The 71,150-nt window shown below is 37.6% G+C and overlaps 5 protein-coding genes and 1 non-coding gene across 9 annotated transcripts; 3 read left to right on the forward strand and 3 right to left on the reverse strand.

The window, feature by feature from the left end:
- The first annotated feature begins 12,961 nt into the window (after positions 1-12,961).
- LOC142165150 (small nucleolar RNA R71) lies at positions 12,962-13,068 on the forward strand. Its single transcript, XR_012696103.1, has one exon. It is a non-coding gene; the product is annotated as a small nucleolar RNA R71 (small nucleolar RNA).
- A 6,810-nt stretch (positions 13,069-19,878) lies between these two features.
- On the forward strand, positions 19,879-25,275 carry LOC107770368 (putative protein phosphatase 2C 6). The gene is made up of 5 exons (XM_016589672.2): positions 19,879-20,495; positions 21,599-21,976; positions 23,570-23,687; positions 23,838-24,061; positions 24,439-25,275. Exons 1-5 carry the CDS (start codon positions 20,232-20,234, stop codon positions 24,988-24,990), a joined length of 1,536 nt encoding a protein of 511 aa, XP_016445158.1. The 5' UTR covers positions 19,879-20,231; the 3' UTR covers positions 24,991-25,275.
- Positions 25,276-26,805: 1,530 nt separating this feature from the next.
- On the reverse strand, positions 26,806-37,514 carry LOC107770369 (peroxisome biogenesis protein 5). Its single transcript, XM_016589674.2, has 15 exons — positions 37,042-37,514; positions 36,283-36,411; positions 36,038-36,194; positions 35,135-35,328; positions 34,226-34,474; positions 33,461-33,583; positions 32,467-32,631; positions 31,979-32,172; positions 31,227-31,473; positions 30,113-30,197; positions 29,275-29,384; positions 28,802-29,026; positions 28,068-28,133; positions 27,401-27,495; positions 26,806-27,312 (listed from the first exon to the last, which is right to left on the reverse strand). Exons 1-15 carry the CDS (start codon positions 37,153-37,155, stop codon positions 27,234-27,236), a joined length of 2,232 nt encoding a protein of 743 aa, XP_016445160.2. The 5' UTR covers positions 37,156-37,514; the 3' UTR covers positions 26,806-27,233.
- A 1,834-nt stretch (positions 37,515-39,348) lies between these two features.
- Positions 39,349-46,316, forward strand: LOC107770370 (COP9 signalosome complex subunit 6a). Its single transcript, XM_016589675.2, has 9 exons — positions 39,349-39,683; positions 40,124-40,212; positions 42,521-42,614; positions 42,986-43,047; positions 43,145-43,223; positions 43,344-43,436; positions 43,793-43,893; positions 44,155-44,210; positions 45,924-46,316. Exons 1-9 carry the CDS (start codon positions 39,404-39,406, stop codon positions 46,003-46,005), a joined length of 936 nt encoding a protein of 311 aa, XP_016445161.1. The 5' UTR covers positions 39,349-39,403; the 3' UTR covers positions 46,006-46,316.
- A 588-nt stretch (positions 46,317-46,904) lies between these two features.
- LOC107770371 (putative 4-hydroxy-4-methyl-2-oxoglutarate aldolase 3) lies at positions 46,905-50,277 on the reverse strand. Of its 2 annotated transcripts, none has more exons than XM_016589676.2 (2): positions 49,963-50,277; positions 46,905-47,652 (listed from the first exon to the last, which is right to left on the reverse strand). In XM_016589676.2, the coding sequence occupies exon 2, from the start codon at positions 47,642-47,644 to the stop codon at positions 47,144-47,146; it is 501 nt and encodes a 166-aa protein (XP_016445162.1). In that variant the 5' UTR covers positions 47,645-47,652; positions 49,963-50,277; the 3' UTR covers positions 46,905-47,143. The 2 variants fall into 2 exon arrangements, with proteins under 2 accessions (XP_016445162.1, XP_016445163.1); XM_016589677.2 differs by having other exon boundaries at positions 46,905-47,704; positions 49,963-50,104.
- Positions 50,278-50,980: 703 nt separating this feature from the next.
- On the reverse strand, positions 50,981-58,756 carry LOC107770372 (chloride channel protein CLC-f). Of its 3 annotated transcripts, none has more exons than XR_012711306.1 (10): positions 58,155-58,754; positions 57,280-57,682; positions 56,464-56,658; positions 55,184-55,638; positions 54,980-55,084; positions 53,651-53,887; positions 53,298-53,510; positions 52,904-53,136; positions 51,862-52,117; positions 50,981-51,374 (listed from the first exon to the last, which is right to left on the reverse strand). XR_012711306.1 is itself a non-coding variant. In XM_016589678.2 (9 exons), the coding sequence occupies exons 1-9, from the start codon at positions 58,509-58,511 to the stop codon at positions 52,036-52,038; spliced, it is 2,280 nt and encodes a 759-aa protein (XP_016445164.1). In that variant the 5' UTR covers positions 58,512-58,756; the 3' UTR covers positions 51,610-52,035. The 3 variants fall into 3 exon arrangements, 1 of the variants encoding a protein (XP_016445164.1); XR_012711305.1 differs by having other exon boundaries at positions 50,981-51,412; XM_016589678.2 differs by lacking the exon at positions 50,981-51,374 and having other exon boundaries at positions 51,610-52,117; positions 58,155-58,756.
- Positions 58,757-71,150: the final 12,394 nt, after the last annotated feature.

A 71,150-nucleotide genomic window follows, 5' to 3' on the forward strand; every position in this document is an offset into this window, starting at 1 on the left:
TTGCTCACATGAAAGTGCCAACTACGGCAGTCTAGTTTGTAATATGTCTAAACTTGACAACTAGTTATTAATATATTTCCTTCTTATTATTCAAAAAAGAAAACTTATGAGATAATATTTTTTTCACAGGAAAAACTTAAGCTCAAGGACTCAAGGCAAAAAAATATTATCTCATAAGTTTTGCCCAACTATGCCTTATAAAAGGACAATGCAGACGTTGCAAATATAACCTGAATATTTATTCCCAGGGTCGAATCCGCAGAGAATTAACATATCAATTACTTTCGTTGGACTTACTAAATTCTTTAGAATCAACTTCCCCAAACGTTGTGAATAACAGTTGATGGTATATTTAATAACTAAGATTGAAAGTCAATAAACAGTTGTAAACTAAATAAGCTTAAGTTGTGAACAATAATGAGAAGGTTCTAAGGTAGTGATTTCCCCTATTGATGGAATCCCTTCTGTTTATGTTTCATATAGATTTACCAACATATCTCTTTCAACTATGAACACTCTTTTACCGTGAATCTCTCCCGAGTAATCACGATAATTTACTAGACGCACTCTCCCGAGATACGCTAGCTGGCTTTGTTTATTATAGTTCACTTTAGATTCCACCCAAGACTTTGTTATCCCTAATCCCGCCTTTAAACCCGCAGTTATAGATCCCTCTTACACTTTGGGAGTGATGTTGTTCAACAATTACCTAAATATGCACTCTCTCCCGATTTATGCATACTAAATAGGCACAGCTAATTGAGGATCCTGTCAATTAACTACAACAAACACGTAGTTGAACAAATAGAGATTAAACTGACAAACTATATTAACATACTCAAGAAGTTCATCCTTCAATAGGTTCCATCAAAACCCTATACAAAAGATTTAGCTACTCATGACAATGGGTAAATAAACTATGAAATATTCATGATCAAAATTGCAAGAAAAATAAAGAGAAGAAGAAAATATGATGTTTTGGGTGATCTCTCACACTTGTTTCTCTTGCCAAAGTACTTTCTAAAACATTACATGCCTCCCTTGGACGAGTTTTATTGTTTAATATAGGGTTTTGGGCTAAAAATCCCGTGTTTTGCACTTCAGTCCCTCAATTTTTCGCTTCCTATCGCGGTCCTACCGCGGTTACGCCAGTACCGCGGCCAACTAGCCTCTCAGAATCCGCAACAGCCTTCTACCGCTGTCCGATCGCGGTTACGCTGGGACCATGGCAGTCCATCTCCAGTTCTGGTTTTTGTTGCCTTCGCGTGGTGCACTTAGCGGATATTGTACGATTGGCCTCTTTTTCTCCATAATTGATCCCAAAAGTACTCCATAGACTTCTTTTATTGTATATAGCCTGCAAATCATGAAAAGCACTAATCAGAGCATTTTTTTATCACTTTTTACCACAAAAACTATACAAGAAGGTGGTTCTTTAGGGCCTAATTATAGTCCAATTCACCTATTATCAACACCCCACACTTAAATCTTTGCTCGTCCTCGAGCAAGTTGAACCACACTTCTAGGCCTAATCGTTCGATGCATTACCCAGTTTATGTCACACCCGCCATTATGAAAGAACAACCTAAGCAGTGCAACAGCCACACTTCAGATGAAGACTCTAATGCCATGCCACACTCGTGCTTACTCTAGTTACTCTAAACAAAGGTGAAAACTTGCTTTTTCTTCCTGAGTCACATGCCCTCACATAACATTTATGAGAGAAGTTCCACACATATAAAATCAAGCAACAAGGAACTATAGATAGAATGAATCCACTCATTCTCAGCAAAGAACATTCACATGCCACACAGATACACCATAAGCTTGCCCTTAGTGTAATACTCTACTAATCGAGTTGTTCAGTCTAAGATCAAGAGGTCTTTATTTGGTTATAATGTAGGCTAAGAGACGGGTAGGATATATTTGGATATAGTGACTAACCTCCCTAAGAACTTTTAATACAATCGTTCCCTTTAATCCAATTTCCTTGTTCAACCCAACCATTCTTCCACACTTGTTTCATAGGCTACCCCCACTTTTCTTTAGGTGCAACTGGCCTCTTTTTTTTTCCATAGCTATTGCACCATTCAAGTATTTTCCTGATTTTCCTTTTCCCACTCCATTACTACCCCACACTTTGACTTTTATATGCTCTTTAACGATTCAAGTGCTTCTAGGAGGTACAGGTTCAAACAGTCAACTATTCAAACACTGGGATGTAGGTTGTTGTAAGGTTATCAAAGAACAGGCTTCAGGCTCGAAGGGGTTAACTATGGCAATATGTACAGGTGGATTCATAATTATACAAGCTACACAAGGAAATGCCTCAATCATTTCTAAGACCAAACAACTTCTATTTTGCTTTGCAAACACGCATGGCAAGTTCTAGGTATCGCATGCAAGCACAAAATACAAGTATTATCTCACACACACTTGGCATGTAACTCATTCCGAATTAGTTTGTCAACACACTCACGTGAGCGTTCAAGAAAGACAAGGTGTGCAGAATTAAGGAATAAAATTACAAGTCTACAAACGAGCCTAGACGTCACACCCTCAAGTTCGTTTTAGTTATTTGCAGGTGTGTACATTATGGGTCACATTCTTGCCTTCACCCATCTTGGTCCAATAGAGTCCTAAGGGTCCTAAAAATATTAAAGAAAAATCTACCTAACCCGGTTCAAGAAAAGCCCTTGAAAAAGAACCGTGGTCAAAAGAAAAACCAAGGAGGAATTACTACACTACCTAAAAAGAAAAATAAAATAAATAAAAACAAATCTAAATGGACTACTTCCCTCAAGAGTACTGTCCAAGTGGTCCGTCCTCAGGAAGAGTCTCCTACATTTATTTATTTTACAACCAATGTATATGTACACTAACAATACACCACTAAAGCAAGTCTCCCACCCCACACAAAAAGAATATGGCATGTCCCCATGTCATAACACAAATAAAGTGCAGAAGGGTAAGAAGACTTCCCTGAGCGTCACTCGGAGTCGGAGACGGTGTTGGGATCCACATGGAAAGCCCTCCCCAAAGCACGGAACCAAGCTATCATTCGGCTCTCAGACCTAGCATGTCGCTGAGACATGGCATCCATACGCACATGCAGGCCATCCACCGAGGAGCAAAGATTTGCCACCTCTTCCTCCAAAGAATGCAACATGGGTCAGCTGGACTGTGATCTAGAGAACCCTGCCCCAGTATGGGGTAGCCAAGAAAATTCGGATCCATCATAGGATCTCCTGGATGGTGCCATAGGTGCTGGGGCATCATCCTCATCATCAAGCTCAATGGTTGTGGGTGCATCTCTGCCCACTGTGATCTTTGAAGCTCTGAATGCCGCTTTTGCGGGCAAAGCTCCATCTGTAGGATTGGTGGGGACACCATCCAGCAGATACAACCTCGTCACAAGTGAGGGGAAGTAAAACCCCTTAGATAGCAGAGGTGACCGAAGGATCATTTCATCTCCAATAATTCTCGCCACATCAAAGTCTTTCTTGGTGATGAAGCACCATACCAATAGAGCCCGTAGGTGGTTCACATCTGTCGTGTTGCCCGTGGGCAATAACCGGCTGCAAATAATGGTGAACCAGCACTTAGCCTCATGTATGAATGACTTGGAGTGAAGGGTAATGTTTTCCTGTAGCCAGATTGGTCGACCCCCTGCGCAGATTGTCTCAATCATAGTGTCCCAAGTGACCCCTTGGGCGTCGTGGTAATGATCAATGTCACCAGTGAACTGGGGCAGCTGTATGACCTGGCGATTCTTCAGAATTGAGGCATCTACCACCCTGCCCCGCACAATCACAGACCGGCACAAATGTTCCGGGCAGTTCGCGTAGAACTCCCGGACTAATATTGGGTTTGCCGTCTTAGGTTCATCAAACAAGAACTCCATCTCCCTCCGTCTGATTTCCTTATACATGTCTGATTTTTCCATACAGAGGGCAGCCCTGTCAACAGGAATCTCAGGGATAAAGCTTTTGGTGGCCTTAGAATGAAACGCGTCCTCTGCCTCCTGTGACTAGAACCTGGTGGCATCATATATTGGCATTTGGGAAGTGCTTGTCGAGCTCTTTCGCCTTTTTCGGGCCATATTACCTGCATACAATTCAGGGTAACAATCAGATGCATCCTAACATGTGCCAGTCGGATGGGTACTCAGACTTCTCCACCCGATAGCACCAAACAGTTTCCTTTTGTCAATCAATGCCAGTATAACCAATTAGTAAGGTGCCCAAAGTTGACAACCTCTACTATTGCCCTAATACCACTATTAATTCTACAATTCCTCCATATAATACCCCACACAATCTCCCACAAGCGAATCATGTCAAATGCTACCACCACCACAAACTAAGAAGGGCACAAAGTGCTCCAAAATTTTACAACACACCCCAATTTTCGGCCATTTAGACTCCTCCACCAAGCTTCACCTGAAAATTTTTGTTTAGGCTTCCAAACATTCTAAAAATTTCCCCCAAGATAAGCATAATGAAAACCCAACCATTTAAGCCTCAATCATGGCCAAAAGAAGCAAATAATGGAGAAAATGAAAAAAAAAAGAAAAAAATAAAACATTTACACTAAAACACTACCTAAGGTTTAATTGAAACTAATTTAGACTACTCATTACACTAAGTTATGGAAAAGAAAGAGAAAAGAATAGAGAATCTTGCCTTGAGGATGAATGGAAGGGATAGATTGTGGAGAGAGAGAGAGAGATGGAGAAGAAAGGAGGGGCAACAATGGGGGTTTGAGGGATAGGAGATGGTGTGAAAGAGAGAAGAGAAGAGAGATGGGGATGGGGGTTGCGGGTGGTTTGAAGAAAAGAAGGGTTTGGGGGAATAGTGGGGGGTTAGGTTTATTAAAAGGGGGGGGGGGAAAGGAAAAATAAATAAATTTTGCAACTTACCTGGCCCGCGCTGGTCTGCCGCGGTAGACCTCTTTCATAGGGGGTATTTGACCGCGGTCCTACCGTGGTTACGCTGGTACCGCGGTAGACTTCTTTCAGAGGAGGTCCTTGATCACATCTGTCGTGTTGCCCGTGGGAAATAACCGGCTGCAAATAATGGTTAACCAGCACTTAGCCTCATGTGTGAACGATTTGGAGTGAAGGGTAATGTTTTCCTGTAGCCAGATTGGTCGACCCCCTGCGCAGATTGTCTCAATCATAGTGTCCCAAGTGACCCCTTGGGCGTCGTGGTAATGATCAATGTCACCAGTGAACTGGGGCAGCTGCAAGACCTGGCGAATCTTCAGAATTAAGGCATCCACCACCCTGCCCCGCACAATCACAGACCGACACAAATTTTTCGGGCAGTTCGCGTAGAACTCCCGGACTATCATTGGGTTTGCCGTCTCAGGTTCATCAAACAAGAACTCCATCTCCCTCTGTCTGATTTCCTCATACATGTCTTCTTTTTCCATACGGAGGGCAGCCCTGTCAACAGGAATCTCAGGGATAAAGCTTTTGGTGGCCTTAGCATGAAACGCGTCCTCGGCCTCCTGTGACTGGAACCTGGTGGCATCATATGTTGGTATTTAGGAAGTGCTTGCCGAGCTTTTCCGCCTTTTTCGGGCCATATTACCTGCAGACAATTCAGGGTAACAATCAGATGCATCCTAACATGTGCCAGTCGGATACTCAGACTTCGCCACCCGATGGCACCAAACAGTTTCCTTTTGTCAAACAATGCCAGTATACCCAATTAGTAAGGTGCCCAAAGTTGACAACCTCCACTATTACCCTCACACCACTATTAATTCTACAATTCCGCCATATAATACCCCACACAATCTCCCACAAGTGAATCATGTCAATTGCTACCACCACCACAAACTAAGAAGGGCACAAACCACAAAGTGCTCCAAAATTTTACAACACACCCCCAATTTTCGGCCATTTAGACCCCTCTACCAAGCTTCACCCTAAAAAATTTGTTTAGACCTCCAAACCTTCTAAAAATCGCCCCCAAGTTAAGCATAATGAAAACCCAACCATTTAAACATCAATCATGTCCAAAAGAAGCAAATAATGGATAAAAGGAAAGAAAAGAAAGAAAGAAAAAAAAATTACACTAAAACACTACACTAAGTTATGTAAAAGAAAGAGAAAAGAATAGAGAAGCTTACCTTGAGAAGGAATGAAAGGGATAGGTTGTGGAGATAGAGAGAGATGGAGAAGAAAGGAGGGGTAACAATGGGGGGTTTGAGGGATAAGAGATAGTGTGAAAGAGAGAAGAGAAGAGAGAAGGGGATGGGGAATGTGGGTGGTTTGAAGAAAAGAAGGGTTTAGGGGAATAGTGGGGAGGAGGGGTTAGGGTTATTAAAATAAAGGGGGGGAAGAAAATAAAAAAAAAAGAAAAAAAAATCTGCACTTACCTGGCCTGCGCTGGTCTGCCGCGGTCCTACCGCGGTTACGCTGGGACCACGGTAGACCCCTTTTAGAGTGTGTATTGACCGCGGTCCTACCGCAGGTACGCTGGGACCGCGATAGACTTATTTCAGAGGAGGTCCTTGACCGCGATCCGACCACGGTTACGCTGGGACCGCGGTCTGGGCGTGTTCCTGATACTTTTTTTTTCTTTTCTTTGAAGTTATGCATTACACTTACAACACATTCGTGGGTTGCCTTCCACACAGTGCCTGATTTAACGTCGCGGCACGATGCAGATGAGCGCATTTAAGGCTCGCTCGACCTCTGTGGTTCAGTCAGGTGTAGCTCAGACACTTCCTTTGGTTCCCTCATGCCCACATATAGTTTCAATCTATGCCCATTGACTCTAAATGTACGAGAGTCTTTCTCTGTGGCAATCTCGATAGCACATGAAGGGAAAACTTCGACCACTCTAAATGGTCCAGACCATCGTGACCTGAGTTTACCCGGAAATAGCCTTAATCGTGAGTTATAAAGCAACACCATATCTCCATGATTGAAATTTCGCTCCACAATGTTCTTGTCGTGCAACCTCTTCATTCTTTCCTTGTACAACCTTGTGCTCTCAAAATCAAGATGTCTGAACTCGTCGAGCTCATGCAATTCTGTGATCCTCGTTGTGCCCGCAGCCTCGATGTCTAAATTCAGCTGTTTCAATGCCCACCACGCTCTATGTTCAATTTCCACTGGCAAATGGCAGGCCTTCCCGAACACCAACTTATATAGTGACATACCAATCGGTGTTTTAAAAGCAGTTCTATAGGCCCAGAGTGCATCATCTAACTTTTTCGCCCAATCAGTTCTTGTGGCGTTCACAGTCTTGGTTAGCACACTCTTTATCTCTCTGTTGGACACTTCAACCTGCCCACTAGTTTGTGGGTGATAAGGGGTAGCCACCTTGTGGCGTACATCATACTTTGCAAGCAACTTCTCGAAAGCTCTATTACAGAAGTGAGTGCCTCCGTCACTGATAATCGCTCATGGTGTCCCAAATCTGGTGAATATGTTCTTCTTCAAAAAACCCACCACCACTCTTGCATCATTAGTGGGCAACGCTGCAACTTCTACCCATTTGGACACGTAATCCACAGCAACAAGTATCTACTTATTGCCATAGGAGCTGATGAAGGGACCCATGAAGTCAATCCCCCAGACATCAAACACTTCCACCTCTTGAATTGGGTTCATGGGCATCTCATGGCGACGGGAAATGTTCCCGGTCCCACTGACATTCATTGCAGCCCTTCACCCATTGGTGCACATCTTTAAACACTGTTGGCCAAAAGAATCCGGCCTCAAGCACTTTCGCAGCTGTTCTGACCCCTCCAAAATGTCCTCCATAAGCCGATGCGTGACAAGCCTACAAAATAGAAGATTGTTCTATCTCGGGAACACACCTCCGGATCATATTGTCAACACAAATTCTAAACAGGTAAGGCTCATCCCAATAATACATGCGGCAGTCACGATAAAACTTTTTCTTTTGTACAGATGAAAGGTCATAGGGAACTATACCGCAGGCCAGGTAATTTGCAAAATCTACATACCATGGCGCTTTCTCAAGATCAGTAGCGAGCAACTGCTCGTCTGGAAAGGTTTCCAAAATATCTTCAACCTCAACTGCATTTTCAGCTCCCTCAAGTCGTGATAGATGATCAGCGACTTGGTTCTCTGTGCCCTTACGGTCACAAATTTCAAGGTCGAATTCTTGCAGCAGCAACACCCAACGAATCAGGCGCGACTTAGACTCCTTCTTCTCAATCAAGTACCTGAGAGCTGCATGATCAGTGTATACAATTACCTTAGAACCAATCAGATATGATCTGAACTTGTCGAAAGCAAACACCACAGCCGACATCTCCTTCTCAGTTACAGTATAGTTCAGCTGGGCTCCACTCAGCGTTCTACTAGCATAGTATATTGGATGCATCAACTTGTCCTTCTGTTGTCCCAGCACTGCCCCCACTGCGTAGTCGCTGGCATCACATGAGTTCGAATGGTTGCTCCCAGTTGGGGGAAACAATGATAGGTGTTGTGACCAGTCTCTTTTTCAGCTCCTCGAATGCTACCCTGCAATCATCAGAAAACAAGAAAGGGTGATCTTTTTCTAACAACTTATAGAGAGGGTTGACATTTTTGAGAAGTCTTTTATGAATCTCCGGTAGAAACCGGCATGCCCAAGGAAACTTCTGATTGCTTTGATTGAAGTTGGAGGAGATAGCTTTGCTATTACATCCACTTTAGCACGATCCACCTCAATTCCTTTGCTTGACACCCGATGCCCCAAGACTATGCCTTCTTGTACCATGAAGTGGCACTTCTCCCAGTTCAAAACCAGGTTAGTCTCGATACACCATTTCAGCACACGCGTCAGATTTATCAAGCACTCATCAAATAAATTTCCCACCACTGAGAAGTCATCCATGAACACCTCCATTATGTCCTCTACCATGTCAGTGAATATGGCCATTATGCACCGTTGGAATATGGCGGGTGCGTTGCATAGGCCAAAGGGCATCCTCCGAAAGGCATAAATGCCATAAGGACAAGTGAAAGAAGTTTTCTCTCTGTCCTCCGGTGCAATGAAAATCTGGTTGTATCCTGAGTACCCGTCCAGAAAACAGAAGTGTGACCTCCCTGCCAGTCTGTCTAACATATGATCAATGAAGGGAAGTGGGAAGTGGTCTTTCCGTGTGGCTAGATTTGGCTTTCTATAATCCATGAAAATTCTCCAGCCCGTGACTGTTCTTGTAGAGATCAATTCATTGTTATCATTCTTAACTATTGTCATGCCACCCTTTTTAGGTACACATTGAACTGGGCTAACCCAACTGTTGTCAGAGATTGGGAAGATAATTCCCGCGTCTAACCACTATATTACTTCCTTCTTCACCACTTCCTTCATGTTAGGGTTCAGCCTTCTTTGACGTTCCCTGGAAGGTTTGTGTCCCTCTTCCAATAGAATTTTGTGCATACAGTAGGCGGGGCTGATCCCCTTTATGGCTAACAATAAGGACAAATACAACATTCAGTGATTTCTTATTTCGTATCAGAAATGAAAAAGAGCATACAATAAAAGATGATTTGGTCCTTTTTCCATAACAATTGATTATCAAGCACACTGACGATATTAGTTGTGAAAATCTCTTAACAAGGAAAATATTACATCACTAAATGAAAATGGAAGTTGTGCAAAGTACATGCGTCACGACACGGATTTCTCACCCTCGGGAGTCGTGATGGAACCTATTAATGTGATCTAGGCAAGCCAATCCTTTGAACTAATTACTTCATTATCCATTTATTACCTTTTAACAATTATAAAACAACAACGTGTAAACAGTGGAAATTTAGAATGAGCGGAAGAAAATAATAAAATATCCGAACATGTAACTATTACAACAGTTTAAGCCTTAATCACCCAGAACTGGTGTCATAGTACCACAGACGATCTAAGAGTGTTAAATACAAAGTCTGAAAATAAAATACACACGGTTTCTGAAGCAAAGAGAAGAAATAGGAAATAAAGGATAGAGGAGATGCCAGGGCCTGCAGACGCCTACATGTCTACCTTGGATCTCCGCGTGGATTGAAGGTAGCCTCCAAACTACGGTCCAAAAGCTGCTCCAGGATCTGCACATAGTGCAGAATATAGTATCAGCACAACCGACCCCATGTGCTGGTTAGTGCCTAGCCTAACCTCGGCGAAGTAGTGATGAGGCTATGACCATACTACCAAATAACATGTGCAGTTCAACTATATACAACGGAAAAGAACAGTAATAAACAGTTAAATATGGGAGGGGTAGCATGCTGCGGGGCAGATATCAATTCCAAATAGAAAGACAAAAAGTAAATGAAAGAAACAATATATCTCGGATATCAACAAAGAACCAGAAACCAATAAATGCACGACATCACCCTTCGTGCTTTTACTCTCTTCCTCACCAAAACAATCAAGTAACAAAAATGTGCACGACATCACCCTTCGTGCTTTAACTCTCTTTCCTCACCATATAATCAATATAATCGGCACAGAATGGTACATCGTGCGACACGGCATCACCCTTCGTGCTTTACACTCTTTCCTTACAAATTATACACGGCATCACCCTTCGTGCTTTAACACTCTTTCCTCATAAAAACAATACACGACATCACCATTCGTGCTTTAACTCTCTTTCTCACCCAAACAACAATAACAAACAATAGGGCAAGGAAAATAAATGAAATCTGCAATAATAATCCTGGCAAGGGAACAATAGTTCAACAACAAGTCCCGGCAAGGGACAACATCAATAACATCAACATCCCGACAAGGGAGATAACAAATAAAGAAACAATAGTCCGGCAAGGAGGGGCAACATAATGATCTCTTCTCTTTCTCACAACTCCTTAAGTACCTGCAAGAGTTGTTGCGCCTGCACATCTAACAAACTAGATGAGATAATAACAAGTAATGTGGAGTTAGGTCCAAGGAATTCATACCTGAGATGGTTGGGCAATGGCTTTAACTCCAACTTTGGTGGTTCTTCGATAGATGGCTTGGCTGGAGGAGTCTCTCGATTTTCCAAGTGTAAGGGCTCAAATTCTAGAGTTCTATCCCAGAACCCTCTACCCTCTAATGCCAATACCCATTCCGCCAGTTCCTCTCTATTCACCTCATCCAAATTCATTAAACATGCAGCAAGGGGGTCCTCAATGGTTATCACCTCATCATCAGTCTCCACGATTACATCCACGGCATCAATAAGAGAACAATTGGCGAATTCACTTGGTCGCCTCATAGATTTCTGCACATTTAATGTTATCTCCTCATCGTTCAATCTCATCTTGAGCTCCCCGATTTCACAATTAATGAGAGCTCTCCTTGTGGCCAAGAATGATCTTCCCAAAATTATGGGAATCTCTTCATCCACTCTGCAGTCTAAGATCACAAAATCTGCAGGGAACACAAATTTCCCTACCTGAACTAGCACATCATCTAGTATACCAGAGGGTCGTTTCACTGTCCTGTCAGCCAGCTGCAACAACATAGAGGTGGGTCTAGCTCTTCCAATGCCCAGCCTCTTATAAATCGCTAGGGGCATAAGATTGATGTTGGCCCCTAGATCACACAATGCTTTAGCAAAAGCAAAATTACCAATAGTGCATGAAATTGTAAAGCTCTCTGGGCCAGACAGCTTTTCTGCAATTGGTCTAGTCACCACTGCACTACATGTCTGAGTAAGAGTAACTGTGGCCAAGTCTTGGAAATCAAACTTTCGGGACATCAAGTCCTTCATCATTTTTTCATACCCAGGCATCTCCTTCAAAGCTTCAATCAATGGTATGTTTACCTGGATTTGTTTCAGCATTTTGAAGAACTTCTTGTATTGTTCCTCCTTTTGATACTTAGCCAGCCTCTGAGGGAAAGGTGCAAGAGGTCTCTTCTTCCCAATCAACTGGGATTGATCCTTATCAGCTGCTACATCAACTACTGGTTCCTGGACTGTCTCAGCTTCTTTCTCGGTCGCATTCTGGATGCTATTTTCTTCCTGGGCAGGCTGGACTGGCACCTCCGTCTGTTTCGTTGACTCATCCATCTCAATGGGCACTGGTATAAATGTCTCAGCTTGTCTAGTTTCTCGAGCCCTATCTTGCTCTACATCCAGATCTCTGCCATTATGTAGACTTACCGCCATCAGCTGCTTTGGGCCTTGATCTTTTGGATTTATCTGGGTGTCTGCACGTAGTGTCCCATGAGGACGATTGTTTAGAGACATAGAAATTTGGCCCACCTGCACTTCAATATTCTTGATTGTTGCATCATGTGCATCCACTCTCTCATTAATCTTTGCATTAGACCCAATAACCTGCCACATCATTGCCTCAAGTCTAGCAAACCCCTCTTCCTGCCTTCTACCATGCTGCTGAGGAGGGTGATACCCCTGCTGCTGATTCTAATTATTATATCCCTGTGGCCTTGGGTAAGGTACCATATTGTTAGGGGGTCTCATACCTCCCATGTTTCCATTGTTGAACTGTGGATGGATTGACCTGTATTGCTGATTTTGCTGGCCCCAATTCTGACCACCCTGTGTCTGGCCTCCATAATTAGACACATAATTCATGTCTTCAGGGTAGTGGTAATGATCATGTTTTGCATTCCATTGGTTACCGATTGGATGACTAATGCAAGATGCGCACAAGCCCCCATTGGTAGTATCTACGATGTGTACCTGCTACTTCTGCCCTGACTCTTCCACCTTTTTAGTGAGTATACTCATCTGTGTCAATAAGGTGGCCATATTTTCAGCCATAAAGTTGAATGGATCTAAGGGTACTGAGTGAACCACTGGAGTGATAGGTGCATTCCTGGTTGTCCATCCCGAATTTTGTGCCATCTTGTCAAGCAGACTCTGGCCTTCTCTCTATGTTTTGCTCAAAAATGCTCCACCAGCTGAAGCATCAACAATGTTCTTCACGCTATCTGACAATCCCATGTAAAACCGCTGCCCCAACATCAGATCTGGAATACCATGGTGCGGGCATATAACCAGCATCCCTTTAAAGCGCTCCCATGTTTCATGCAGTGTCTCTATTGGTCTCTGTTTAAAACTCAAAATTTCATCAATTTGTTGAGCAGTCTTATTGGGTGGGTGGAACTTGTTATGGAATTGCCTGACTAACTCATCCCATGTTGTTATAGAATTTATGGAAAGTGAGTTTAGCCAAGTCTGGGCAGCTTCTATCACTGAGAATGGAAACAATAATACCTTGATTGCTTCAGGAGTTACGTTGGGCTGCCTTTGGGTTTTGCAGATAGAGAGGAAGTTCTTCAAGTGCTGTTGAGGATCTTCGACTTGCGACCCCGAAAATAGTCCCTTGTTCTGCAAGAAGTGCAGCATGTTATTCGTAATATGGAATGAATCAGCCTGTATCTGCGGAACTACAATGGTTGTGGACAGATTTTCAGTTGTGAGTTGTGCCCAGTCATAGAGAGCAGCCTCTGGCACTATTGGTACCGCTGGGTTTTCCTCGTGATCCCCCATGACTGTTTCGAATTGTGCAGTTGTTAGTTGTTGTTTGTTTTTCCGATTAGCCCGATTCAAGGCCTTGAAAACTTTCTCGGGATCTGATAATGCTTCAAATACTTCACCAGATCTCGATGAGTTTCTAGGCATGCACCTGTGCAACCAAGTCAACAAACGTTAAAATTTCTATGTAAAAATTGGGTATAGAGAAAAAATGACTACAATAAGAATTTTTGTACTTCTTTCAATTGTAATTGATAACACCGTTAAATTCCCCGGCAACGACGCCAAAATTTGATCACGCCCAACTATGCCTTATAAAAGGACAATGCGAACGTTGCAAATATAACCTGAGTATTTATTCCCAGAGTCGAATCCGCAGAGAATTAACATATCAATTACTTTCGTTGGACTTACTAAATTCTTTAGAATCAACTTCCCCAAACGTTGTGAATAACAGTTGATGGTATATTTAATAACTAAGATAGAAAGTCAATAAACAGTTGTAAACTAAATAAGCTTAAGTTGTGAACAATAATGAGAAGGTTCTAAGGTAGTGATTTCCCCTATTGATGGAATCCCTTCTATTTATGTTTCATATATATTTACCAACATATCTCTTTCAACCATGAACACTCTTTTTACCGTGAATCTCTCCCGAGTAATCACGATAATTTACTAGACGCACTCTCCCGAGATACGTTAGCTGGCTTTGTTTATTATAGTTCACTTTAGATTGCACCCAAGACTTCGTTATCCCTAATCTTGCCTTTAAACCCGCAGTTATAGATCCCTCTTATACTTTGGGAGTGATGTTGTCTAGCAATTACATAAATATGCACTCTCTCCCGAGTTATGCATACTAAATAGGCACAGCTAATTGAGGATCCTGTCAATTAACTACAACAAACACGTAGTTGAACAAATAGAGATTAAACTGGTAAACTATATTAACATACTCAAGAAGTTCATCCTTCAATAGGTTCCATCAAAATCCTAGACAAAAGATTTAGCTACTCATGACAATAGGTAAATAAACTATGAAAATATTCATGATCAAAATTGCAAGAAAAATAAAAAGAAGAAAATATGATGTTTTGGGTGATCTCACACACTTGTTTCTCTTGCCAAAGTACTTTCTAAAACATTACATGCCTCCCTTGGACGAGTTCTATTGTTTAATATCGGGTTTTGGGCTAAAAATCCCATGTTTTGCACTTCAGTCCCTCAATTTTTCGCTTCCTATCGCGGTCCTACCGCGGTTACGCCAGGACCGCGGCCAACTAGCCTCTCAAAATCCGCAACAGCCTTCTGCCGCGGTCCGACCGCGGTTACGCAGGGACCGCGACAATCCATCTCCAGTTCTGGTTTTTGCTGCCTTCGCGTGGTGCACTTAGCGGATATTGTACGATTGGCCTCTTTTTCTCCATAATTGATCCCAAAAGTACTCCATAGACTTCTTTTATTGTATATAGCCCGCAAAGCATGAAAAACACTAATCAGAGCATTTTGTTATCACTTTTTACCACAAAAACTATATAAGAAGGTGGTTCTTTAGGGCCTAATTATAGTCCAATTCACCTATTATCAGCAACCTTCATGGTACATATAGGTCATTATGTAGCTTGTTATACAATGGTCTGTGATGGTCGATACTTATCGAATTCAAAAAATTCAAGTGCTCTATCATTGACGGGTGCCCTTTACTAAATATTGAGGAAACTAATGACTTAAAAATAAAACTTTAAACAATATTGTAACTCTTCATCCTAAATTATTATTATTATTATTATTATTATTATTATTATTATTATTATTATTATTATTATTATTATTATTATTATTATTATATAATTTGTAAATAATTATTCTATAAGATAGAAATTAAAGTATATAATTTCACATATCCAAGTTAGTCATTTGTGTCAATATACTATCTTGGTTTTTATTGCCAAATATATGAGATTGTGTGTAATTCAAAGTTCTAAAATATTAGACAAAGTTCTACCATTGAAAAATTGAAATAATTACTTTAAAACCTATCTAGCAAAAAATGAAAATTTATTTATTAATTAAAAAGTTCAAATAATGAATATAAGAAAATTATGAAGTTTTTAAAATTAATTGTTAATTTTTAACAAAGATGGTAGCTTTCTATGGTAATAATTTTGTAATGAATAAAAAAGGTCAAATAATGAATACAAAAAATGATAATAAACAATTTTGATGATTAATTGTAATAGATAATAATGATGAAGGGTAGTAAATTCAATCAGTATTTTGTGTTTGTATTGTTATGTCGAGGAAGCGGCAAACCCGAAAATAAAGAAGATAAAGAACACCAAATTTTAACGTGGAAAACCCTGCAAATCGAAGGTAAAAACCATGGGATCACAAAGATCCAAAAAAGGCTCCACTATAACAATAAGAGAGTTACAAAAGTTCTCCAAATTGGTTACACAACAAGTGTCAAACACCAACTAATCAATTGAAGAAAGAGTATAACCCACAAAAATGAAGCTGTTGTTCGATGCTCGAAATCAGATGTTACGAGCCTCCAAATCTGATCTTCACCGTTCCAATCAAAGACCAGATGTTATGAACACTTAGTCAAAATTTCAGCCCGATCCAACGGTTAATAAATTGGAAAACGTGATTTGAAGTTGGCTGATCGGAATAAAAATCTGCAGCAAAATAAATATTTTTCTTCTCTTCTCTCTTGATGAAAGCTCTCTCAAAAACTACTCTTATGTGCTTAAATCTTTCAAAGACTTGTATCAATGAGCATAGAATAATTCTCCAAAGTTGTCCTATTTATAGATCATGAGTGGTGCTTTCTCTTAAAGCCAAAATCCACTCAAAATAGGAATAAATCGAATCCAATTCCAAATAGGAATGGAAACCAAAAGAGACACAAACATTTAACGTGGTTCGGTTAACTGACCTACGTCCACCGTGGAGATGAGCAATCCACTATATAAAAAGAGAGTACAAATTCTCGAGAGAACAATCTCACGAAGAGGTAAACACAAGTGACACACTAACACTTGTCCCGTAAAGTTCTCCCCCTAAACACGACTCTCACACCCCATGTGACTACATTGTGGATGCTACTGAGTGAGAAGGACGGATCTTCAATTTATAGAACTCCAAACATTTTCCTACAAGAAAAAGGACTAGCCAAGTATAAGAGAATTATAATTTCCTTCTACAAAAAGCAAAACCCAATTAAGGTAATTATATTTCTCTTTCCTTCAACAAATAGGAAAACCAAATATGGTAAGAAAAAATTATGGCAAACACCTAACAATTCTTCCCCTGGGCCAGAATTTTCTGATAAAATAAATTTGATCCACCTTCTTCATATAGCCTTTAACAGGTCGCATCTCCAAATCTCCACCACAAAGTTTGTCTCAACGTGCGTAGCACACCAGTCAAATTTCTCAGAAAAAATCACAATTATCGTCAAATATGTTGCGGCTAGAACTGAACCCGCCAAGATGAACCTTTCTTGAACCTCGCTCTGATAGCACTTGTTAGGACCGTAAAAATTAGGTGTCATACGGAAGCTAGCAAAGCAAACCTTGAGCATCGATAAATCATACAACAAAGGAGAAATATACCAAAAGAGAATAGGATTAGGCCATTGGGCCTTTGGCTGGACAACATGGGCATGGAGCATTTGCATCTATACCCGCTTTTTGTGTCACGTTTTAACTTGTGCCCACTTTGCAAAAAAAATTGCAAGCGTACCCGCTTTTCGCATATTTTCAGCATACAGAGCTGAAGTAGCAAAGGCAATCACGTAAAACTTCAGCATTCTAGTAGTCGGGCCGAAAGTTCAGCTCTAGAGCTGAAGTTTTTGTGTTGTAACTGGCGAACTTCAGCTCTAGAGCTGAAGTTTTTGTTTTTATAACTGGCGAACGTCAGCTCTAGAGATGAAGTTTTTGTTTTTGTAACTGGCAGCTGAAGTTTTTGTTTTGTAACTGGCGAACTTCAGTTCTAGAGCTGAAGTTTTTGTTTTGTAACTGGCGAACCTCAGCTCTAAAACTGAAATTTTTGTTTTGTAACTGGGGAACTTTAGCTCTTGAGATGAAGTTTTTGTCTTTGTAACTGGGGAACTTCAGCTCTAGAGCTGAAGTTTTTGTTCTATATTTGATTAACTTCAGCGTAAAATAAAGAGGATGCATTGGCTGCTTCAACCCCACTTCTGCTCAATATTTATGTGAGTTCGATATAAGAAAGAATCCATTTTCAGCTACAAAAATATAACCTGTTTAAAGTTATTGTTGAAACTAGTTACGAAATAAAAGAAAACAATGAGATCGGGCGAAAACCTTGTTTTTTATGTTAAGAAATTCACTGAATCACTCAATAAGTTGTCTTTTTTAAAATCATAACTAATAAACTCAAAATTCTAATCCCCTTTTACATATCTAGCTTTATGCATTAAACATGACTTTTCATTAACCAAACGTGTTCATCTGCTACAGCCTGCAGTTATTCCACGTTTCTTCGTCTATATTACGAAGGGGGTCTTGATGTAACTGATAAAGTTGTTGTCATGTGACCAGGAGGTCACAGATTCGAACCGCGAAAATTGCTTCTTGCATAAATGCAAGATAAGACTACGTACAATAAACTCTTGTGATCCGATCCTTCCACAAACCTCGCGCATAACAGAAGTTTAGTGGACTAGAATACCCTTTTTTCCAAGAAAATTCTTCTTTATTTTCTTCACCACATTGATAAATCCAAAGAAAGAAAGAAACAAAGAGGTGCATGACAAATATATGAGTGTCCTTGGATTCGCTCTTTGTTCAAGGTCAGGTCTCTTGAAAGATTCTCTTGTCCAGACTCTTCTGATCTTCTCTTTTTAATAACACAAAAATATATCTATTGAATGAGCTATTTCTTGTTGTCATGCACCGTATATTTTTTTTTTCTTATTTGGTATCAGGTATTCATATTCGAACTCGATTTAATTTAGATTCACATCGGAAAATCTTATATTGGGAATAAAACGTTCCTAATAAAGACGACCCCATACTAGTTATACGAACTGAAGACCTCTGGTTAAAGATGAAGGAATATACTACTTCACCACAACCCTTGTTGGTTCATTGTCGTATACTTTATGTTCTTTCTTCCAGATAAACACTCCACCTTTTCCCCATATATTTTACATAATTTTTTATACAACATTTTTACTCCCTTTATAACATAGTAATTATGAAGTTTTATTGCCAACTCAATATGCATATATAATGTTTAGGCGTATATATGACAATGAAGATTTTTCCATCTTTGTTGTCATATCTAAATGCTTTCATGGGTCACAAATGACTCACAATGACATATATAGACGGGAAAAGGCCAAATTTTACTAAACTATTTCAGATAAGAAATATTTTTTGTTGAAAACAATTCAAAATATTCAAAAATTATTCAGGTTCTAGTCGCAGCGGGAGCAAAAATAATAGTCGACTTCTTCCCATATATTCAAGTTTTGATAAACTGAGTTAATCAATATTTGTGTTGGTGGGAGTTAGCTGACACTCCGTAAAATTAGTCGAGACGTGCGCCGACTCGGACACCCCAGTTAGAAAAAATATTGAATATTAGCAAAGGTATACGACAAGGCCAAAGCTATGAGCTGTCCCACTAGAAGTTGACAAAAATGGCATGAAAATGAAAAGAAAACCGTTAAAAGTAGTAAGAAAATTTACCAACTCTTATGACTAACTAATAGATAACGTGATAAGCTTTTCACAACAATCTCTCTCTAATTAGGATGGTCAAAATAGATCATGAATATAGCGTTTAAAATTCTTACCCTATACTTAAATTTAGCTTGATTTAAGAATTGGTTTTGATTTTAGAGTTCAGTTTTGAAATATTAATTTTGGAAAAAACTTAATTTTTATATTTAGTTTTTTACAAATAATCCTTATGGCTTTCTTTAAAACAAAATTAATAGCGTTTTCCTGCCTAGTTCAGGAAACAAAGATCAGTCCTTAACCAAAAGTATCGAGTTCGAGCCTCAGGTATGGAGTCACCTTTGTTAAAGAGCGCTTTTATCCCAATATCGGAGTTTTCGATGCAAATTCAGGTTTGATCAAGCCCCAATATAGTACCAGACACCAGGTGAAAAACCAAAAAGAAAAAAAAAGATACCTTTATGGTTTTAGTCTCCAATTTAAAGAATCAGAAAGTAAGATAAAAATTTATTCGCACCCAATATTTACATCTATATTAATTTACAATTAAATTAGTGTACACATTGAATGGGGGTAAATTTGCGCTAATAATAAACTAGTGGGGTGGCTTCGTAATTTTTAAGACTAACTTCCTTCCTAGTGGCGGACTGAGGACCCAAGGACATATAAGTCCAAATTTCATTAAATTCAAATATTTGCTTTTAAACAGCGCACACGACCAACTCATATTTTTATTCTTTTAAATTAAAAGCTATGATTGCAAATTAAAAATATAAAAATACAAAAACAGTTCATAAAATCTATACCTACTCACACTTTACACCCTCACCTGATTTTTTTTCCATCTGTTTTTATCTGTAATTTTGATTTGATTTTCCATTTTAGCTCATCAACATTTTCTAGCTAAATCTCTAGGGTTCTAAATTTTAATTTTTGAAAAATTTCATATGAATTAGTACTAAAAAGCATTTGTTTATCACTAGCATTGAAGATGAAATAAAGGGTCCTATAAATTGTAACAGTAAAGTTGATTTTTTTTTTTTTTAAAAGATGGGAATTTGCTATTCTTTAGTAAAAGGGAAGAGCAGTGAGAATGAGAGTAAAAAGATTGATTTGAAGTTGAGGAAGAGCAGTTCTAATAATGGAGATTTCAGCACATTTATAAGCAAGTTGAGTGGAGGAAGTGGAGCTGAGGAGAGGGGACTTGAGCAGATTGAAGGAAGGGTAATAGGGAATGGTGCTAGTAATGTTGCTTGTTTATATACTCAGCAAGGAAAGAAAGGTACCAATCAAGATGCCATGATTGTTTGGGAGGTTTGTCACTTAACTCTGTGGAGGATCAAATAATGCATGTATATCTGTTTTTTTTTTTTTTTTTTTTTTGCATCTAATTCATAGGGTAGAAGGGGAACCTTAGAGCAATGGTAAAGTTGTCTCTGTGCGCGACCATAGGTAATAGGTTCGGTTCGAGTCGTGGAATCAGCCACTGATGCTTGTGTCAGGTTAGATGTGTAGGGGATGCACCTCTTCCCTAGAGAACGCAGGATGCTTTGTGCACGTGGATGCCCTTTTTTAATAATTCATAGGATGAACTCCGCCGGGTTTGCTCACATTACCGGTCCTAAACCTGGATAAAAGAGGAGGATTGCGGTTGGCTAGCAAAGAACATAAAACTATAGTTTCATTGTGAATCCTCACTATATAGTTTATATGGAGTAATGTGGTTAGTGAGGATTCATATTGCCGACCCCTAACTTGTTTGAGATTGAGGCGTAGTTGTTGTTGTTGTATCTAATTCATAGGGTACCTAGTGACTCCAAGCGGTACAAGTTTGGGATAACTATGTCCAACAAAGCTAGACAGATTAAAAGAAATCACCGAACTTTTTTTTCCTCTCCATGGTGTCTCGTGATCCATTCCAACTTCATTGAGTCATTGACAGCTAGGCTACACCCTTGAGTGTAAACGTGCATGAACGTCTTAGAATTTGAATCTGTTATTTGTTCCTAAATACCTAAACTTTGTATGTAAAAGTTGAGTTTTTGTGTGTTGCTAAGTCAGCGTCAAGTACGAACTTAGATCGATGCTGATACTCCCTGAACTCTATTGGGCTCCATCTTGGAGTTAATTCATTGCTGAAGTGAATTGGGTGCTTTAGAATAGCGCCCCGCCAGTTTATTTAAAAGATTTTGCTTAATAATATCTAGTATATTGGCATCCTGCATAGCCCTCTTCGGATTTTAATTCCAGTTTTGCTTCACCCCGTTACCGTCATTGTTGAGCGTCAAAAAATGAGTATTAGGAAAGCATAGTTATTATCTTGTATTTTGTCTAATATGCTATTTGTCAAACAATAAATTAATTTGTTCTTGTCTATTGGGTCAGTTTATGACTTGGTTGGAATGTTTCTACAATAGAATTACTGTTTGCGAAGCGATACAATCTTTTGTGGAGTATTTGATGGGCATGGTCCTCATGGTCATATGGTTGCAAGGAAAGTTCGAGATTATCTTCCAGTTTTGCTGCAATCAGAATGGGAAACTAAATCATGTGGTGATCAAAATGCCACATCCGAGAATGGAAATGCTAATGGAGGCTCACATTTTGACGACATCGTGGATGATGATTTTATCGAATCAGTGGAAGCTGAGAACAACGAAAAATTCCCGGAAATCCATCTGCCACTTAAGAGGTCAATATTAAGGGCTTTTAGATCAATGGATAAGGAACTGAAGTTACACCCCTCAATCGACTGTTTCTGCAGCGGGTCAACTGCTGTTACTTTAGTAATGCAGGTAGTTACCATAATTTTGGTTTCTTTTATTTTCATCCAGAGTTGATGCATTAAAAACTAGTGTAACTTTATTGAAGCTGGAAAAGCAGTGTCGTCCATACTTTTCCGATATGCATTTTCCTTTAACCACATTGCATACGTTCCTCTTTGGTGCAGAATTGTGTTTCTATTTGGAAACAGAAAGTTGAATGAGAAATGTGCCAAGGTTGGACAGTTGTGCTAGTGAGATTAAAATGTGTGTATAAAAGCAAAACTCATCAATATCAAAGAAAATTACGTCGTTCAATAATTTAAAAGATGAGAATGTATATTCCCTTCTCTGATCCTATGTGCACCTCGCACCATTAAAAAGACGTTTTGGATTTGTGTGTTCCCATCAACAGAGGCTTCCATTTAGCTTTAGGTGAAAAAAGTGAACTCCTGTAAACTACTTTTCTGAAGTATCAGAGCCCGAACTTGCTATTCAAAACATGTCAACTTTAGGGAAATATTCACCTTATATAAAATATCAGTCACAACCAATTTAGCTATGAGGACCTTTGCTTCTTTCCTTATTTCACTTTTAAAGAAGAAATAATGTACCCCTAACCAGCGTCATTATAGTTGTCAGTAGCAGACTAGTAGCTTTAACACTATAGGAAGTGCAGTTGTTGGGGAATTATGCGCTTTTGAAGAACTTGATTTGCCTAGAATCTGAGCTTTTAATGGGTACCCCATTATCTGCTCCGAATAATACGCAATTACCCATGCAGATAGGGGAAGATACCTGTTATTTATGACTCAAATGCATTTTTGTGTTTTAATAAGTCATGTTTTCACTCCTAGCTCGATGAGTTTCGCTTTTATCTTCATGCCATTTTCGAGCATATGATTGATGTTAGAAGTTTCTAATGGGTGCGTTTTGTTGAATATGATCAAGAAAAATCAATATTGAGAAGTTGAGTGCATACTTAAGCAAAATTAATCACCTGTCGTTGGCTCATAGCTTTTGCTTGTCTTTTTTGTTTTTTGGTTGGTAAAGAAGTATTGTCTTTGATGTTCACTCTATACTGCATAGGTTGGATGAAAACATGAAGCTGTAGTTTATTGATTCCCTTTCTATTTTCGTTACGTTTAAAGATCTCTAACACACTGATATTATGAATCAAAGATAGATGGAGTTCATTATATGGAGGAGCCCTATACTCATATTCAGTCAGACTTCATGCACAATTATTCTTCTAAGCTGGAGAATGCATATTAATGCTTATCTCACCTATTGTCAGAAATGCAGGGCCTTTCTTTTTACCTTGCTCATACTTCATGTTTAATTGGTTTGTTTCCTGATTTATTTAGAGATTTATGTTGTGATTCTTTCTTAATCAACTGTTTTCATGATTTTGCATGTTTTTAAAGTTGTGTAGATTTTTAGATTGACGAATACCACCTCTGTTGACCAGGATATGATGTTGAAACATTGTACTTTCGGAAATAAATAATGATTGAGTGGGAAGGTTTGCACACGATTCTGCTTGAGCATGGTTAATTTTTGCATCACTAATTGTGTAGCATCTTGAAAGAGGAGATAATAACTGATCTTCTGTGGTGTTCTCAGGGCAAGGATATATTTGTTGGTAATGTTGGTGACTCTAGAGCAGTTTTGGCGATGAGAGATAAAGACAACTCTTTAATGGCTGTACAGTTGACAGTAGATTTGAAGCCTAATCTTCCAAGTCAGTCTCTCATTCCCCTTCCCCCTTCACCCCCCCCCCTCCCAAAAAAACACACACACACACACACAAAAATGTTCATTAGCTGAAGCGGAAATCAGTTAAATTTCTTTCAGTTGTTTGAGATCAGTAGCTTTTGTCTTCCTCGTGTAGGAGAAGCTGCTAGAATCCAGAAATGTAAAGGACGGGTTTTTGCATTGCAAGATGAGCCGGAAGTTGCACGTGTGTGGTTGCCAAACTGTGACTCCCCAGGTTTGGCAATGGCCAGAGCATTTGGTGATTTTTGTCTCAAGGATTTTGGTTTAATTTCTGTCCCGGATGTGTATTACCACCACATTACTGAAAGGGATGAATTTGTGCTCCTTGCTACTGACGGGGTATTTTTCTTTTATCTCATGTTTAATCCTATCTTAACTATGCAGAAAACATACGACATCTTAGGGTGTGTTTGGTATGAGGGAAAATGTTTTCCACGGAATTTCTTGGAAAATAAGTGGTTTTCTTACTTATTTTATGGTGTTTAGTTAGCAGAATTTTTTTTTGGAAAATAATCTAGCCAAACATTATGGGAGACGAAATTGGTGAGTGCGAGGGGGTGAAGGGGCGGTGGGGTTCGGATCGGAGTTCGGGGTCGGGATCTGGATCGGGGTCAAAGTCGAGGGTCGGGTTTGTTGATTGGGGACAGGGATCGGGGTTCATCCTGATACAACATTTACATTTTTGATTTCGTAATATTTTGACTTTCTCAATGTAGGTTTGGGATGTCCTATCTAATAAGGAAGCTGTGGATATTGTGGCCTCCGCTCCAAGTCGTGAAACAGCTGGCCGAGCTCTTGTTGAGTGTGCTACTAGAGCATGGAGGCTAAAATATCCAACGTCAAAGAATGACGATTGTGCTGTAGTATGCCTTTACCTAGACTCCACACCTGTACCCGATGCCAAAGTGTTGGAAGGGCAAAATAGGCTGACAAATTCCCCTGAAATGGAAATTAAGACAAACACTATAGATGGAAATGTTGGAAGATCAGATACTGAAGCTATTTCAACTTCTCAGACCGCTGGTCGTGAAGATCTCAGTACTACCAAAGAAGCCAGTGAGATAGTTCCAGTTGTTGAGTCACAGGAAGAACAACATCCAGATAAAGGTCTTGGCCAGTCTAAGAGAAGTATAGCTGAGATCCTTTCAACTGCACAAGATGACGAATGGTCAGCGCTTGAGGGAATTACGAGGGTTAATAGTCTTCTTAGTCTCCCTAGATTCTTGTCTGCTGATAAAAGGTCTACCAGTTGGAGAAAATGGTTATGAGACATCAAAGCATGGAATATCGAATGATCTTCAGTGGTATTCTCTGCTGTTGTTGTCAAAGATTCTGCTGTAAATGAAACTGATAGGAGTAATAGTATAGCTTTTCAGTTAATTGTCAAATCAGGTGGTGGAATGGCCTGAACTGACAGATTGTTGTTGTGCTTGTGGACTATCCAAGTTGGCAATTCTTTTTGGTAGGAAAAGTTGTATTTGCTGCTTAAATTTGCGTACAATGCCATTGAAGAGGGCTCAGTAGAAATAACATTTGTTGTGTAGTTTTGCTTCTTCTTCTTCTTCTTCTTCTTCTTCTTCTTCTTCTTCTTCTTCTTCTTCTTTTCTTTTTATTTTCTGTTTCATCTGCTTCAATTCATTTCCTTTGTTCAGCTAAGGAACTGCTGATTCATCTAATTTATCTTGCCGTTTATCCTGGTTTAAATGTTGAAAAGGAAGGACTTTCGGAACATTTAAGGGGTCGTTTGGTTGGGAAACAAATTATCTCATGATTAATTATCCCACTCTTACAAGGGGATAAAAAATGCTACAATCCCGGGATTATTTATACCACGATTTTATCCCAACCAAACGTGGGATAAAATCATCTCAAATTTAGTTCCGGATTAATTATCCCTTATCCCTACCAAACGAACCCTAAGAGTTTAATTTCAACATTTCAATTTGGCGTGTTTTGAACTTGCTTACTTGTAATAGAGTTGTGACAATAACAACAACAAACCCAGTATAATCTCATATAGTAGGGTCTGAGGAGGGTAGTGTGTACGCAGCGTTACCACTACCTTGTGACGGTGACGACAAATGACATCTACTCCAAATCGATCATTCATTTACAACTTTAATATGATTGATACTTAAGTCTAGGGTGACAAACGGGCGAATCGGGTCGGATATGAGTGGAACTTTAATATGATTGATACTTGAGTCTAGGGTGACAAACAGGCGAATCGGGTCGGATATGAGTGGATCGAAATGGGTAATGCAAAAACGGATAAATTATCCGACCCGACCCATATTTTATACGGATAAAAAATGGGTCAACCGACGGATAATATGAATATCTATATTATCCATGGCTTCTTGAATATGATCAGTTTTGGGAGAATTCCTAGTCTCCTAAACTTGATGAACCCCCAATGCTTTACAAATATAAAAGTTAAACTCATTAATTATCCATTGGTTATCTATTTTCTAAGTAGATAATATGACATATTTGACCCATTTTTAAAAAGTTCATTATCGAATTCATTTTTTAATGGATAATATGGGTGAATAACTATTTTCTTTTAACCATTTTGCCACTGCTACTTGAGTCACTCCTGCTGCAACCAAACCCCATCCTAAAGCAAGAAACGAAACGCATGATGAATATTATTATTGCAATGACAGAGGAAGCATACAGTTCAAAAATAGTATGACAAGAATCTATCTTTTTATTTTATGAGTAGAAGGATGAGGAGTTGAGGACTAATCATTGACGACAAAGCTAACTACCACTAACAAGGCAAAATTCACCAAATCAGAACCTACATTTATCTGTCTCACCTCTCGACCAAGACATTTGTAAACTGGTCACATGTTACATTGAAAGCTTCTGATTATGTGCTTTTCTTAACCTTCTCTCCAAAAGTTCAATAGGGAAATTAAGCGAAATAATATTCACGGATTAACATGTAAAAAACTAAAAATTACGCTTAGTGAAGGTTTTCCTATAATTCCCGAACCGACATGAAAGAATTGAGAGTGCCCTGGGTTTCTTTTTAACTCCCAAATCAACACGAAAGAACTGAAAATTCCCCCGTCTGAAAAACCAGAACGAAATGACATTTTATGAGATGACAACTTTACAATTTTACATAACTTACTATTGAATTTACGTTATCTTTGCAGCTTTATATCTCCCAAACCCACCCCACCTTCTAAAAAATTTATTATTTATTACATTGTCATTACAATACAATATGACTGAATGATTCTAGATATATGACTTTGACATATACCAGCTCCGGACCATTGTCAAGTCCGGCTTAATTTTGTGCTGAAACGTGATGCTTGTATCTTCTAATCTCAAGGGGATAAACAAACATTAGTTTGCATGCGTTGAGGGAAGTGAATATCATTATGCAAATCATGTTCAGAAGGCTAAAGAGGGTGTGAATCTGGTTGTATGCTCTAACAAGAGGGAATTCCCGCTTCCTACTTTCATATCATTATTAAGCCCAATGGTCATATCACAGGGGAAACTCCTTCTGGAGGACATCAAGATTCCGCGAGTCACATGCTTCCAACATATCATTTCGAGATGCACAACTGCCCAACAAAATAATGGAAGACAAAAACTCAGTCATCACCTGCAATTCAATAGAGCAACATATGGAATTTTCATCATGTGATGTACCTCAGAGATATTCTCAAATATTGCCAGGCGTTATCTGCCTTGGGATTCATTGCCAGTGCTCGGACATAATAACGGATGGAATCCTCATACATACCCTGTATGCAAAAGAATATGTTTGAATTATACTCTCCATAATTACTAGCACTTATATAAACAATCCAAACAAATTAGGCTTGACATATAAAAGAAGTTTTATTTTTCTAGATGAAATCAGCTGTCACAGCATGGCACTGCAAACAACAATCTGGAGAGAGAGAGAGAGAGAGAGAGAGAGAGAGAGAGAGAATGTTGCAATTAGATATCTCTTTGCCTTTGGCTCTGGGAAACTGTTGATATAAAACATCATGCTTGGCATTTCTGCACTGTCCAGCACAGGACTCTGAGAAATGCATCTAAAATGCTAGCAATTAACAGACGGATAACTGCAGATATGATCTGACCAACCGCACACATAATACCAGAGTTGCACGCAAAGTTCAAGAAAACATGTTTACTACTATTAACTTGGACCTACTTATATTGCTATTACTGCCAGCCTGCCATATTTGTTTAGCTTAAGTCCCAGGATTGGGAATGCAGTGTAACCTGAGAACAGAACTAAAAAGAACTACATAATATGTGCAACAAGTGTGGTTTATAACTTCTAACTAAAGGAATAGAAAATCACCTGGTTGGCATAACTGATTCCCATGTTTGCCCATGCACGTACATAGTTAGGCTTTAAATCTAGCGCCTGAGAAGTACAATTGAAATGTTAATAAATTAATTGTTTTTCATATATATATATATATGATGGATGATATAAAAGCACAAGGCAGCATATGTACAATTGAAATGTTAATAAATTAATTGTTTTTCATATATATATATATATATATGCAAACAAGATGGATGATATAACAGCACAAGGCAGCATATGTGACAAAACTAATGGTGGTGATCTACCAAAAAAATTTCCTTATCTCAAAACTGCAAGGCCACAGCTGCACCATGTCTAAGACTCTATACTTACTCTATAGAACTAATACATCTACAAGGAGTTCAAGTACGTATCGAAGTGAATAAGAAGCATTCAAACACGTCTTCAAAAGATTCAGTTCAAGATAGCCACAACAAGATCATCAGAGGTGTAAGACCTTCCAGTAAATACACAATCATACTACTACCAATCCTGGGGCAGTTACATTGTAGAAATTGCAAAGAGGTATCGCTGAGAATCGCTAAACACTCCCTAACTGTATTGTATAGAATTAAACTTGTATTAGCAAGGTTAGCATGCAAATCACTAGGTGCTTTCTTGTAAGGTTGCAAATCAGCAACTAGGTGACGTATCCAGGCAGATCCACCATCGTATGTCTAAATAGAGGACAATGAGCATTCATTAGGTGAAATGAAGCGTACCTGCTGATAAGCCAATATTGCATCAGCACTCTGAACGCTGTTAGCTTGTGTTGCACCAAGCTTATTCCAGAGTGAGTAGTCCCTAGGTTTGAGCTTTAGTGCTGTCTTAAAAGACTCAATAGCTTTGTCATATTCTCTTGATAGATTGTATAAAACCCCAAGTACTATATGTACGTCAGCATCATCAGGTGCCATTTGAGCTGCATCCGTAAATAATCTAGATACCTGTATCACATGAAAAAAAAAACATCTCAGTTAGTTGCCCTTCATTTACAATTCCCAAGCTATGGCCTCTTTCCATTCTCCAATCTGAACAGAGAAAAGGAGGTAGAAGAAGATGAGAAGGAGAGAAAAGAAAGGAAAAGGCAAGAAAGAGCTAGAATGAGTAGATTGGCCACAATAGCCGCCTCGGGTATCTATGAGAAGGAGAATATGGAAGGGAAAAGGAAGAGAAGATAAATAAAGAGTCTTACATCAGCATGATAAAAAGAAACAGGCTGATCCTGTGGGGCAATACTCCCATACTTCGGGTGGTAGCGTAGCCAACTGTACAAATACTTCAATGCAGCTTGTTGCTCCAGTTCTGGACAATTACAAAATAGAAAAATAATATTTTCTGAGCATGCTAATATTAATAAATTCTTAATAGATCAAAATTACAAACTATGTGTGAAATAAGAATAACTATGAAATCCAAAAATTCACACTCATGATGCCATTGTGTTCCTCGTGAGAATGTCAATTGTCTAATTATGCTATTTATTTATAATGGAGCAAATATTTCAAAACTCATTTCTTAGGCTACAGAAGCAACAAATTTAGAGGATCAAATAATAATGTGAATCTAATCAAACTTTAAAATCACTACAAAACAAAAGTGCCTCAATGTGAGCTTCACGCCACAACAACATGAATATATTAACTAAGCAAATACTGTACTCTTGTTCATCAATTTATGAAGTTTCTAAATTACATTTAGCAATCATTACTAGGAACCTACACCACATAACAAGTGGCAATAAAGTTTGAACAGAGCAGAAGCTCCAAGTCCCGTTAAATCAATATCCTATAAAAAATTTAGGCTGATCTATTTTTTTCAAAACGAAACCCAGACCCCAAACGGCCAAAACCTCCCACCCAAGAGTCAACAGTGCCCTTTTTCCACTTTACTCCCGTGATGATTCGACACACCAACCGCTTTGGTTGGAGGTGGATGGTCCTTTCCACTACACTTACCTCACTTGTCAAAGTTTAGGCTGATCTACCACAATTGTTCACTTGAACTAATAAAAAGCTAAACTAACTACTTACCATTTGTGTGACTAACTCCAAGGGAGAGAAGAACTTCCAGATTTGTGGGATCGGCCTCCTGTGCTCGCATCATGGCAGCTATAGCCTGTGAAAACGATGATTATGGTGTTATGCATTCCCAACAAATTGAGCTCAGCATTTGTGACTTAAGGAAGTCCAGAGAAAAAGACTCTGAACCATAAAACATATCACCATGCATCATTCTTGCATTAGTTTCAGCATCAACTCCTCACATTTTTACAACGACAACAACAACTATGCCTCAGTCCCAAACAAAGTTGGAGTTGGGGTCAGTGAATCCTCGCTTCTTTCTTTAAGCTCAACTCATATCACCATCACGCCAAAATAAATTTTTTATATATAAGTACAAGTATTTACCAGGCTATTCTGCCATAATAATAAGATAAATAGTAATAATATTAAACGTTCTCTAACAAATCTAAAGCCAACTCCTAACTAGTAAGTATCACCTATATGGATCTATAAATACCAACTCCTCACATTTGCTTCAAAAAAAAATTAAAATGTTAAGGCTACTTATGAATTCAATTATTTTCGGTACTGGGTAATTCCCGATCAAACAGCAAAAGATGGGGAGAATTCAATTCACAATTCTTCATCAAAAAATCTCTTTAGATCGCCTCACTAATAACCAATTGAACTTGTGAGTTTAGTTGTTTCACAGTTATATTAGTTTGTGCATATGCCTGAAGAATTATGTGAACTGAATTCTCCCTATTTCTTCTGTTTGATTATAAAGGATAATGCCTTGAACAGTATTTCAATCATTCAACAAGAACCAGACAAGAAATGTAGGTTTTTGACCACCTCAGGATATCTAGATGCTTCTGGGTTGTAACATAATTACTAAAGCAAAATCTGATAGAAAGATAAATAATAAAGAAAAGACCATCATATTGTAATCAAGCATGTCAATGTTTTATAACCTCTTCTTGTCATGGAAGGTCTTTAATTTGGAACTGAGAGAGAATACAAATGCAGTTCATCAACCACTCGCATGAGTTTGATCCTTTTTGCGGATAAACACATATGGAATGATTCACAAAAGATCTCAGAAAAATTAGTGAATGAAGAATGGAAAACTAATATTAACCTGTTGATCATCATCGTTTTCAGCATGTGCTATGCCAAGTAACCTCCAACCCTCAGCATTTTCAGGGTTCTTCAAGACTTCAGCCTCCAAAGCAAGAACTGCTTCACTTAGGAGACCCTTCCGGAACAGTTCCTGCCCTTCTTTTAGAGGATTCGGATGCCCAACATAAGGGTTCAAATCAGAGAACACATAAACTCCCCTTGATGCGTCTGATTGCTGTTTGAGAGCAGCTTGCTCGTTCATATACCTGTTGGAAAATGGTAAAACCAAGCACATGGTTCAAGGAAATGCATAAGCCTTGCATAAAGTGTCCTAAGCTGAAACTAGTCTCTGGTATGCAAAAGCAGAAACAACAGAGATGAACAGGTTAGCCGTTAGCCATTTTCTGCCATGTAAAGGCTGATAAAAATAAAATAAAATATAGGGAACGAGAAAATATAGGGAAAAAGCCTCAGAAAGGGAGAGAGACTAACAGGGATCTTTATTTTTATTTTTATTTGGGGGGGGGGGGGGGATAAAAAAGGAAGGCAAAGAATAAGAAAAGACAGACATGACGGATGAAAAGCATAATGTCACCAAGAGAGACAGACAACATAATTAAAGAGATGTTTTTGAAACATGTGATTCATGGGCCTCAGTTTGGAAACTCATAATATGCCAAAATAACAGTTACAGAAAATAGTATTGGAACATAAGTTATCACGAATCTAATACCATATAATTTATATTTTCTCAAGCATGGTGAAACTTACTCATCATAAGCCTCTGCCCAGCTATCAGCCGAGGTTTCACCAAATGCTCCTTCAGCAACTTGATTTCCAAATTCATCTGCCCAATCATTCACGTTCAACTTTGAAAATTCATTTACCCACTCGTCATTTACAGATCCATGCTGCTCACGTTCAGCAGAAAACTCATTCACCCACGCTTGTGGTCCACGAGAAAGCTGAAAACAACAAAGGACACATGCAAATATTAATGTGAAAGGACTTAGACCTCACAACATGTTAAAGGAAACTCATCAACCACAATCATGTTCCAAACCACATATATTAGGAACTCTCCGGTGAGATAAGAAAGTTCCAGGTTCCACAGCTTTTGCCTTTTAGTGCATCTCATACTCACAAAATCATAGAAGAGACATACCCCACGACTTTTGGAGTAAGATCAACACATTCAATGCCTTATCCACATCCACACACAAAAAAAATATCAACAGTTGTAATGAACTTGCACTTGCCTCCTCATGCGCAAACTGGTCAGCCCATGATTGACCTCCATTATACTGCTGTCCGTATTCTGCTGCCCAATCCCCAGGAGCAACTGTAGCAGGCTTGAATTGATTTTCTTCAATAGTAATTTCACCACGACTCATCTTGGATACAAATTGGAGAAATTTGGAATTCTACATGAATTAATAAAGCAATCATATACTAATGAAGGTAAAAATGCAATAAACAAATATTCCAAAATGAACCAATGAACAGAAATATTTATCTGCTAAACATCTCCTCGACTCAATATATTCTACTCAATTGTTTCATTAGATAGCTAGTATGTCTCCGTGGTGGTTCAGGTTAGCAATCAGTTTCTAATTTATTTTTCAATAAGTAGTCACAAGTTCCTGATATGCCAGTAATACCTGCCTTTCTTTCTATTTAATCCCCTTTACTTAGCTGCTACTGCAGTATATTACTTGCATCCCTTCCCTATTCCATGCACAAGCAGAAAATGGAAGGTGGCACATGTAGAATAATCATGATGAACGTAATAGCCAATTAGTACTGGTACTAGCCTTAAATTGGAGGGTTGTTTTGTTATCCCACATGCATTTATAGCCGCCTAGGGGTTGTTTGGTCGGGTATATAAGAATAGTAATGAATAGGGTGTATTAGTAATGCTGGGATTATTTCTTGGTTTGGTGTATTAAAGGTTTTGAAAGGGCAATTTTATCTTTATACATGCTTATCCATGTATTAAAAACCATGGTATTGCTAATGTCATGGTTTTCTATGTAGAAGAATACTACTGAATAAGGTGTATAACTAATACTTAATACAAATATTAGTTATACATAAGTTGAAAAACACTACCAAACAAGGGATTAATAATACCAAAGTTAATACTACCTCTGTTTCAATACATCCAACCAAACGACCCCTTAGTACACTCTGAAGAATGTCAATAATATTTGCTTAGGCAAACATAAAATAAAACAAGACTTAGCATGAAACCTGAAATTTTGGGTCATTGTTTTGAGCTAACGTGTGAGCCAACATACGTGTTTGCTCCATGGCCGCTAAGTTAGGAATATTTGCACCTCTCATTTGACCGATCAATCCAAGTTGGGATTGCTCCTGCAATAGCACGGGAAACTGTACTCATAAACAAAAACGGAGAACATGGAAAGACGAGAAGGAGGGAAATGGACTCTGGAGGGGGGGGGGGTGCTGACATCATCAGGGGCTCTTCGTCATGTAACTTATATCAGCCACACCAAATTAAAAGGATGATGAAATACAATTAGCCCTATTATCATCTACACATTCTCCCTGACATCTGAATACAGGCTTGTTTGTCCTCCCCGTCTCTCTATCATTGTGTGCGCGTGTAGGTGCACATGTATGTTCTCTCTTGCTTCTATAAAGGATGCTTTAGTCCATAGCTGCTAACGAATTCAAATGCTCTGAAAATTAAAATAATTAGTATGATCTCTCTCTCTCTCTCTCTCGTGTGTCCATGTACACATATGTCCTCTCTACTTGACCTGGATGCATTTTGTTCATAAGTTCAATCTGACAGCCTAATAGAACTCATATCCAAATTAAACTTTTTTTTGGATATGTTTTTAGGTATAGATCCAAATTATTCTATGATGAATCTAATTCCACCGAGCATGACAATATTCATAAAGGTAGACTCTTCTCCTCTTTCTCATTTCCCCTCTCGACCCAAATGCAACCCCCACCTAATACAGGAGTTTAATAAAACTTTCTTACATGCTCAAATTCAGATGCCCAGCCATTAGCACCATGTTGTTGTTCAAATGATTGGGCCCAAGCATTGGGGTCGGCATGTTCTACTCGGTTCTGTGCAAACTCATTAATCCATCCATCTGCAACATGAGGTGCAGGTCTCATAGCTTGGGACTCATTCCAATACTCCTCAAGCTCGGGATATCTTCCACGCACAGGGCCCCTTGCCCTAGCATCATTATCAATTTCTAAAGAAGATAATAGAGCATTAACCTGATGAATAAAACCAATAATTAGTTATAGAATAATTATAGGAAGACAAAATAGATAAAGAACAGAGAGCACAGAAGTATTTTTGGCATGTTTGAAGAACTGAAGGACCAAAACAACACAATAGTGTACTATGGTTGAAATGACACCCTTTCTGCTCGCTCATCAAAGCACAGTATTCTGTAGGTGGAGTTGAAACAAAAAAATACTTCTGTTTCTTGCCCATATACACCAAAACACAATCTCCTCGCATCTGTTTGGATTTCCTAGTTCAGTTATTAAAAGTCCACTGATTTTCTTTTATAGCAAAAAAAGATTAAGACTTTATATATCCGTAACGAGTTTGAAAAGTCGATCACTTAGCATACATATACAGAATCATATAACTAACAATGAATTCTGATGGATGGAAAATACAGTTTGGCACATTATTCACACATCACATTGCCAACAAAACATGGCTGCTCCTTTTCTGTTCTGATATTTAATTTGAACAGCCAGACAGAAGGGATAGTTATGATTTCCAATATGCAAATGGTAAATTTATTACAAGAAATTGGTGAAGTTTTGTTTCATGGATAACTAAAATAGTTTAGGAAACTAAGACGGACTGATAGTACCTAAGTGTCTAACTGAGTAGAATTACATGGCTAGAGACCAAACCTGTCCATTTATGAAGTCTTCACCTTTATCAGCAAAAAAATGCCGGGCCATGATCGTGCTACGGTCATGTATGCATTGCTTATCACCTTCTGATAAACCTAATAATGGCAGAGAAGTAGGACGAAACGGCATGCCACCCTGACTGCTGTTGACAAACGAGTGCAAAAAGCTTGACAACACTTGCTGTGGAGGCCCTACATGTGGGGGGAAAGGGAATCAAACTCACGAGAGTTAGTGAAATTAGTTCCTCAAAAGACATATTTTACTAATTCCTTCACACATGTGCAACCAATCATCCAACTTCTCAGACAGTAAAGCACCAAGTTGGAAATGCCAAATGTCATCTAAGTACAAGCCCACCCCTTTCCTCTAATGTGCCTTTTACCTAGTTGGGAAGATATCATTTTATAAGGCACGGATATCCATCATGTACTTTGTTAAGTTAAAGAGCCTTCATGCAAGCAAGCGCGAGAGAAGCGGAGCACGAAGCTACAGCTTCCCCCGACCGACTAAAATACAACAGTCGCGACCTACTTTGATTCAAAAGAAAGGCAAAGTGTTTGGCACACAAAAAATAGACTCATATAGGCTTTTCCACAGTCAAATGATTATATGAGTATAACTTAGCACTCCCTCCTCCATCCACAGTATAACTCCCTAGCCCGCCCCTTGAGACAGCTTTTCAGTGCCATACTGACAAATGAACTCAACGACCAGTCTGCATACTATTCGTAATTCAAATTCATCAAAAGTAGTCCTTACTCCTGGACCCACATACAATTCTCTACTTCAGCCTAGTCAAATCAGGTAACAATGCTCCAATCCTATCACAAATGTGCTAAAATGTCTCTTGTAACTGGCAGCCCCATCATTATAATGATTGAAGAGATAGTACAGTGTTACCATTAAGATCTGGTTGAACCCGGGCATACTCCAAAGGGATGTTTGTCATGTTCTGACTTCCATGAGCAAATGGAAGTTGAGGCCTTTGTATCTCATCCCAAACGTCAGAGAGCCTATTCTGATCTGCAGAACGGAACCCTTGAAGGAACTGGGAACCCTGAGAAAGTTGTATTACAAGTGAGTAATGCATTCGCGGGTGGATCCCTCCTCAACCCACAAGTATCAATATATACATAGATATTAACCTGAATATTAGGGTGCAGTGGTTGCTCAAACTCTGATCCTGGAAGTGAGACCAATGGTTCTTGAGAACCTGCAAGGAAGTTGCCATTGGACGATGTACTTACTGATGTAGGGATCTCTTTTAGCCTTTCCTGTAAGAGAGATGAATCATTAATCACGTTAATGCAAGTCCATAATACATGTACATACACCTTGACTCTGAAATGTCATTTGAGCTATCCCAAACTTAAACTTGTGTCCCAGCCTATTTCTGTGCACAAAATTGTTCAATATAGATACATCTATATTACAAATACACTTTACAACTAAAACACAAAGACTCCCCGTATTTCAGAACACAGACTCGGCACAGATTCGCAATTAGCAAATCTAAGGATTAAGTTATAAAAACTGACAATGTACTGATTTTTTACACTATCAACGAATTTTAACTTGTGATAACGAGTCAGTTACAATTTTTACTAGATTACAAATTTATGCTTATCCTGCTATTTACCTGTAATAATTACCTAATAAGTAACTTCATTGTGTAACTATTGTTTACACCGCACAGAACTTAAACGCTAAAAAACAAACTAAATCACTAGCAATTTACAGGAAGACAGCATCGGCGACCGAATTTCTTTGTGTATGAGATTGTATATCAATCAATCAAGTGCACCTGAATTTCAATAATATATTATCCATTTCGCTCTGAATTCAGTAGTCATACTCATAACTCACAAGAGAGAGAGAGAGAGAGAGAGAGAGTTATGAGATACCTGAGCCTTAGAAGAAGAGCCGATGAGAGCGTTAGCCAGAGCACCGAGTGGATTGGAAGAAGAAGAAGGTTCGCCACAGCTGGGGGCACCGGTGACCAAGTCTCTCATCGCCATGACTTATATCTCCTAATTAATTTTCTTCCCTTTTTTACTGTATTTTTGTAGTTGTAATTGATTGAGTTGAAGGAAGAAAATGAAGAGGTGCGGCTGAGGACGGCGGTTGACGGAGGAGTCCGGTGAGGACAAAGGCCGGAGGAGCAGAGGTGTAAACTTGTTTTGTAGTGATAGGTATGTGTATAGGGAAGTCGCGATTATTTGTATTTGTATAGTGGTGGTGGTGGTTAGGCGATGGCCAGAGATTGGGGTTTTGCTTATTTCTATCCTCTATTGGGAAATGTGACCGGGCGCTCTTGGCCCTACCTTCCGCATTTATTTTTTAATTTTTTTATTTTCATTAAATTCACAGAAAAATTATACATCGGTAAAGCACTCCCTAAACAAAAAGAGATTTTGGGTGTGTTTGCCGGTTTGGTATAACGTAAATTGTTTTTCGTGGAAAATATTTTTTTGAAAAATAAGTAGTAATTTTACTTATTTTTCGGTATTTGGTATGCAAATTAAGAAAAATAATTTTTCAAGAGTATTCATAAATAATTTAGATACAGTAAATATGAACCCTTAAACTTTCGAACGAACAACTTTCCTAACCTACAAATTTCATAAACTTTCGAACCGTTAAACTCTATAATTTCTAAATCCGCAAACTTCCAAACACATAAACCTCCGAACTCATAACTTTGAAACGCCTTCAAACCTGTAAACTGAAAATTGAAAAAACTAGAAACTGAAAATATTAAATAAAAATAAAACGAAAGGCCCGTGGCGTGGGTGGGTGGTGCAAAAAAATAAAAATAAAAACAGAAAATTAAAAATACAAAAACAGTAAAAAAAAATTAGGGGGGTACATTTAAGGGGTGAGGTGGGTGGTGTAGAAAAAAATTAACAAAAAATTAAAAATACAAACAAAAAAAATTTGGGGGGTGGGGAGGGGACCACCTTGAGGCCGGGGGTAGCAGGGAGGGTGGGGATGGAAAAGAAAAAAACTAAAATCTGAAGGGAAAAAAAGACCTTTTTGGAGATGTAAGAGGGGGAGGTGGGGTAGGGGAGAGAAAGGGGAGGGGGTTGGGCAGGTGGAGTTTTTGGAAAATATTTTCCTAACTTTTTTTAGGGAAGTCATTTTCCTCTAATTTTAGAAAAATGTGATATTTAGAAAAATATTTTTCAAAGTATTTTGTGCAACCAAACAGTGGAAAATGGTAAAATATTTTTCGTCATACCAGTCACACCCTTTATATCTAAGGCACGACCACGAGATATTTGGTTAATGATAAAGAATTAATTACCATTCCATTACAATCTTTATTGAATACCTTTCGCATTTATTTTAGTTTCCTATATTAAAAGTCCAACTAAATTTGAATTCAGGAAAATAATTATGTAATTTTGTCCCAATATATTTATCATAATTCCTTTTATTCCTTCACAAAGTTTGATGCTATATGAAAATTTGAGAAAATTAAAAAATTGAATAAATTGTCCCTAAATTTGTTTCAAAAAATTAATAGCACACCGTAATTTGTTACGTTCCTAGTTTATATATATTTTTGTATGTTTAAGAAAGTAAAGATAAGAATAATATGAAAAGAAAAATTGTGAAATTATTAATATGTTGGTGGTAAATTAGTTGCGGTTCAATTTGAAAAATAAAAAAAGATGGTGGAATAAATGTTGTATATTGGGTTTAAGGTGCCTGGATTAACCCGACAAAGGAGATATAATTAAAAAAAAGGTTACTTAGGTTTAACTCCTAAAAATAAAACAAATAAAGTGGGATCTCTATATAATCAAGGCTCTCCTTTAACAAAGATTTTACTCTATATAATTCTTCCTAAAAAGAAAGAAACACACCGAGAGAAAGAACAAGACATCTAGTTTGCGAAACACTATTTCATTTCCAAGAGAAACGAAGTTGGACTTGAGCAATTGATCGAAGCAGGTTTTGTAAAACTTCCTCTTCTGTTAATATATATATAAATCGATATCTTTGTTACTTTTTTATTCTACAATAAAAATTAAAAAAGGATAAAATATTATACTAAAAAATAACATGGCAAAATATAATATTTGTGAATTATTCCCAAAAACAAACTAAAGCCTTATATACTATTTATCCCCTTACCAAATTATTATTGTGAAGAAAATAATAGCTTTTGGGAAAATATAAAAGGGGTGGAGCCCACACTGGAAACTGAAATTAGAACTCTCTAAAGAGAAAAGAAAAAGAGAACAATAGTGCTTAGCAATGGCGTCATCGTCGAGCAGCGGCTTAACATTCAAGCTCCACCCGCTCGTTATACTCAACATATCGGATCACTACACTCGGGTCAAATCTCAGTCTCACTCCTCCGCCGCCGCGAGCGATGGTGCCGATTCCTCTCCGCCACCACCGCCTAGGGTATTAGGTTGCGTTATCGGCGTACAGAGAGGCCGCACTGTCGAGATATTCAACAGCTTCGAACTCCTTTATGATCCCTCCACTCACTCCCTCGACCGTCCTTTCCTCGAAAAGAAGCAAGAACTCTGTCAGTTTTTTCTTTCCCCAAAAATTAAATTACTACATTGTCATGATTATCTAAAATTTGTGTTTTTTTGACCTCGCACGGTAATTTATGGGTGGGGCACAGCTCCAACAGTGTATATTTCATGTTGGAAAATAGTCGAACTGAAAATTTCTAGTTGAACAACAGCTTGCGAAAATTTGAATTTTTCTTTTGCAAGAAGTGATGTTTGTGTTTGGCTAATCAATTTGAAAACCACTTTTGCCGATATTAGAACACCAAAGTTGCTTTTTTCAGCTTCTGCCACTACTTAAAAGCACTTGTTTTTTCCTAAAAGCGTGGCCAAACACCTCAAGTCTCTCTAAAATAAGCACTTTTGGCTTCCAAGAAGCTTAGACAAACAGGCTATAAGGATAATTTTGCTAATAAAATTGATACTAATGTTGTTGGCAATTTTGGAGCAGATAAGAAGGTGTTTCCTAATTTCTATATACTTGGATGGTATTCAACGGGGAGCGATGCTCAGGAATCAGATATGCACATTCACAAAGCTGTGAGTTCTTTCTTTTTGCTTAAAATAGTGCTGATTTATCCATCAGTTCCATTTTATGTTAAGACGTGTGATTAGATATGGGATTTATTTTACTTAGATATTACCATTGTGGTAGTGAGATAAAATATTAAAGTAATCGTTCAAAAGTTAGTTTGATAAAAGAAAACATCAGACCAAAGTTTAAATTTTGGAATACTACAATGACGAACGCCTCAGTCCAAAACAAGTTGGGGTCGGTTAATCCTCATTCCTCACTAACCATGTTTCTCCATTTAAATTCATATCAGACCAACATTATATAAAAATTATGTCATAGAAATTTGGGCAAGGAAGTATTGTCTTATATTCAGTTAGTATCTTGTTTATGTTTTTTCCTTTTCTTTTCTGTTTAATTGTCTTTGCTCAGTAATTGAGAGGTGAGGCTGAGCACTACTATGCATAGTATAACCTTTTCTTTATGTATTTGATTCTTCATTATCTAGAATGTCTATACATCTGGTGTACATTTCACTCCCGTCAATTGAATATCTTCCTGATGAAAAAACGAACTGGGTTTGCCTCCCAATTATTGAATGGATTACTTAATTGAAATATCTATACTAGGTCATCAACCACTACAACCTTTAGTTATTAGATAGTAGAGCATATGTAAGGCTACAACAATGGATGCTGACACCCATATCCCTGGAAAGCTCTCCTAATAGGCCATCCAGTGATATATATGAGACACCCTAGCATCACACTTTCTAGGAGTGTCTTTTGGCTAATAGTATCCTAGCCACTTGTCAAGTGCAAGGTCTAGTGTTTGAATGTTCTTTTGGAAAAGAATAACAGTTTTATGATGTTCTTAATGATCATAAAGAATGTCTTGAGGACGCGAGGTACAAATAACAGTGTGAGGGAAAGCAGCAAAACCTACCCAGAACTCTGGAAAGGACTGAAAATAGTAAAAGTTTAAAGCAGAAAATTTCAATCCATAAGCTGGAGCATCCTCTATCAAAGCGCTGAAGCAGCATATATTTAGTTAGGCAATAGGAACTGAATTAGGATCTTTATCCAATCTAAGCTCCACATCAGGCGGATAAGATGCCTTGGCACTCAACTAGGAATGGCAGGCGGGGCGGGTGCGGGTTCTGTCTGAACCCGCGAAATTTAAACCCCCCCCCCCCCCCAAGCATTTAAACCCGCATTCACCTGCCCCGCCCCGCACCTCCAGTTTTTTTTTTTTTTGAGTTATAAAAATTCTTTCTTTTTAGAAGGCTAGACTTAAATCTGATTTTCTTAACAAAACAATTAATTATATCCAAATTGTTCTTAAATTCCCATCTTTTGCCTCTAAATCTAGTGGTTTTTCCTATAGAATAATTAAACTCCACCCTCAACTACAATTCTGATTGTTGTTTTCTCAAATCTCTACGTTTATTTGTGATTCTGCTAAGTAAAGCTATTTCTTTCCTCTACCAATAAAAGCTTTAGTCTCGATTAAAGGAGCAATATCTTCTCTATTTACTAAACTGTATCTTCACTATAGTAGGATATATCGAAGACAAATGAACATATCGTGATTGTTGCACACAACCTGGTAAACATAATGAATTACCAGAATCAAATCCCCACTTGCGACCTGCCCCGCCCCGTGTTATTTTTTTAATTTAAAACTTGAACCCGCCCCGCAACCGCAAATTCTCAAACCCGCCCCGCCTCGCCAACGTTCAAACCCGTCCCGCACCCGCACCGCCCCATTGCCATCCCTACACTCAACCAGACAAAGAACTATTGCATATATTATGCTGACTGTGCGTTGGGGAATGAGCTACATGTTTGCTGCATGCTTCTTGTGTAAAAGAGAGTGTTGTAAGCTAATTTAATTTGCATTGTGGTTAAGGGATTTTCCTTGAGATCATCTGAATGCTTGATGCATACTTGTTCTGTGGGCGATACTAGCTACCTATTCTATTGAGACATAGGAGCTTTAGGAAACCAGTTTATACAAATTTTGGGCGGCAGCTGGAAACTGCCTTCGTAGTTATGCTTGCTTTCATGAAAGGGAAAAAGGATTACAGTGTCAGTGCTAATGCTGTCAAACATTGCTTGGTGACTAGGTCATGACGTGAGATATCCTTTTCATTTAAATTGTTGTAACATCTCCTTTTCTAGAACTTGTGGAGAATGACATCGAGGCCCATTATTCAAGTATAATTTGATTCTGCCCTCTAGATGAATAATTTACATTTATCTTTTCCTATAGAACATTGTTTATTCCTAAAGTTTTTGTCAAGCCGTGACAATAGCATTTTTTGTTGTATAGTTGATGGATATCAATGAAAGTCCTGTGTACGTTCTTCTCAATCCTTCTATCAGTCGTGCACAGAAGGACTTGCCAATCACTATCTATGAAAGTGGTGCGTATAAATTTTATTTGTCATGTTACAGGTGCTCTATGATTAAACATCCTTTTTCTTTTGTGCTTGCTTTTGAAGAAAACAGAAAGTGAAAGTAAACAGTTAAATTTTGTTTGCACAAATTAGTCTTATATTTCCGGGTAGAAGATAACATATTTATACAGAGCCTTCCACCGCGGCCCTCATTTTTGTTCAAACATTTTTTAATGATTTGGGGTTTATGCCTTGTGCGAGAGACCATGAATAAATTTTGCAGAAATTCCAGCTTGAACATCTTCTTGTGTCCATATTTAGTTCCTCCCCGAGCTACAGATGCAATGAGAAATGACGTTTTCTTTTTTGGTTTTGGAACTATTTAATGATATTCAAAGAATTGCACGTCATTGATGGCATCCCACAGCTTATTTTTGTCCAAGCAAGCTACACAATAGAGGTATCTCCCTATTCATTTATCTTGTCATCTTTTCCACAAGTTATTGGGAGCATCTAACAAATTCTTTTCTCACTTGCAATACCTGACTGCTTACTAGACGGTTGAAGCTGAACGGATTTCTGTTGATCATGTTGCACATCTTAAACAATCTGATGGAGGCTCTGCTGCAACTCAGTGTAAGCACCTTTAACTTCATTTGTATTCTCAAGACAAGCGTTTACTGATTTTTTAGTGGCGCCCTAATCTTTTAGTGGCATGGTTTGCTTATTGTTTAACTTTGAGTTCTATTTGTGCAGTGGCTGCCCACCTTACCGGCACACATAGTGCCATCAAGATGCTGAACAGCAGAATTAGAGTGCTGCAACATTATCTTCTTTCTATGCAAAAAGGTAACCGGTTTTGCTAGAAGTTGAAACTGCATTCTGATTGGTCGAAGAAGCTCCTTATAATGGAAAGGATGCTTCTGAATTTACTGGGAGAGGCTCACCAGGAAATAAATTTTTTAGTGTAAATGGATACAAGCTAACACACATATTTTGCATCTGAATATCTATGATGCTTAGATAGCCTCATGAACTATCCATTCAGCATTTTAGCCTCCTGAACTAGTCAAGCAGCGTGAAACTGATTTTGGAGAATTTTAATCTCACAAACTTCTTTGACAATTAACATGGAAATGGATCATAAGTTTTTTTCATGGGGCAGAGGCTCTAGAATTTTAATGTTTTTCCTGCTGCGAATGTAGGTGAAATTCCTTGTGAGAATTCATTGCTCAGGCAGGTCTCTAGTCTTTTAAGAAGATTACCAACAATTGAGTCGGAGAGATTTCGAGATGATTTCTTGATGGTAGGTGTTCTTTGAGCTTGTTATTGGAGTTGACCTGTTTAAAGTAAATGTAGCCTTTTTCCTTGGGATGTTTCTTTATTTGCAGGATATTTTTTAAGGAGTTTTCTAATAAGACCTTCGTCAGCTTCAAATAGTTACTAGTGTAATTCTGATGTTGAGTGAAAATTGCTAACTAGAAACTTTCATATTTGTTTTAGGTGTGCCAATCAGCTTTTGCCACTTTCTGATTCTATTGTTTTATTTCTCTTTTCTTATGTGCAGGAATATAATGACACATTGTTAGTTAGTTACCTGGCCATGTTCACCAACTGCTCTAGGTATGATGTCTAATGCTTCTTGCACTAATGCTTTTGTTATTTGTAAAAGTAGTTTCTTACATCTTCTTCCATTTTCTCCTTTTCGCTTTTCATTGATGAAGAACTATCCAAGATTATGTAGATAATAGGGCCAAAACTCAGATAAAAATGGTTTTTGCTGAAGTGTGATTATCTTAGAGAAGGTACAAACACTAGGTGATTTCTACCCATATGTTCAAGCCTTGATGAATAGAGTTACCCGATACATGTGCTAGCGGGAGGTAGCAGATACTCGTGGAATTAGTCAAGGTGTGCACAATCTGATCCGGACATCACTGTTATGAATAAAAAGTTGAGGTGCACTGTGGGTGTGATTCTTTCATTCTTAGTCTTGACTTGGCCCCTTGCGGAAATATGGGCTGCAGAATAGACGTGTGGTTAACTAAAGATGGTATCGTTAATGTTTTTTTTGTTTGGGATAAGTGGTATCTGTTAAGGTAGGTTTCCGCTTTATTGTGGAAATATTCATGAGACTGTTAGGAGTAGGGGTGGCAAAATGGTTAAAAGAAAACAGTTAACACCCATATTATCCACTAAAAAATGGGTTGGATACTGAACTTTTTAAAAAAGGGTCAAATATGTATAAGAACCATATTATCCATTGAGAAAATGGATAACCACTAGGTCTAACTTTTACATTTGTAAAGTCTCAAATTGGGGGTTCTTTAAGTTAGGGAGACTAATAGCCTGTTTGGCCAAGCTTCTTTTTGGCCAAAAGTGCTTTTTTTTGGGCCAAAAATTGAGGTGTTTGACCAAGCTTTTGGAAGGAAAAAAAGTGTTTTTGAGGAGAAGCAGAAGCAGTTTCGGAGAAGCAGAAAAAAGTAGCTTCTCTCCCAAAACACTTTTTTGAGAAGCACTTTTGAGAAAAATACACTTAGAAGCAGTTTTCTAAAGCTTGGCCAAACACTAATTGCTGCTCAGAAGTGCTTTTCAAACTAATTAGCCAAACACAAACTGCTTCTAACCAAAAGTACTTTTGAGAAAAGCACTTTTGAAAAAAAGCACTTCTCAAAATAAGCTGATTTTTGCAGCTTGGCCAAACGGGCTATAAGAATTCTCACAAAAGTGATCATATGCAAGAAGTCAGGGATAATATGATTACCCATATTATCTGTCGGTTAACTCGTTTTTTATCCGTATTAAATATGGATCGGGTCGGATAATTTATCCGTTTTTTCATTTTCGACCCGAACCATATTCGACCCGTCCGTTTGCCACTCATAGTCAGGAGTGTTTAACAAGTGGCTCCCTAAAAACATATATGGAAATTCAGACTATTTTTTATTTATCTCTACCCTGGAAGTACACCTGTACTTTTCTAAAGTCATTATATGTTCCTAACTTAAGAATTTGGGAGAACATTTGTTTTTCAAAGAAAAAAAAAGTTGGTGATCATTCGTGTTTGGATGATTTTGTGCTATTTAACAGTTCATCTCTTGAATGAGTTCTTCACATCTTGGGCTGTCTAGCAAACGCAGCATCTGTGAATTTTATATATATATATATATAAAAGCTTAGAGCAGCATAAGCTGGTAGGGGCTTTGTAAATTATATTTATCGACAAGCGGGAGAAACAGTTCCTTTTGCCATATCTCTCTTTTTTTTGTTGTTTAAATCCTGTTTACTAGAGTCAAGAATAATGGATCTAATATTTTTCTTTTTTCTTGGTTGCAGTACAATGAACGAGTTGGTTGACAAATTCAACACTGCATATGAGCGGCATAGTAGGAGGGGTGGTAGAACTGCTTTTATCTGAAAGTTGATATATCTCCAGTATTGCCTTTTCGCGCTATGTCTCTCCCGCTATAGTTGCAGCATCTGCGAGTTTTGATATCCCATTCATGAAAATTTAGGAATCATTTAGTAGCTTTGTTTTTCTTTTGCCTCCCTTTAGTGTTAGCCTGCCCATTTTCTTTGATTCTTGTGGTGCAATCATAGATATTATAGAAAATGACAGGATTTTGGGGACAGAAGCTATTATATGTGTAAACATATTTGGAGAACATGTGATAATTTTAAGGGAAAAAGGTTAAAAAATTACTTATGTGCTATACGAAATTGAGAAAATTTACTCTCCGTTTTACTTTGGACCGTCGCGAAATGTCTCAAATCTGCCGTTCCTACTAACGGTCGTTCAGCTGGGATTGAAACAATTTGCTCTTTGCTGACTGGCTGCCAATGTGGACATTTCTCTTTATTCTTTGTTAGTTACCTATTGTCCTCTTCATTACTTGAAGCAAGGTTCACTTTTCTCTAAATATATTATCTCTCTAAATTTTTACTTTTTCAATATTTACAAGAAAATAAAGGAAAATACCAAAAGAATGGTGTCTCTTTTTTGTTCCTATTTCCAAATAGAAAAAATAGAGAACATAGTTACCATTCGACATGCGCAATGGTTGCCCACCCTTGGTCTCAGTGGAGACAAAAAGTACTAGGTGATTTCTTCTCATATGTCTAAATTTTAGTGCATAGAATTATCTAATAATTGTGTTGGGGGAGATAACAGCTACCCGGTAGAATTAATTGCCTGCCCTTGGTGAAAATATTAGATATCTATTTGGGATTTTAACACAAATAGCCAGAACAAAGACTTTAAACTCATCATATTTTAGTAGCTATAAAAGCTTGTCATTAAGAGCAGTAGATAATATAAAGTTAAATTATCCAATGTATCGTTCTTTTTTCAACAGATTAAAAGAGAAGTGTTACAAAAAAATGAAACATTCGACGAGGGTGCTTGGTTTTGGTACAAAAAACCCCCCATAGTTATCAATTATGATTGGCATTGCCCTTATTAGACTACATGAATCAAAATATGTATCAATACACAACACAAAACAAGGATTTCACTTGCCATAGTACTTTGAGCAGACAATCGCATGATTTTCAAATTAGACCGATAATTCAGTTTTCGATACGAGAATGCCATCACTATCTGCATATAACCATTCTCCTTCACGAATCAACATCCCCCCAATATAAACAGGAACATGTTTTTCACCATGGCCTTTCTTGCTCGATTTCTGAGGGTGCGATGCCAATGCACGAACCCCAATGTCACAGCCATTAATCTCGTCTACATCACGAATGCAGCCATTAACTACAATACCTGCCCAACCCATATTCTGCGCTAATTGTCCTAAGTTCCCGCCTACTAGAGCACATCGCATGCTCCCTCCACCATCTATTACCAGAACTCGTCCTTCGCCTCTAGTTTCAAGAAGCTCCCTGACTAACACATTGTCCTCAAACACCTTAAGGGTTGTAATGGGGCCAGAGAAAGCTCGACTTTGCCCGTATATCTGGAAGATAGGTGGCAAAACTCGTAGATCGCCATTTGACAGTAGCCCTGCATTTACATCACAAACTTCTGCTGTTGCCAAGGATGCCATGTATTCTCCTGGAAACGTGACATATAAATGTTCGAAATTGAACTAGTTCATTTCTCTGGCCTGGAAACCCCCAAACACCAGGCATTATATATCAAATGACACAAACATTTGCGTTCGAAATTTCAATGCAATTGATGCTATTATACCTTATTTGCCAGCTTGAAGAACAAAGATCAGAAGGACGGATCAGAACAAAAAAGTCTACAACAATAACAACAACCTAGTGTAATCCCACAAGTGGAGTCTGGGGAGGGTAGTGTGTACGCAAACCTTATCACTACCTTATGAAGATAGAGAGGTTGTTTCCGAAGACCCTTGCTCAAGGAACAGTAAACTAAATCAATAAACCAGAACAAAAAATCTCTAACACTAAAATTCTATCTTCATTGCAAATTTGTAAATCTGCTAAGTAGGAGCCACAAAGATATTGAAGCCACTTCTAAATTCTTCATTTAAATCATCGATAAGTTGCCAGAACCCACAAATTTTGGCATTACAAGAACAGCAATAAGGAAAGGCAGTTGGCACAAGTTAATTTGACATGAACCTATCCAAGGGCCTAAACAATGAGGCAAAAGCAAAACATCAACACCAGAAGGCAGTTCACATGATCGAAAAGGTTGAATATGGTTTAAAAGATTAGAGCAGCCAGGAATTTATAAATATTGGGAACAAGGGGCTCATAAAAATTATATCTTGAATCAAGAACCGTAGTGAATCTATGCTATATCTACCATAAAATCAGCTTCCTAATCTCACTTCCATTGCCTCAAATCCTTGAAATTGCATGGCACTTACTCAGGACGATGTGAAACAAACCTAGATCAACAATGATATCAAACTTCTTATGAACAAGACCTCTACATGCCAATAAAACTTATAGCAGGGCACTTCCTTTAAGGAAATGGTAGATAAAATCTACACGTCCTCGGTGAGAACTTCAGTTGATTAATATAACACATGATACTAAATGTGGAATACCATCAAAAATTTACTTTCTGATGGCATTATGCAAAATATAGATTTGTGAGGGAGACCAAATCAGGGTAATATCTTACTAGGATACAAGCAATATAAGCACACTAAGAAAGAAATGCTACAATACTATATCTTTCTCCATCCTTTTAGATTATGGTCATGGTTTTCTATACAAGTACAAGAGAACAACCCCATCAAAGAGTCAATCCATTAAGCGCGCAGAATCAGCATTTGTCTGTAAAAGTGAGCATCTTTTGGGTCTTCTACACCCGCATACTTATCCAGCGCGCAACTGAGTTTAAATGCTACTAGTTTGAGTCCAAAATAAATGACTTTTTCGCCTTTCAAATTTGGTACCAAATAAGTCTCATTCCTCTAATAATGATCTATGCAACTTTCTAAAACGTCTTTCCATACTTATTTATATTAACTAAGAGTAGATAAACAATAATTTAGTCAAATAACCTTAATAACTAGCTTTCATTGATTTTCTTAATAGGTGACTTAAAGCCTTAAAAGACACTTACTTTGGACAGGAGGGAGCACTATTCTTGTCCCCATAAGCAACAAGCAAAGCTAAGATTTGAAGTTTATGGTCCTTAACTTGGCACCGACCCATAACTCATTTTAGTTACTGGGTTCGCTATTAAATATTACACATATTTAACGAATTTCCTAATACTAATATATGATCTAAGCAAAAACTACTAGTTCTGTCCGAACCGTACCTAATATTGTAGTTGCACCCCTGAGCAACACACATAAGAATAACAATTACAGCTCTAAAATTCTACTCTATGTAACTCATTTCAAAGACGACAAATTGGAATTGTAGCCTAATAGCAATAACTCAGAATACAAGCTCAAATCCCACCACAAGCATCAAAGAATATGGAATATTTCCTTTATTAAACAATTGAGAGTGTGAGGTGGAACATATTGTTTGTTAATTCAACAAGTACACACATAGTAATACTCTGGTCCACAATTAGCACGCCCATTAAGAAAATACTAAATTATATAAAAAAAAATACCTAGTATGCCCTTAGTTAAATATTTAATGTGAGGAGTAAGAAATTTTGTTAGAGATATGTAAATCACGATAATTTTGTAAAAACAAATTTTTTTTTTTATTAAATAAATGAATATTTATTTTGGACTAAAATAAAAAAACAAATAAGTGAAGGGAGGAAGTAGTAGTAAGTAATTAAACAGTCAGCCACCGCTACTATTTCAGATTCCAATAATGCAAATTCACAGAAACGAGAATTAGTTAAACAATTAAAGATGATTATCTCTATGCATACCCATTAAGAAACGAAGAAAAAGAAAAACTTTACCTTTGATCAGTACGAATAGTACTACTTTGTATTTGAGCTTTATCGAATTCCGAAAATGGAGCTTCTGCTGGATTGTGGCGTATTGCAAATTTCGAGGGCGATCTAATCTATATATATATACTTGATATATATACTTCTGCTGAATTTTACGTAAAATTCGTAAAATTTATTATATCCGACCATTATAATAAATGAATTATTGTCGGCATTGTTTATATCAGACCGTTCATTGGATGACGGCATCTCATCTTCTAGGTCGTTGTGCCATGTCGCTGAAGTAGTTGGATAGTATGGCTATTTTTTTAATTCATTTTCTTCTTCTTTTTTCAAATTGCTTTTATTTAAAATAAAGAAATTTAAAACCGCAGCCGGAGAGAGTGGAAAGGAAAAAGAAATAAAATACTTAAGAGGCAAGCATAGCCACGAATACTATACTAGTGGCCTATCATTCAATGGAAATTATAAGGGTGTGTTTGGTTTCAATGAAGTGCTTTTTTTAAATAAATAAAAAAAGAGTGATGATCTTACTTATTTATTGGAGTTTAGTAAGTAAAATAAAAAATATTATCTTAAAAATATTTATATAATATAAACAAATATAGTGGGTGTGAGAAGTGGGGGTCGGGTAGTTTCGACGGATAAAGGTAGATTCAGAATTTAAATTCTATTAGTTTAATTTTAAGGTTCTTAGTATTAAATTTATTATATTTTAAAAATTATGAATTCAGACTTACTATTTGTTATAATTTTAGGAATGGACTTCGTCCATTTGGACTAAACCCATGCCCCTAACCATTCGTACTCTGACCAAATTTTACGTATAAATTTATGTTCCACGTAAAAAAAAAGAATTAAGTTCAAAAGAACCTGACGCTGCTGCCTAATTTCGACCATAGCCATTTTTACGATTTCTCTTCTCAATCGCTGATTTTATGAAAATCTGGCACCAACCAGCAGCTATATACTGTGATACTGGAGATGCTTTAATCGAGATGGTCAATCATGGGTTGGCGCATTCTTTTCTTTTCTAATTTTTTCTATTATAAGAAATTACTAATCTGCATCTTTCCTTTGTTTTAGATGCGAAAATGTTTTTCTATTCTATAACCAAGAAAACTTCGAGGAACAATGGCTCAAGGTTCGAACTCGACAGATAACAGTGACTTCCGAGCTTCGAACTCATGGCATGCATCTAATCCATACATTATGTGCTACACTCTTACCACTAGACCAAAGCCTTGCGAGCATATCAAAATTGCTGCAACATATTGCCACCCATAAATTTCCGTTGCTGAGAGCACCAACCCGACCAACCAAAAGCTTCACTTCCCACCAGATACTTCTAGCCAGCACTGTCCACTGCCCCAAGTAGGGTCTGGGGAGGATAGTATGTACACAGCTTTACCCCTACCCTGGAAGGGCAGAGAGACTATTTTCAATAGACCCTCAGCTAAAGAAAAGATGGAATAAGTACTGATAGCAAGTAACAACAATACAAGATATTTAGAAAACTAAATCCAAGATAGCAAAAGAGAATATCAAAGAAGTACTGATAGCAAGTAATAACAGTACAATAGTTTAAGCAAGAAACAAAAATTAAAATTGACTCAATATGCCGGGAATAGAATGAGAGGAGAAACAGTCCAAGCAGTTAAGAGTAAAACATTGAGAGTATTTTCAGTAATACTGAATATTTCTGCTTTAAAATCTGTCTATATCGAATATTGTTTGCCTTAGACTTGCATCTAAAACAGTAAAGCAAACTTTTTGTACAAAATGTGAGATATCAGATTACACAGGTATACCTACCGACAACTACTCGGTATAAATCAAACCCAAGAAATATAGAGTTTTGATTTTAAAAAAAGTATGATATGAAGACTGAAGAAATTAGGCAACCTTAGAGGCAGTCCAGAAAAGGGAAGGCCAGAAAGCTTGAAGGGAACTCAAACTTCTGCATGCAGCCAAAAGAACTGTACAGTCGAGTTGCATATTACCAGCTGACGCCCAAATCATCAGCAAATATTAACTAATTGTTGAAGCTTGCTTTTCATACTCAACCCCTTCGTGCAATTAATGACCATTTGTTACCATCTGTTTGTCATTGTCTTCTTTTCTCTGCTGGTAGACTGACTTTCGGCGACTCACTTCATTTCTGAGGGAGTTATAATGTTCAGAAAATTCCTTAACACAAATCAATTACTTCTAAACAAATTGCATTTCAGACTTTATATTGCTAGCATGATATCGCTCTTCAGAGTTATTTGATGGGTTGTATTTCTTGTGTTCTCTCAGTTAATTATTGCAAGATAGACATATAGAAGGAGGAAAGTTAGATGTATCCCAGATTTGAACATAGACAACAAGGGCAGAGGCCATAAGAAATTCATCAACCTAAATAATGCTACAATGCTTGCTACCAACTTTTCTTCTTCCAAAGTAAAACATGCAAGTGAGTAGTTAAGAAAGAAAGCATACATCATTGCAGAAAAGCAGGTATAATACCCAAAAAAAATAGCTGTTTTGCCTCCAGAGCCCTAGCTCAATAATGTTTCAAAGATGTCCTAGACATATTGTAATTCATGCTATACTTTTAAGGTTTAAGCCATAATTAAGCAAATATTGAAAGAACTCATCACTTAGTTCACATTTTCTGTCTCTTTTCTATATATATGGCAAGCCCCAGTTTATGTCCCACATAAAATAAAATTTCCGGTTGACTTCCAAAACACAAAGTCGTTGTATTCGACATTTTTCCATTTTTACATTCCCTCCAAAGAAAGCTGCTAGATAATATTATAAAAATAAGGAAAGAAAACGTCCCATCAAAAGAACAGTTTTACCTTGAATCAATACCACATAGAACCAAACAAAATGCTGGATCACAGCGAGAGGGAACACATAAGACACGTCAGGTAAACTATGGATAGAAGAAACAAACCTGATAGACTCTTCGATTGACTTATAACGCAGAACAGCAACAATTTTGCGCTTTCTTTCTCGATTCAAGTCTCCGCCACGCTTGATCACGGGCAATTGTTTGATTCCTTTGGCCTCGATTAGCTGCTTTGCAATTGCTAGGTCGGTGTCAGGATAACAAGTTATAAGTCCACATTCTCGCCCACGATAGTTTATCCCTCTTGTGCATATAGACGAAACAAGACAAGTATCTGCCTGTAGACAGGTTAAAGAAACCAATAATACTATTAAAGAGAGAAACAAAGGAGCAAAGATTACATAATGAAAAAGGAGAAAAAGAAAATTAATTGAAAAAGGAACTTGCATACTGAGAACCAAAATAAATTTATTTATGGTGGCATTCAATATATACGTACATCTTTAAGTGCCAAATCCCTGTCGGAAGAATCCCATGAGTTGTTAAACAAACTACGTTTGATGTCACCATATGTTAAAATTCCTTCCAGACAATTTTCAGTAGTAACCACAATAACAAAATTCTGTCGACTATCATGCATGCATTCTAATGCTTCTTTCACAGTTTGGTTTGGAGCAACCTTCAAATAATCATTTGACATAACCTGAGAAACCTGGTCATCGAAGGAAACAGTTTAGAAATTGAAACAGAAGGACCAAGATGAAATGATAGTCCAACAGAAAGAAAAAAAAGGTAAAAACTCATGATAGGTGAACTTTGCCACATTCCAGAGGTAGAATGAAAAGATCATACCTTAAGATCTTCCAGAATTAGGCCTTCATCAAGAGATTCATGACTGCTTCGACATCCAATTACAGCTAGTTCCAAGTCATTCCTCTCACCTGTGTGGCTCCAAACATTCCCTTCATTCTTCTCATCATCTGGTGAAAGGACAGAGTATCCTTTTGACCCATACTTGGAATCTGATGCCTCCACTTCCTTTGCCTGGATTGTTACAGAAGGCACCCAAATTGCCAGTCCAACAGCACCCTGTTCACATAATTTAAAACGCATGTTAATCGCAGTCATCATTTCAACAAGCACTAAAACTTCACCCAAAATAACATAGGAATAACAAAATGCTGTCAGATCAAAAGAAGATAAATGAAGTCCACTTGACTAGCCGACTAGATAGTCTGGTATAGTAACTACAGTTTAAAGACAACAGCTCCAGTTAGAGATAAAAGCGAGAAAAGATGACAGAAGTGAAGAAGAGCTCTACCTTCTAATCATCTTTCTCCACCTGTTACATGGACTAAGGTGTAAAGTATCCAACACAGGTATGGATCTAAGTGTCGGATTCATAGTCACCTAAAATTAGAATCCAAGGGACATGAAAAATATATACTGTTATTTGGTGTACTACTTACTATTATGCCTAATGCCTAAAAAGAGCTCTTAAAATGAAACTAAAAATATCAGTTGAGAATTTCGTTAGACAATTAATTATACTCTGGCAATGATTTTTTGATAAATTCCAAAAAACTTTCTTTGTTCGATAAGTTACTTCAACAATTTTACACAAATGGTATTAACAGGATTGGCAGTGACAACATTTGCAGGTGATGAAAGGTCAATTGAACATAAGTGGTTTAGTACTAAAAGTCTTTATTTAGAATTAAAGGCCAATTAAACTTTCACTAAAAATTAGGGCACTTGAAGATAATTTACCTATTAACAATTTAGATGAGCATATATGTAATAGTCTATGTAGTATATAGTAAAGCTCCACATTGAATAAGTTCACAATAGTAGTTGTAAAATATGCCTATAGAGCTTTTCTGCCTTTGCCAATTGTCTTCACGCTTTCCATCAATTCTTACTTCTCACCCCCAAAATAAATGAGGCTTCATATCCTATTGAATTATGAATTTACGCTGACCTTCTTTTCTTCATTTTTTGTTAAAATCTTTTTCTGGGGCTAAGTACCTAGACTGACAAACATCCGTCACAGAGAATGCTTCAATTAAGCAAAAGCTATGCAATTACCATATACAAAGGTCTTTTAATAATTAACTGAACAATGCAATTTTTACATTGATACCAACTAGAGCTTGTGAGTCCTTGGGCAGTAAGACTAACCATGAGGGGAAGCAATATTCTATAATCTTTTGTCAACTCAAATAAAAGCAGGACTGAAGTCAAAGGCACTGAACAAACTGACGCCAATGTAGCAGCCATTCCCACCTGCATTGGTTAAATAATGCAATAGAAAGAGTTACTTTCTGAAGTCCAATCATGTCTAGAAAATATTTGGTTGTAAGATGTAAAAGTAGATGATCTGACCAGCGCGTACGCCTGCGGCTGAGCAATAGCAGTAGTCCCTGGAATAGCTGAATTGATTAATTCCCCAGCTGAACCTCCAAATACAGCACCCACAGCAGCACCTATCATTAAACTTGGTGCATACAGGCCACCAACAAGACCAGAACCTTTGCATAAAGCAGTGGCCACAACTTTTGCAGCTGCTAGTTGAGCTAGCAACCAGATTCCAGGTGCAGATGCAGTCTTACCAGTATGTAGAATTTCATCAACATTAGTAAAACCCCAATAGAGAATTCCAGGATATCTAAGAGCTATTATTCCAGCTCCCAAACCACCCAAAGCAGGGCAGACAACATCAGAAAATCCAAACTTTTCCTTGAGGAACTGAAATGCTTTAGAGAACCAGGTGACTAATCGAGTGAAAACCACACTCACTGCTCCACACAGCATCCCCAGTATTAGATATAAAGGAAGCTCTGTTAAGGAAGCCGATTTAGTATTCAGGAAGGAAACTTTGTTGAATAAAGCGGCAATCAAAAGTGAGTTTAATCTATGAAAGCATCAAGAAACATTCCGTCCATATAATAAAAGCCCTCCCCCCCCCCCTTTGGACATCCCAAAACAATATAAAAATTATCTAAGACAGCTATCCCTTTATCCATTCTCTTTTTCCAAATTCATCTCACAAAAAGAATCAACAGACATCTTTACCGTTATAGAACATCTGAAAAACGAAGTTCAGGAAAAAAAAAAGTTTATTTCTGAGCAGCATCTTGCTGATCAATTTGGAGAAAAAATGTATGTTAAATCAAAACAATCCCGAATCACATAGAAGTGTTATTAAGAGCTACATAATCCATGCTTGACAGCAACAGTACAGGAATATGTACCAATCCTAAATGCTAAATAAATTAGAAATCAGAGAATACTCAGCAAAACATGTTTGTCACTACCTTTGTTAGTAAAAGCTAGCATATGAATGATAATCGGTAAGTATGAACAGACAAAAACAGAGAAATTATCATAGGAGAAACGGCACTAAAGGATCAGAGAGCAGGAAAAGGACCTGGAACCATGTATCGCATGCCAAAATTCACTAATTACAAATATTTCCATTCAACGGAGTAAAGCATGAACTGAAACAGGAAAGAGCAGTAAATCAATTGATAAAGGAGTGCATATGCATAGCAACATTGGTAATTGTAGAGTTGCACAGATAACAAAGAGAAAATGAACAGTGTGCAAGCAGCATGAGCTAATGTTTTGCCCACAATAAATTAAACTAGAATCAGATCAAATACCAGCAGCAGATTTCATATCATACGTGGGCACAGTGAAAGCTTGTTTCTCTCCGAGTACAGCATTTGAAACAGTAGACGATATGACAGAAGCCAATATGATCATTGCAGTTGTAAATGGAGGTGAGTTTTCTGCACGAAGTGGTCTTAAAACTGTTTCAATTGCAAAGAAACAGCCAGCCACTGCTGCATTGAAACCTGCAACACAAAAGAATTAAATCTTGAATATTCATCCAACAGTTGATGAACGCTCCTGCAGAAGATGCAGAGAGACAGATCTTTCATTGAATCTGGACAAAATTCAAAAGCAAAAAGTTAAGGCTGTCCTTAAACCTTGTAAAGCTAAACTCCCCTCCATGATGAAGCACACACTCACAAGTGCACTTTTGAAGATAAATACACACATGTACGCATGTGGATGAGATATACACAAACATAATAGGTAAATGCATTTTGATCACAAAATCCCTGTTTTAAACTGCTTCATTTTTAGGAGGAAACCGAGGAAAAAACTCTTTTAAGAACGAAGAATAAGGTGGGACAGCATACAGCTTTTGTTTCTGATCCTCTTAATGTCCCTTGAATATTTGAGACAAATCATAATCCATAAATTTTATACACAGACTAGAAAACCTTCCAAACATGATAATTTTGCAATACTCATCTATTCATTAAGGCTCTGTAATTAAGCAAGAAAATGATCATCCACAAAAACTTCCAAACATGAAAACTATGCAACAATCATGTATGTGTAACAATTTTGAGATCGAGCAACAAATGTTGTCAAGTACAGATAATTCTCAATGAGAAGCAACATACCTGAAGCAATTCCAGCAGCTGCACCAGCAGCAACAAGAGCTATTCTCCTTTCTCGGTTGTTTTCCATCATCACTGAGCATCCATAGGCACAAGATTTTCCTATATCTACACTAGGGCCTTCAGGACCTAAAGAACAACCAGTTCCCAAAGTCACAGCTGCCTGAATTGCCTTTACAGTAGGGAAAATTCCAGCTAATAAATCCAATCCTTGTCCCGGTGAAGAACTGGATTGTGTTATTTGGTCCAATATTTCAAGCAGACCATGCAGCATGCCCACAATGACTCCACCAAGGACCGGTATAAGAAGTATCCGATGCCAGGTGTCAGCTAGCCTTTGCAAGCGGAGCCAAGCAGCTCCCTCATTAGGAGTACCAGCCCAAGCCCACTCATGTACTACATGTACCTAAAAAGATATCCTCATTGTCATACATTGTCTGGGATGCAATACGTTTCAAACTACTGGTCTATCATCAAAACAGAGTCAGAAATACAGTTTAAGAAAAATATCCAAATTCTTCCCCTTTATTTGACATTATTACAAGCCACAATATTATAAAATTGGTCTTCTATATCCCTAGTCCCTAAATTCAAGCTCATAGAACCCCTGAATTCAAAACTAAACCATCCAGTAATACTCCCTTTGTCCCAATATATGTGGCACAATTTCCTTTTTAGATCGCACCACAAAAAAAGATGATGTCTTTCTATATTTAGAAAGAATTTACCTTTAACTTCTCAGTTTTAGACCACAAGTTTCAACATACTTTCTTTCTTTCTTAAACACCATAACAAGTCAAACAACATCACATGAATTGGGAGGGAGGGGTATTAATATCTACATTGCAGTGAAAATTAAAGGAATCATGATGACTAACCCCACGATTAAAAGCGGCAACACAAAGGCCAATAGCGAGGCCAAGGAGACATCCAACAAGCAGCAATGCCCACTCCGGCGGAGCACTATCACCGAGAATTTCATCAGCGCTGACGTCACCAGAACCGCTAGTAGAAGCAACACCGTGATCCCTATCAGAGCGCTTTAAACTCGACGATCGTCTATTCGAAAATCCTCGATCCAAACGCTTCAATAGATCCGTAATGCCTTTACTACTACCAGTCTTATGCGGTAACTGACCTTCCAAATCTCCGTCCGATACCGATGAATTCGAACGTAACAGGACGTTGTGATCGCCGCTATACTCGGCTCCCGACATCTCTCCACGCGCTTTCATCACAATGTCATTTTCGTAAAATAGAGCATACGAATTGTGCAGATTCGGTAAATGCGTGTTTTAGAAAGTTCGCTGGAGATTCGAGGAGGTTTTAGGAGTATTTGAGGTACCGGAGGCCGGAATCGGAGAGCCGGAGGTGAAAATGTGGTGGAAATCGCCACTTGTTGGCGTCGGTGAAAGCGGAGCTTAGCGGCTAAGGACGGAGGGTGGTCCAAGCTCGGACTAAAGATTCATATTTCAACTTTATTTTATGTGTTTTTAATTAAAAATATATACTTTCTTAACTTATTAATGCAATGTTATTTATTGCGTCAATAATAAAAAATTATTGATAACCTATATTTTTTATCATAAAAATAATATTAATATCGTATTTTAATCGAATTAAAATAATTTCGATTAAAAATTTAAACTCAATATTAAATAATGTAACAGCACAAGTTGCTTCCTATTTACATTAAATTGTAATTTCGGCACAAGAAAAAGAGTTAGAACTTATACTATTTAAAGAATAATATTTTACTTTCAATTTTAATTTTTTATAAGTTAATAGGTCTTCGTTGTTTCCTCCCTATTTTTTTTTTTTTTTGCCTTCTTGATACGTTCATTGCCTTCTATCTTTTCAACTTCAATTTTTATTGCACCGACTTTTATAATATTGTGTAACTCCTGTACAATTAAACATCTTTCAATCTGATGTTATTGTATTAAGTTTGAAAAGAAAGATGAAAATCTTACCCACACTTATGACTATTTATAGTAAAATATATTGTTGTTAAAAAAAAGTAGTTTATTTATAGTCTTTCTAAATTCAGCTAATGGGATATAAATTTTAAAGATAATATATTATTTTTGTACGCAATACAATTATAGTGATTAGCAAAATTTAAACTATAAATGAGACAGAAAATTTTTGCACCATACCTTATGCTTCAAATTATAACATCCACAACTAAATTAAACAAAAGAAAAAGAAAATTACTTTGAAAAATAAAAACTACATTTGTAAAAGAAATAAATTTATAACTAAATTGCTTTCAACTACTGTAAATCGTGTTTATAAGCTAAATATTCAATAGTATTTTTTATGATTTATAAATATTTATTAACCTTGCTTGATGGTCTAATAACTATGGAGGGAATTACAAATGTCATAATGCACTTCTTTTTTTTGAAAACTTGAAATACTTTATATAATACTATTAAGGATAAGTACAAGGGGGGAGGGGATGGGGGGTCCTTGACGGACTATGATCTTGATTAACCTGGAGAGAACTAGTTGTTATCTACTAAGTTAAGACTTGTATGGAATGCAGTAGGGTTGAGTTGGATGATACATCAACATTGGTAATAATAGTAGTTATAATAGTAATGACTGAAATATCAAAAAGTACAAAATCCTTTAGCGATTCTGGCATTTGCAAAAATATGGCTGAAAAGTTGACATTGGCTTGGGTTGATGCCTACTTTGCGAGTTCGTGTGCCACTTGGTTGCCTTCACAATAGATGTGTTGGATTGGTGGATTCTCCAACTTTCTCGTCTAGTACCTACAATCAAAGATAATATTAGTGTGAGGATTATACGTATCCGAGTCCAAGAGATCAATGATGCTGGTATTGTCCTTTTCAATCACAAGGTGTGTCCAATTATTTTCCATAGCTAATTGAAATCCATGTTTTAGAGCATGGAGTTCCATGGCATTCGGGGTAGGGCCCATTATGGCCTTACTATAACCAAGAATCCATTGTCCTTAAGCGTCTCTGAAGATTCCTCCAATACCACCTATTGAGTATTTATTACGGAAGGAGCCATCAATATTTAGTTTATGTGACGATCCAAAAGGTTATTACTTGTTTTAAAAATAAATTCTATATTCCGAGACCTTAAAACCTCCCTTTTATCTAACCTCGATTTGCGTGTGCAGTCCTGACGTGTATCCGAAAAGCCATTATGTGAAAATCTATGGAAAAAATGGCGAATTTTGTTTTTAAATGAATTTAGGTTGACTTCGGTCAATATTTTGGGTAAACGGATCCGGACCTGTGATTTGACGGTCCCGGAGGGTCCATAGGAAAATATGGAACTTGGGCGTATGCCCGGAATCAAATTCCGAGGTCCCAAACCCGAGAAATAAATTTTTTAACTGAAATTGTAGAGTTTTTGAAAAATTTGAATGTAATTGAATTTGATGGTATCGGGCCCGTATTTTGGTTTCGAGCCCAGTACAGGTCTTATATGTGATTTAAGTCGAGCATGTAAAATTTGGTAGGAAACGGACTTGAAATGACGTGAATCGGACCTTCGGTCGTTAAAATTTGAACTTAAGAGTTCATGAGATTTTCTTTGATTTTAATGCTAAATCCGTTATTAAAGGTGTTAATTTGGCGATTTGATCGCACGAGTAAGTACATATGATGTTTTTGAGTTAGTATGCACATTTGGTTTGGAGCCCCCAAGGCTCGGGTGAGTTTCCGATAGGTTTCGGGATGTTTTTACACTTAGAAATGTTGCAGGTTCAGAGAAGTTGCAAGTCTCTGAAGCCAGCTTTCGCGGTCCGCGGTGGAACATTCGCGACTGCGATAGGGTCTTCGCGACCGCGTGGGATTTATGCGGTCCGCGATGAGCAAGGCCAAGCTTTCGCGGCCGCGCTCGATTTTTTGCGGTCCGCGGTGGAGCTCCGCGGTCGTGGTCCTTTTTATGCGGTCCACGGAGAGGGTCTGAGAGGATCATATTTAAATGAGACTTTTCAGTTATTTTTCATTTTTCAAAACCCTAAAACATAAGATATAATTTTTCAAGGCACTCTTTCTTCTCCAAAACACTAGTAAGTGATTTTAAACTCATTTCTTTCACTCCTTAACTTCTTTTTACAAGATTTCATCCTAGAATCTAGGGTTTTCATGGTGGAATTGGGAATTTTGGGTAAAACTTAAGAATATTAAAATTTGGGGATTTAGACCTCAAATTGAGGTCGAATCAAAATCAACTATATATCCGGGCTCGGGTGTGAATGGGTAATCGGATTTTGGTTCGAATTTCGGATTTGGACCAAGCGGGCCCGGGGGTCAATTTTTGACTTTTGGGGAAAACTTTATAAAACCTATTTTCATGCATTAGATTGATTCATTTAGCATTTATTGATATCGTTAAGTAAATTGTGTCTAGATACAAGCGAATTGGTGGTGGAAATAAGAGGTAAAACGGTAGTTGAGGCTTGAATTGTGTTCGTGGCATCGAGGTAAGTGTTTGGTATAACCTTAGCTTGAGGGATTAGGAGTTGTGTCCTATGTGCTATGTGTTAGTTGTTGAGTACGACGTATAGGCATGGTGACGAGTGTCTATACATTGGTGTCAAGCATGCCCGTGTGTCTTATACTATGATTAAGTGACTCTGTTTGTATTGTTCATGCTTTATGTGATGATTTCTATTGTTGAGCAAGGCTTGTGGAAGTAATATTGGTATTTGAACATTGAAGAGCATTGACTCAAGTTGTAAAATGATTTGTGGAAGTATAATTGGCAATTGAACATTATAGAGCATTGGCTCAAATTGTGAATTGAGTTGTGAAGTAAATGTGAAAAAGAAAAGAGGATTATGATATTGTCTCCCTTGTCGGGATGTTGTTACTTTTGATGTTGTCTCCTTGTCGGGATGTTATTGTTTTGGTATTGTTTCCCTTGTCGGGATATGATTGTTGTACTATTGTTCCCTTGCCGGGATTTTATTATGATTTTATTGTTTTCCTTGCCCTTATTGCTTTGTGATTGTTGTTTGGATAAGAAAGAGTGTTAAAGCACGAAGGGTGATGCCGTGCATGATTTTTGTGAGAGAGTGTAAAGCACAAAGGGTGATGTCGTGTATGATATTTGTGAGAGAGTGTTAATGCACGAAGTGTGATGTCGTGCCGTACGATGTAGAATTTTGTGCCTTTATATGAGTGATAATGCACGAAGGATCATTCCGTGCCATGATTATGTGAGGTAAAATCACGAAGGGTGATGCCGTGCCAATTTTATTGATTTTATGGTAAGGACGAGAGTAAAAGTACGAAGGGTGATGCCGTGCACTTGTCTGATATTTCTGATTCTTGTTGATAATTGAACTTTGGTGTTCCTTATATTTAGTTGTTGTTCTTCTATTATTATTTGATATTCCCCGCAGCATGTTCCCCCTCCTATCTTTAACTGTACACTGCTGCTTTTACTTTCCGCTGTATATGATTTAACTGTCACACCTCCTTTTTACCACTCCCGAAAGGGTATAAGGGAGTTTTTTCCAATTTAAGTGACAATCGAAACGGGATTATTTTGTTTCAGAGTCGCCACTTGGGATAATTTATGGTATCCCAAGTCACCGGTTTAAAATCCCAAATCAAGGAAAGTTTGACTCTATTTACGATATGCGAACACAGAAATCTGGGTAAGAAATTCTGTTAACCCGGGAGAAGGTGTTAGGCATTCCCTAGTTCCGTGGTTCTAGCACGGTCGCTTTGATCATGCTTGACTTATAAAATTGTCTAATTACTGGCTTTAGAACCTATGTGCTTTTGCCTTTTTTAACTAAAAAAATTATCTTGAAATGGGTCACGCGTACGTGTACCCATTTATTTGGCGCGTCAAAAATCATGTCACGCGAATGTGTCCACAATTAGTAACGCTTTATTAATATTAAGAAAATTTGGCGGAAGTTGCGCAAACGCATACTCTAGTTTTATTTTTAGAAATTGTCGTCATGTCACGCGAACCTGTCCACAACCACGATAGTATATTAAACGTGCCTAAAGCAAACTACGAACATTCGCCATTTTCACATCTAGGTTATGAAATTAATGCGAGAGCCATGTATGATTAAATTGCGGATGACGCACCTCGAACTATATGAACTAACCACTTTATTATTAAGAAAGTTTTTTCAAAGTTGCGCCAACGCATACTCCGAATTATTTTTTTAGAATCGCAATCGTGTCACGCGAACGTGTACACAATCACGATTATTGAAGGATTGATAAAAATTTTATAAAACAGTTAAACCAAAATTAGGAAAGGATTCGACCAAATGATAAAACTAGAGCTAGGAACTAACTAAACTTGATAAAATATCTGATAAAGGAAAACAAATTTTACAATACCGAACCTCAAGACCAAATGCAGTTACCAGCACTTATCATGAATTTTTCAAATTTAACTTTCATGAAATTTTCCTTTTAGATTCTCACTCAACGACAAGGAATAATGAACTTAATGATAAGAATTAACAACTTAGAAAATTATGTGGTAAAAGACAACAGATTCAAAGCAAGAGACATATTAATACAAAGTTTCCTCCTCAATTCAATATTTGGATAACCAACAATAGTCTACACAATAATTGCATTCTAACAGTGTATAAGAACTAATGTTACATGACCGGAGAATAGAACCTCAACCACAGACCGGCGATAATCTCGAACGGAAAATTTTTCTGATCTACAACAAACCAGCAAATAGCCCAAAATAAACTCGACTCACTCAAACTCTATATTCGAAATCCCAATCCCAAATCAGAACTGATGAAGCAGATGTTATTTATATTTTTTCCAATTGATAATTTAGAGTTAAAAATCAGTGGAAGGTGAAAAATGAAGAACAGTTCCTAAAGGAAACTCCGATTTTGGTTCCTCTAGTTCTGTCCTCTCCGTTGTTAAGCCAAGTATGAAGCCGATATTCAATTCCCCTTTCCCTTTTCGCCCTTGTCTGTTCCCTCCCCTCCTCTATCTGTATCTATGTGTATGTCTTGAAGAGTCTCGTCGGGGTGAGGCTGCTGGATTTGGTGATTTGGTGTGTTGCTAGAATGAGGCTATGGAGTTTTGGCGGAGATGGGGTGGGGCTATGGAGGAGTGGCGTTGGGTTTCTAGTGTTTTTTGTGTCCAAGCACTGAAGAAGGTGAAACCGGGGCTGGTCGTCTGGTTCGAGAAAGAGCAGAACGATAGGGGGGTTTCTGTTCAGCCGCAGCTTTTTGGCGTTTAGTCAGCTTTTTCTTGTGGCCTTTTGTGTGTATTTTTACTGATCGTCCTTAGGCGTTTTAGGTTAGCTTCTTTTTATAGGTTTAGGGTTTTAGGGTTATATTTAGGTTAAGGAGTATGGGTCTAGGAATTATGGGCTTGAGAATTATAGACTAGGTCCAAAAATTAGACATAAAATGGGATGTTTGAGCCCAAATTTTATCCTTTCAACGTAAACAAGACTAAAAATACAACCTTATTTACCAATTAATCCTACTTAAGTAAAATAGCTATTAAAACAAGACTGACCATTAAAACAAAACTATTTTTGATATTTTTCAAGATTAAAAATGACTACCAAACATTAATGAAACTATTTTTTTGTAATTTTTATTTTTTTGTAATAAAATAAAGTAAAAGAGTCAAAATTAGTTGAAATAGCGATATTAGGCTTAAATTAAATATTTACGTGTTAAAATACGAAAAATCTTGGGGAGGGTCAAAAATCACATGTCTACAGTTGCCCCTCTTTGACTAAAAATACGAAGTATTTTCAGACAAAGAACGACTAGATAGGTTTTTTGACCCGACCCTTATTTAGGGAGACCAAAACTAAGAGGAAGGAGAATGTGACCGAGCCCTGGTATCTGAGCTGCCTACATATCCTTGTCTATAAAGGAATCAGGCTACGTGTAGTTCTGAAGTGAATTAGATGATGGAGTATACCGAGATGGAGAGCCGATCGAGGTGCCGTTCCGTCGAGGTTCCGGTCCGCGGTCCTGTTATTATAGCAAAAATAAAAATGAAAAAGACTAACTAAGCCTGTCAACTATGAGTTACAAGATTCCTATCTATAAGTCTTCTGAAGCTTGATCTTGAGTCTTGAATGGTTCTTCATGCAGACTTTGGATTTGAACCTCGACATTTGCTAGTTGCAGGTGCTAGTTCATTCTTCTTCAGCTTTTTGGATCAAAATCGGACATACCATGCTTGTGACTTCAATCATGTCTTGAGCAGATCACATCTTTCATCAACTTTTGCATCTAGATTCACTTCTTGCCTTTCCTTTTTCTTTTTTCTGGATTGTGACTAACTTCCGTTGATTATCTCGGACTGTTGACTCGCATTCTTGCCGAGAGCTTCTTTCGTTGCTGACTTGAATTGCATTCTGAAGTGAATTCTCTTATTCTCCAGGTAGGCGTCTGATTGCCAATATTCGAACTGTCTTCCTTTGAACATTGCTGTTTTCCCTTTGTTCTCCAGATGGGCTCCTGATTTCCAACATTTGTACTGTTTTTCCCTTGACTCGTTTTCCCTTTGTTCTCGAGGTGGGCTCCTGATTGCTAAACTTGAACCGTCTTCCTTTGAACATTGTTGTTTCCCTTTGTTCTCCAGGTGGGCTCCTGATTACCAACATTTGCACTGTTTTTCCTTGAGACTTGAACTGTTTCTCTTTGTTCTCCAAGTGGGCTCCTGATTTCCATCACTTGAACTGTTTCTCCTCGAAACTTGAACTGCTTCCCTTTGCTCTCTAGGTGGGTGCCTGATTACCAACACTTGAATTGCTTTCCCTTTGTTCTCCAGATGAGCTCCTGATTTCCAACACTTGAACTGCTTTCCCTTTATTCTCCAGGTGGGCTCCTGATTTCCAACACTTGAACTGCTTTCTCTTGAACTTGAACTGTTTTTCCTTTGTTCTCCAGGTGGGCTCCTGATTTCCAACACTTGAACTGCTTTCCCTTTGTTCTCCAGGTGGGCTCCTGATTTCCAATACTTGAACTGCTTTCCCTTTGTTCTCCAGGTGAGCTCCTGATTTCCAACACTTGAACTGCTTACCCTTTGTTCTCCAGGTGGGCACCTAATTGCCAACACTTGAATTGTTTTCCCTTTGTTCTCCAAGTGGGCTCCTGATTTCCAACACTTGAACTGCTTTCCCTTTGTTCTCCAGGTGGGCTCCTGATTTCCAACACTTGAACTACTTTCCTTTTTGTTCTCCAGGTGGGCTCCTGATTTCCAACACTTGAACTTCTTTCCCTTTGTTCTCCAGGTGGGGCTGTGGGCTCTTGATTTCCAACACTTGAACTGCTTCCCCTTTGTTTTCCAGGTAGGCTCCTAATTTCCAACACTTGAACTGCTTTCCCTTTGTTCTCCAGGTGGGCGCCTGATTACCAACACTTGAATTGCTTTCCCTTTGTTCTCCAGGTGGGCTCCTAATTTCCAACACTTGAATTGCTTTCCCTTTGTTCTCTAGGTGGGCTCCTGATTTCCAACACTTGAATTGCTTTCCCTTTGTTCTCCAGGTGGGCTCCTGATTTCCAACACTTGAACTGCTTTCCCTTTGTCCTCCAGGTGGGCTCCTGATTTCCAACACTTGAACTGTTTTCCCTTTGTTCTCCAGGTGGGCGCCTGATTACCAACACTTGAATTTCTTTTCCTTTGTTCTCCAGGTGGGCTCGTGATTTCCAACACTTGAACTGTTTTCTCTTGAAGCTTGAACTGCTTCCCTTTATTCTTCAAGTGGGCGCCTAATTTCCAACACTTGAATTGTATTCCTTTCCTCTAAAACTTAAATTGTTTTCCCTTGTTTGCCAGGTTGGCGCCTGATTGCAGACATTCGACCCATCTTCTCTTGCTACTTGGAATTGTTTTCCCTCGAAACTTGCGCCATTTTCCCTGTAAGCACGTGATTTTTTTCCAATATGAGAATTACTCCCAAAAAATTCAAAAATAAAATGATTTTTCTTTGGTGTGCAATTTTGTGATATTTTTGTGATATTTTGAATAATTATTTGTATTTGTCTGTGCATGTTTATTTGCTAAATTAATAAAAAATACAAAAATATGTCGCATTTTGCATGTAGGATTTATTTCTACAATTGTTAGTAATTAAATTTGTTTTACAAAAATTAAAAATTACAAAATAGGCATCGTTTGCATTTTTAGCATTTAATGTCCAAATATACAATTTTATGCTTAATTATTACTTAATTGTGCGTTAATTGTTATTTGGAGTTAATTTGCGCTTTTATAACTTAATTTAGTTCTTAATAATAGTTTAAGTATTTTTATAATTTAGTTTTAGAGAAATAAAAGAAGAAAAGTGAGCGAAAATATAAAGAAAGTCGGAATTGGGCCTCTTCTTCGATTTCAAGCCATAGGCCCAAAAAATAGCCCAATATTCCCTACGACCCAGTCTATTTCGAACTGGGTCGACCCAGTCCATAACCCAACACCCCTATCTTACAAAACAAAAATAAAACAAAAAAAAAAGAAGAGAAAACCCTAAAATGCTAACCCATCCGCCACCCCCCACTTTTGCTTCTTCTTCTCCAAGTTTCTCCAAAGGTCATCCATGGCTGCCCCCCCACAAACCCCAGCCTGCAACGTCGACCACCCTCCCCCACGAACGCCCCCTCACCCCGTCACTCACGCACACACGCACCAACAACTCCATAGTTGCCCTCCTCCATCAAGCTTCGTCATCGTCGAGTTTGAGCTCATCCATGGCTTCCCCTACTGCGTTCAGCTGCTTCTCCTTCTTGCTGCGTTCAGCTGCTTCTTCTTCTTCGTGTTTTCGTCGTCATCCATGTCGCTGCTGCTTCTGTTTCAACCAAACGCGATCGAACTGTTGCTGCTCGCGCAGCTGCGTTTCAGCAACCTCATCAACGCGCCGCTGCTGCATCTTCCATCTCCTCGACCAGCTGCTGCCATCCGCCATAGCTGCTGCCTCGATGTTGTTGCTGCTCGCCGCAGCAGCTCCCTACTGCTTCATGCCTCTCCATCATCTTCGTCTTCGTCGTTGTTTTTGAATCGGTTAGTTGGTTTATGTTTCAAATTTTGTCCATATTTTTTTGTTCGTTGTTTTTCGGATCCAAAATCGATAAATGATTCAATTCTTGTTTTGTTTGTCCGTCGTTGAAATAATTTTAGTTTGATCATGTGTTTTGTTGATTTTAATTTTCAGATTCAAATGGTAAATTAATTAATTTGTTTTTCATGTTTATTTCATGTTTGTATTATTGTTTAAGTGAATATTTGTTAGTTTAATATTAGTTAGATACAAATTGAAGTTTAATTAATTGTTTCTTCAATTTGTTTCATGTATTTTATGTATTTTCCGGAAATTGTTAATATTGTTAAGTTCAAGTTTAAATTCATAATTGTTTCTTCTTAGGTTTTGTTTTGTCATTTGCCTAAAAGAATTTAGTTGTAATAAGGGAAGTATGTTGGTTTTAATCATTTGAATCCGTCGTTTTTATTTTTAGATTTAATTCATGTTCATATTATGTTTGTTTGATCTTGAATCCGAAATGTGTATAGTTTGATTTCTTGTTTACCATTTATGATTATTTCTTGAATTGGTCTCATAATCTTGTTTAAAGTTTAATATAAGAATTGTTTGTTGTAATGTTGTTAGAGTTGATTTTAAGTTCAATATGATTGAATTTAGAAATCTAAATATACTTGTTTGTTGTTGTTGTTGAATCCGAAAATAGGATTGTTTGTTGCTAAAATATTGTTCAATCAAATTTTAGTTGTTCTTTGTTGTTCAATTTGTGTTCATGTGATTTGTTGTTGAAATGTTGTTGAAATCATGTTCATGTGCTTTGTTATTGAAATGTTGAAGAAATCATGTTCATGAAATTTGTTGTTTGAACATTGTTAGAAATTAATCATATTGCATATATTTTGGTTAAATTTGATTAATTGATGTGTTATAGCTGATGGGTAGTTTGGTAATTTATAGTACTTTCGGAGGTAAAATAGTAATTTGCAATAGGGTCGGAGGGGTAGTTTAGGAATTGTACATTTTGTAATTGTTTATTTGAAGCATGGGGGACAAAATGAAATGGGGTGGGTTGTGATATGGTTATTTAATATAAAGGGGGGACAAGACAAAATATAGTGGGGGAAAACTTGTATTATTTTAAATGAAGCATGGGGGACAAAATATAATGGGGTGGTGTGATATGTTTATTTAATGTAATGTGGATGAGTGGGAAGATAATGGGTTGGGTAGAGAAAAAGTGTTGATTTTAATTGATTAAAAGATTTATGGGATGGGATTATATATATGAAGTCTTGAACACAAGACAATATAGAGGAGACAGATAGAGAGAAAAACGGACAGAGAATACAAGAGAGAAAAAAGGGCTGAACATTTAAGAGAGAAAAATTCCGAAAAATATTTAAGCTTAAAAAATAAAAATAAAAACTAAAAAATCTTCTGCTTTCTTTATTTGTTTGAAATTAGTATTAATGGTTGTTGTTTCATTTAAAGCTTAAAGCTTTTGTTTTTTGGGATTACTACTCCACCGATCTGGTACTGGGTTGTTACTGTTGCTGGGCAGTTGTTGCTATTACACTGTTATTACTGTTGCTGATTTTCATCTTCATTTTCTTTTGCTTCCAATATCAGGTACATATCTTTTAAACTTATGTTGTGAAGAGCTTCAACATGACAAATAAATGAAGTTTGGGAAATACAATTATGTTTTTCATTCGTCTAAGTTCATTATTTTAAATTTAAGTTTTGCTTCATACTGATTAACATAGTAATATGCTTGATAGAATAACTATTAGTTGATTATTTCTCTTTTGAAATTCGTATGAGCGTAGTAATAATGTTGCCTATTTCGGAATCTCATTAAAAGCATAGTTATGATTGGATTGCCAAGATGGAAAGTATGGCATAAAGATTGGCCATTAACTAAGCCTTGTGGCATTGTTAGTTGAATAAAGAATAGTATAAAAATATCAAAAACCATATTGATAGTTTATTCTAATATCTGATTTAGTTGTGGATTGAACGATGTAAGTTGTACGTTCATATATGGCATGATAACAGGTATATATAGAACTATAAGTGGAAGGTGATTTGATATAGCTCGTTACGATGTTAGAGTGTTATGAATGTTTCAGACGTACAATTGTGTTGCATGTAAGGCAATTTTATTCAATCGATTTGTATAATAATTCCTTTTCTTATCAACTTGATGCCTATCTACCATCATAAACAAATTAACCAAATGATTATAACTTTGAATTAAAAACAAGTAATGTAGAAGGTGATTAGGTTTATAGATTATAACATTTTTTTTAGCATTCGCTTCAAATAGAACAATGAAAATTCTTCAAAAATATCACTTCCTTTCTTACATCCATTCTTTCCCAATTTTTATACGTAATTTGCACGTTGTTTATTTGGGTAGGCAAATATTGTATTCACTAAATGGTAGTATTAATCACATGTTGTTTATTTTTACTCCTCAAATTCGAATGGTTTGAGGAATATAATTCATACGCGAAAAAATATAAATTGCGATCAACGTCCAATAAATTGTAAATTCTTTTTAAGGAATTTAGAGACTAGAAGAATATTTATTTCTCATGATGTTCACATAAAAATACGTGGATATAATAAACAATTTGTAAACAAATTTATACTACCATCAAGAATATTTTTGTGATTAGGGATACGTTCGCGTAACCTAATTATATTTCTAAAAGCAATTCGGATTATGCGTTCGCGTGACTTCGATCGAATATTTAATAAACGAGATTTCTCGGAGAATATCATTATTAATTTCATAAAAACCCGAGATGTGAGGTTCACTACTTAATTATACCAAAAGGGCGAATGTTCTTGATTTTATT

Source organism: Nicotiana tabacum, chromosome 1 (assembly GCF_000715075.1).
Source record: "Nicotiana tabacum cultivar K326 chromosome 1, ASM71507v2, whole genome shotgun sequence".
In the NCBI taxonomy this organism is placed as follows: domain Eukaryota; kingdom Viridiplantae; phylum Streptophyta; class Magnoliopsida; order Solanales; family Solanaceae; genus Nicotiana; species Nicotiana tabacum.

Coding starts and splice junctions, on each gene's coding strand:
- LOC107770368 (XM_016589672.2), top strand. CDS start 20,232: ATGGGAATTTGCTATTCTTTAGTAAAAGGGAAGAGCAGTGAGAATGAG. Junction 21,977..23,569: donor CTGTTACTTTAGTAATGCAG/GTAGTTACCATA, acceptor TGGTGTTCTCAG/GGCAAGGATATATTTGTTGG. Junction 23,688..23,837: donor TTTGAAGCCTAATCTTCCAA/GTCAGTCTCTCA, acceptor TTCCTCGTGTAG/GAGAAGCTGCTAGAATCCAG.
- LOC107770372 (XM_016589678.2), bottom strand. CDS start 58,511: ATGAAAGCGCGTGGAGAGATGTCGGGAGCCGAGTATAGCGGCGATCAC. Junction 53,137..53,297: donor GGGATTTGGCACTTAAAGAT/GTACGTATATAT, acceptor ACCTGTCTACAG/GCAGATACTTGTCTTGTTTC. Junction 52,118..52,903: donor TCAATCGAAGAGTCTATCAG/GTTTGTTTCTTC, acceptor TAACTCCCTCAG/AAATGAAGTGAGTCGCCGAA.
- LOC107770370 (XM_016589675.2), top strand. CDS start 39,404: ATGGCGTCATCGTCGAGCAGCGGCTTAACATTCAAGCTCCACCCGCTC. Junction 39,684..40,123: donor CGAAAAGAAGCAAGAACTCT/GTCAGTTTTTTC, acceptor ATTTTGGAGCAG/ATAAGAAGGTGTTTCCTAAT. Junction 43,224..43,343: donor AGGCTCTGCTGCAACTCAGT/GTAAGCACCTTT, acceptor CTATTTGTGCAG/TGGCTGCCCACCTTACCGGC.
- LOC107770369 (XM_016589674.2), bottom strand. CDS start 37,155: ATGGCGATGAGAGACTTGGTCACCGGTGCCCCCAGCTGTGGCGAACCT. Junction 35,329..36,037: donor GGTTCAACCAGATCTTAATG/GTAACACTGTAC, acceptor CCCCACATGTAG/GGCCTCCACAGCAAGTGTTG. Junction 32,632..33,460: donor ACAATGACCCAAAATTTCAG/GTTTCATGCTAA, acceptor TAATTCATGTAG/AATTCCAAATTTCTCCAATT.
- LOC107770371 (XM_016589676.2), bottom strand. CDS start 47,644: ATGGCATCCTTGGCAACAGCAGAAGTTTGTGATGTAAATGCAGGGCTA.